This window comes from Schistocerca gregaria, chromosome 5, assembly GCF_023897955.1.
Source record: "Schistocerca gregaria isolate iqSchGreg1 chromosome 5, iqSchGreg1.2, whole genome shotgun sequence".
NCBI lineage: Eukaryota > Metazoa > Arthropoda > Insecta > Orthoptera > Acrididae > Schistocerca > Schistocerca gregaria.
The window spans coordinates 267,153,206-267,225,294 of NC_064924.1; the positions used below are offsets into that span (position 1 = coordinate 267,153,206).

Below are 72,089 nucleotides of genomic sequence, written 5' to 3' on the forward strand. Positions count from 1 at the left end.
GTTGAGTACACCATCGCAGGCGCTCCTGTCTGTGATGCAGCGTCAAGAGTAACCACAGCCATTGTCTCCGAGCTGATAGTCCATGCTGCTGCAAACGTCGTCGAACTGTTCGTGCAGATGTTTGTTGTCTAGCAAACGTACCCAGCTGTTGACTCAGGGATCGAGACGTTACAGCCACGCGGATAAGATACCTGTCATCTCAACTGCTAGTGATACGAGGCCGTTGAGGTCAGTACGGCGTTCCGTATTACCCTCCTGAAACTACCGATTCCGTATTCTGCTAACAGTCACTGGATCTCGACCAACGCGAGCAGCAATGTCGCGCTACGATAAACCGCAATGGCGATAGGCTACAATCCGACCTTTATCATAGTCGGAAACGTGATGGTACGCATTTATCCTCCTTACACGAGGCATCACAACAACGTTACACCAGGCTCTGCCGGTCAACTGCTGTTTGTGTATGAGAAATCGGTTGGAAACTTTCTTCATTTCAGCACGTTGTAGGTGTCGCCACCGGTGCCAACCTTGTGTGAATGCTCTGAAAAGCTAATCATTTGCATATCATAGCATCTTCTTCCTGTCGGTTAAATATCGCGCATATAGCACGTCCTCTTCGTGGTGTATCAATTTTAATGGCCAGTAGTGTAACTTGTACAGTGTACTCTCTGCCACGCTCCGTAAGGAGTGTTGCGGAGTTGAGTTTGTAGGTATAGACCAAACTAGTATAGCCGCCGAGCTGCCGCATCGCTTCGCCGGACGCCACCCACTGTTGTGCTGAGTTGATCTTGCTGTCACAGGCAGAGCTCAGCCGTCGTCTTGGAGGGCATCGGTCTGCTCACAGTTCCATTACCACAGTGTTTTCTTATGGAGTAAAAGACACTATTGCTACCACGCCCCCCGGTGCGCTGAACAACAGGCTATCCTCACCAATAGCAGCCCTCTGCCTCTGCGCAATTCAGACATTGTTCACACAACATGCGGAACATTTAAGCTACTACCGAGTGTTTGCCTGATCTGACATGGGCTTATTATTGTCTTGTTTATTGGGGCTATGTGCAAAAGTAAATTTGTTCGCCACTTTGTGACACGCGCTCTTCACGTGTGGATACTAGTTGATTCAATGCTTTTGTACAGTGTTGACAACGATCTCATGTATGAGGTTCGTTGAATAAGTAACTCAACGTATTCTTCTCTTCCAATTTTGGTTGAAAAAATGCGGATATCTTTGTGGATATTGTCGCTTCGGCTCTTGTAGTTTCAAGAAGTACCGATTGTTGGTCTCACTATCCTTAGCTTTCAAAATGGTGTCCCTTATGGAGGTGCATTCCATGGAGAAAGCTGTCGTTGACGTTCTTTTTGTGGAAAGCCAAAGCATCGTAGTTGATGATAGGCAGAATGTCTACGGACATCTGACACCGAAAAAAATCCCGGTGAGTCATTGGGCAAGACATCTATCATCATCGCAAAAAGGTCGTGCAAATCTGGTAGATCTCGTGCGTACCAGGCGGCGCACACATACATGAGTTGAGCAGAGTTGGAATGTGCGGACACTTTGTTTCGACGGGACCGACGGATCATAACCAAATACCTCACTGCTCGTTTGTGTTGGTAGTACTGACATACTTGTCCGCCAGTAAAGTATCACAATGCAGGCATATAGCCTCTCTGAGTAAGGTGGCATACGGACATCGCATTGAAGGGAGAATATGTTGAAAAATAGTGTTTTGTAGCTAAAACAGCGGGGAATAATATGGTGCACTGTTTTCGGAAGAGGTGTGTTCCATTACTTAAGGAACGCTCCTCGTATTTTACTTATGAATGTGTCTCCTACCGGCCTAGAGATAGATATTGCAGTATCTGTCTTACTTGATCTGAAGATGGCTTGCTGTCCACCTGCGATCCTGACTAATAAATGATGGTTCAAATGGTTCAAATGGCTGTAAGCACTAAGGGACTTAACATCTGAGGTCATCAGTCCCCTAGACTTAGAACTACTTTAACCTAACTAACCTAAGGACATCACACACATCCAAGCTTGAGGCAGGATTCGAACCTGCGACCTTAGCAGCAGTGCGGTTCCAGAATAAAGCGCCTAGAACCGCTATGCCACAGCGGCCGGCTAATAATGAACTATTTATAGGAATGTAATAACTTTTAACAAGCAAGTACTGTTGAAGAATGAAGGAAAACTACATTCTCACTCACAGAAGCGATGTGCATATAGTAGGCAGGGTTAACTAACTGTGATACTAATGCGCAAACTAGGTGACAAAGAGAAAGACGGGTACGTTCCATAGTGGTATCGTCAAAGCGGCGGCATTGTGCCGTCCGGTCTCTTTGTTCACAGACTCTGTAGTAAGTGATGCGTTGCAGTGCTTTATGAAGCTGCTGCCGGACAGATTCATTCCGCTGCAGGGGCTTCCCGTAATAGGAATCTCGTCCTCACAAGACGGTGGGCGTATCGCGGCGGCCACTCGCCTTTGAAGTAGGGACTGCGGGGGTGTGTGTCTGCGATATTGCGGGCGTGGCTGCCCACGGATGCCCGCACCACGAAACGTTCCCCCTGACTCCTAGCTGTGGTGGAGACAGCTCCTCATGCACTTCCGAGAACTGGATGCTCAGTTTTTTTCTCTGTATTTAAGAAAGAATATTGCTGGAAGTGTTTGATAATACAGATGACATGAAAAAACTTCATTCATGGGCAGACAAATTCGTAAATGGACACAACACAGTGTACGTTGAACTCATTGCCAAACACTGAGTGCTGGTCATTAAACTTGAGACACGAGGATGGGAAACATATACCGAACTTTTACTTGTTCTGTGTATTCAGTACAGCAAAAAGAACATACGTGTAAATTTGAAAGTGACTTTGGTGGTACGAGGTACCGTAGTTAATAGCAAGAACGGAGAACGATGAATGTACACGATAAGAGAAATAAAAACATGCTAGTAAACATGGGTGTCTTAAGGTAGAGTTTGAGAAATAAATGCGAATTCAGAATGAAATATTATCCTAGTTAAATACAATTGAAATGTAAACTTTTTAATTAAGTTCCACCGAAATTCTACCTGTTACCTACACAAGAAGAAAACCAATGCTACATAGGTGTAAATTTAGATACAGGGAGTTGGTATCATTATGAAAACGTAGCAGAAAACTTGAAAATTATCAATACTTGACTGGAAGACTGACTTCTGATACTAAATATAAACTAATTTAAATAAACAAGAGGAGGTATGGGATTTTGTTTTTCTCCGTAATACATAGAGCAAGCGTAGCCGTTATAAGTGAGATAAATTGAAGGAATGCTGAATAAGGATAATAATTCGCTGATGAAGTAATTACCATGGAAATCAAGCGGTCGATTCCTAAGTACTGTTTGCCCTTGAGGATGTGAGAGCGCCAGATTTTTCATGCTTTTCTAAGTAATAATGATGGATGTAGTGGACTGGTGGGATAACCACGCAGTGTAGTAGCGTACAAATGAAAAAGTGTGACAAGTTTAGCGGTAGTGGGAAGAGTAACTGTAAAATTAAAGTAATCCCTATTGGGAATCATAGTTTCTTAAGATTACATTTTGTTGTTGTTGTCGTGGTTGTGGTTTGTCTAAGTTATTGCTTTTAGGCTTTGTGCAGCGCCGACTTTGGTCGAGCTGCGCTTGACGTCATCCACAAGTGAAACAAAGACACATCTGCGCCGTCCACTTCTCCAAGCATTACTGACTACCTGAACGTTCTACGGACAAGAATGTCAACGGCATTAAGGCTTCTTTGTATGTTCATCCTAAGATTTTATCTGTAAAACGCAACGAGAGTCAGTTATTGTATAAAGAGTGAAGATTAAATAGAGCTTTATCCACGAGGCTACTTCAGTAGAGCTACGATAATGACTGTAACGAGAAATTAAGGAGAATCTATCGGGAGTCAGTCAAGTGTTACTGTGTCAAAAGAGTTTGACAGTCGTGTACTCTCACAAGGAACACTGTCCAAGGGGTTTAAAAGAAAGAAGTGCGACGATTTAGAGAATGGTTGTGTGACTCCTCTTGATCTTATTTTATGAAAGCGACATTGTCACAGAAATGTCCACCAAACTATAGTGACACATTCTACACAAAATATGTTTTTCATAGTGTAAAGGGATGCTGTTAAAATGCTCAGAGACATGGAATATGATACTTTCTCAGACATACAATTGATTAAATGATTGTGCAGGTGAAGTTTCAAAAGTTAGTGTTAAATTGTTTTTCATGACACCTGGCTCTATTCCAGATGCATGGTTATAAAATACTATTGTTACGACATCCACCCCTTATTATACACTATACTGTGGTAGCAGGAATAATACAGTAGATATATCTTACGCGAGTTTCTACCTATGTACATCCGTACCAAACCAGACTATCCACACGTACCGATGCAAGACCCAACAGATAGAATGTCGCTCCTAGATATAAGCGCAGTTGTCAAACACTTACTGCTATTGTGTTACGTATGATGGGTACTATTCCCAAGGTGAGCCATAAATAAAGTGAAGTGTTTCGAAGAAAGCCTGCTTTGCGACACGAGTCCAAAAGATGAAAAAGGCCAACCATTTAATTAGACACAGAAGAATTTAATGTTCTTAATAATTATTTCTCCGGAGATACGTCATGACACTCTAAGGACGTGATTCGTGTGGTATAGATATGTAGTTCATCATAGAGTACGAGCGATCGAATAAAAACCCTTGAACCATAGATTACCAACAGAGTGAATAAATTTGTAAAGTGGGAGCTGTTGAACAGAACGACCGTCTTGTTGCTCAACGATGGGTGCTGTTTACAGTGTTGGTAAGCTCTTTCGTCTTGGCTTAAGAGATCAGGAACACTCAAAAGCTCGCTTCACATTTATCAGTTTTGCTATATTAATATTCATTTCCTTTTATTGACATAATAATAAAAGAAATATTTTCCATTTGTACCTCAGTGTGTGACACTACGCGTGCAATAATTTTTATTATTTACAACTCACGCAACCGTTCATATGAATATCCACGAAATTTATCTAAGAAAGGAAAGAAAAAAATGAAAGAAAAAGAAAGAGGAGAAAGCAGATTCTCTCATGCCTCCGATTTCGCATTGCTACTGGTTTTCCTGTAGATGAAGAAGGAGTCACAGTTGCGGAAGACAGTGTAGCTCTCTCCCTGTTCTAAAATTAGTTGAGAGCTACCATTTTATATGACACGGAGACAGACTACTTCAATATTTTCACAATTTTTTCAACTGGCATTGTTGTGGATTAAGAGGATAAGGAATCTTCATTTAGTCCCTGAGAAATGTTCATGGCTCGGTTTCTGTCGAACACAAGTTTCTTCAGCCACCACGTTTCGGACTAAAATGTAAGTACCCGCATCATGCATACATATTAATAGCGAACTGGCTGTGATAACGTGTACGTATTTGATTTCCTTGGGAATTAAAGTCATTACTTCATACTGAAGTGTAATATATGTTTTTGTTTGAAATTGTCTTTCACCTTTAAGGTACGAATGCGTGTAATCCTATCATTTATGTTAGTATAATAAATCTCTGTTCTCCGAGTCAGAAGTGCTATTTCATCGACGACAGTCGCATCACGGGAATTTTGCATTTCTCTCAATTTTATTGTATTTCTCTGTGTTGTGCCTTTTGTGTTGAAAATTTTGGTTACTGCATATTCAAGACTTCTTAAATTAACAGCTTTTCCACGGATAAAAGCCGCCGACCAGTGTGGCCGAGCGGTTCTAGGCGCTTCAGTCTGGAACCGCGTTACCGCTATGGTCGCAGGTTCGAATCCTTGCTCGGGCATGGATGTGTGGTGTGATGTCCTTAGGTTAGTTAGGTTTAAGTAGTTCTAAGTTCTAGGGGACCGATGTTAAGTCCCATAGTGCTCAGAACCATTTGAACAGATAAAAGCCGACTGCGATAATAAATCCAACAACTGGTTATTACATTATTACTCTGCAAGCATCCGCTGGAGACCGTGGATCTCTCGTACCAAAACATTGAGAAGGTATCCCTAAACAACCTCTGAAAGTTTATCGCTGGAGTTCTAGTTTACCCTGAATTTGCTGCTGTGCAAAACTTAAGGATGAAATTTACTTAAGCATGATTGTCACTGCTAAGTCATATGGCTCGATGAGAGTTGGACGAGATACAGACGGAACTACGACAGTATACAGGTTGGTTCATTGACCGTGACTGGGCCAAAATCTCATAAAATAAGCGTCAAACGAAAAAAGTACAAAGAACGAAACTTGTCTATGTTGAAGTGGGAAACCAGATGGCGCGATAGTTGGCTCTGTAGATGGCGCTGCCATAGGTGAAACGGATATCAACTGCGCTTCTTTAAATAGGAAACCCCATTTTTATTACGTATTGGTGTAGTACGTAAGGGAATATGAATGTTATGGTTGGGCCACTTTCATCGCTTTGTGATAGATGGCGCTGTAATAGTCACAAAGATATGGCTCACAATTTTAGACGAACATTTGGTAACAGGTAGCCTTTTTAAATTAAAATACAGAACGTAGGTACGTTTGAACATTTTATTTCGGTTGTTCCAATGTGATACGTGTACCTTTGTGAACTTGTCATTTCTGAGAACGCATGCTCTTACAGCGTGATTACTTGTAAATACCATATTAATGCAATAAATTTTCGCCGGCCGCCGTGGTCTAACGGTTCTAGGCGCACAGTCTGGAACCGCGCGACTGCTACGGTCGCAGATTCGAATCCTGCCTCGGGCATGGATGTGTGTGATGTCCTTAGGTTAGTTAGCTTTAAGTAGTTCTAAGTTCTAGGCGACTGATGACCACAGATGTTAAGTGCCATAGTGCTCAGGGCCATTTGAACCAATAAATGCTCAAAGGATGTCCGTCAACCTCAATGCACCTCAATACGTGTAGCGACATTGCTCTCAACAGCGAGTAGTTCACCTTCCGTTATGTGCGCACGTGCATTGACAATGCGCTGACGCATGTTATCAGGCGTTCTCGGTGGATCACGATAGAGAACATCCTTCAGCTTCACTCACAGAAAGAAATCCGGGGACGTCAGACCCGGTGAAAGTGCGGGCCTTGGGATGGTGCTTAGACGACCAACGCACCTGTTATGTAATATGCTATTCAATATCACTTCAACCACACGCGAGCCATGTGCCGATCATCCAAAATGTTAGACGTACTTCGCCATTCTGTCACGGAGTGAAACATCTTGTTGTAAAATCAGCATACATTACACAATTTAGATTGATATTGATAAAATGGGGGCAATTTGCCTTCCACATAAATGCCGCACCGTAAATGCCAAGGTCGCTGATGTTCCATTTGTGACAGCCATCGTGCATATTCCATTGCTAAATAGTGCAATATTATGCCGGTTTACGTTACCGCTGTTGGTGAATGACGCTTCGTCTCTAAATAGGACGCTTGCAAAGAATCTGTCACCGTCCCGTAATTTCTCTTGTGCCCAGTGGCAGAGCTGTACACGACGTTCAAAGTCTTCGCCCTGGAATTCCTGGTGCATAGAAATATGGTACGGGTGCAATCAATGTTGATGTAGCATTCTCAACACAGACGATTTTGAAATTCCAGATTCTCGCGCAATTTGTCTGCTACTGATGTGCAGATTAGCCGCGACAATAGCTAAAACACCTACTTGGACATCATCATTTGCTGCAGGTCGTGGTTGACGTTTCACATGTGGCTGAACACTTCCTGTTTCCTTATATAACGTAACTATCCGGCGAACGGTCAGAACACTTGGATGAAGTCGTCCAGGATACCGAGCAGCATACATAGCACACACCGTTTTGGAATTTTGATCACAATAGCCATACATCAAAACGATATCGACCATTTCCGCAATTGGTAAACGGTCTATTTTAACACAGGTAATGTGTCGCGAGGCAAATACCGTCCGCACTGACGGAATGTTACGTGATACCATGTACTTATAAGTTTGTGACTATTACAGCGCCATCTACTACAAAGCGAAAAAAGTGGCCCAACTAAAACATTCATATTTATTTACGTACTACACAAATATGTAACAAAAAAGGGGGTTCCTATTTAAAAAAACACAGTTGATATCCGTTTGACCTAGGGCAGCGCCATCTAGCGGGCAAACCATAGCGCCATCTCGTTTCTCTCTTCAAGTTAGACGAGTTTCGTTCTTTTTAGTTTTTTCGTTTTATTCTTATGTCGTGAGATATTTGGCCCTGTCACAATGGATCACACTGTAGTATAGTGCAAAGGATAAAGGGAACAACTACGCCGTGAGACCTACATCAAAGGAATTCTCATTCAAAGAGAGTAACCACACTGACACACTGATGCCACAGTGATTTAGAATGGTTCCCTAGACAATACAAACCCTCCCTCTTCCTGTTTTTGCTCCTTTGGACACCCTCCCACCCTTCTCTCCCTCTTCCCTCCATCCCCCATTTCTCCCCACTCCTCCCCTAGGCTTAACCTTCCCTGTGCCTCTCCTCCTCCCCCCATCACCTCAGCCATTGGCATCTTTGTTCTCCCCTCTCCCCAACCTCACCCTTCTTCCCCTCTTGGCAGGTCCCTGGATTCGCACATGCTAAGTGGACATTCGCGCGCCGGAGATCATCAATGTCTCATGTGTGCCGTCGTGTTTAGTGTTCAGTGTCACCGCCACACTTCATCCTTCACCTGTGCCATCGCCATCTTCTGTGTTAGTGCGTCGTGACAACAGTTTGTAGTGTGGATTATCGTCGAGTGTGAACGGCTCCGTGTTTGTCTTTATGTGTCTACTGTTTTATTAACCACCATTACGTCACATATGTGTATTTTTTCTGTTGTTTATTTATCTACTCTATAGCTGAAGAGCGGTGTAACACGCTGCTGACAGCCTGCCTGTTTGTACGGGTTTGAAAATAACAACAAAGAAAAAAAATAACAATACAAATCGAGCAGGGTAGTGTAGTGGTCGGGACAACCAGACCCGCCATCGGGAAGACGACGGTTCAAACCCTCGGCTGTCCGTCCTGATATAGGTTTCCTGTCGTTTTCCTAAATCGCTTAAGACAAATACGTGGCTGGTTTCTTTGAAACGGCACAGTCTCTTTCCTGTTCCACCCTTCCCCAATCTGCGCTTGTGCCCCGTCTCTAATGATCTCGTTGTTGACAGGATGTTAAATACTAATTTGTTTCTTTCGTTGATACAAAAGGCGGGTCAAAGTTCTTAATAGGATATGTGAATGACCTCTACCTCCCCTCTTTCTCTACCCATTCCCCTGTCTCTGCCCATCTCCCCTCCCCCATCATCCATCTACTCTTCCTTTTCTGTCTGTTCGTCTCCTCGTCCACTGCCCATCCCGCTTCCCGCCTCTCTCTGTTCATCTGCTGCTACCCGCTTAACCATCCTCTTCTCCCCCCACCCCCTGTGAATCTCCACCCACCTCCTTCTTGGTCCGTCTTCTCCCTCCTCCCCACCTGTCCTTCTGCTCGTCGTCCCCCTGTCTCTGTTACCTCCTCCTACTTAGGCCCATCACCCCGTTATTACCAAGACCCTACCTGCACCCGAATGGGAGGCAGATGGCTTTCATCGAGCCAGTATTTTATTCCAGGTGGCAAGTGGTATTCAGCTCATTGGCTTGACGGTAGGTACCGAAACACATGTACGAAGTTATAGTTTCGCTGTAGTGCTCATTCCTCGATCTTGTTGACAAACTGAACAACGAAAATAACAACAGAAAAATTGCATGACACCCATTCGGATCCAAATCCCTATCCTTAGCGGTGGGGAGAATCTCATTTCCATTGCTCCAGTTGTTCCTGAGCTGTGCTTCAGACTCATCCCCATTTCATTAGTTCCCCTAAGGATACAGGTCGTTCTTAAACTTACACTTCTTCTTTTCATATGATAAGTAGGAAGTAGATCCATGATTCTTTGAACAACTGAACTCCTCTGTATAAAACAACTTCAAACTATTCATTACTTTACAAATGATATGTGTTATGCCTGTAAGCTAGAAAAATTTGGAAAAGATTCGTCATTAAGTTTAAAGTTTTGTCGGAATTTGCTAAGTGCGTTCATCAAACATCGGATGAATGTACCATGGGTAATCTGCGAGCCTTTTTTTAAAAATCCTAGTTTTTCACGCATCTCAGTGTGTTTGATTTCTTATCTCCTGAACTGTCTGTCGCAAAATGATACAATTTTGCATAAGCTGTATATTGTTACATATGTAGATATTGTTTAGGAAATACTATGCGCACTCAGTTAATAGTAAATAAGTTATGAATTAAAACGTCAGTCATGATGCACCAGTTTCGCGGTGTACTAAGAGATAAGCTATTTTTTCCCTTTCATTATATTGGGAGAGGAGGGGGGGGGGAGGCAAAGTTCTATAAAGTTTTGTAATCATGTCTGACGTTTGTTACAAGTCACTAAGTGCTCTCATTCACAAACAAGGATGAACTCATTCTGGTTATTTGCGCACGGTGGGTTACGTATCTTTTTCACCACCACCCCAACCCACTTCAAAAGTAAGTGTTGTTACAAACTAATACAGGATGAGTCACGAGGTTTCTCGCCGGTAGCTGGAGGTTATTCCTTAGGTTATTTGGAACAACAAATGTAAATACAGTAATGTGATCAGATCCATATTTAAAGAGCTACAACAGAGTTCCGAAACATGCCACGGTGTATGCAGTCACTGCTTAATGTTATTGCCTCCCGTGTACTGTACATTTTGCGATGCCGTACAAGGTTTCATCGTAGGAGTGTGGAGAGGTGGTGTACATTTTGGGCTTCTGTGATGGTAATGCAAAAGCTGCTGTTGCCGAATATCCCCGTCTGTATCCTAATGGTAGCATTCCTAGTGCCAAAGCGTTTAGAGGAACATATCGAACATAGCGAGAAACTGATACTCTTCTCAGTATTTGTATTCACTCCGAAAAACAATGCATTGTTCAAGAAGAGGAAAACATTCTTCATTAAGTAGAGTGCAGTCCTCTTTCAAGTGCAAGACTCCTAGCTACACGATTGAACGTTTGTCAATCTAAGGTATGTAGGACACTTCATGAGCATGGGCTATATCCTTCTCATGTGCATATAAATCATGTTTGTGCCAACCGTTCGCATTTTTGTAACTGGTTAAATGAAAATCAGCAGCTCTATAATGGTGAGTGATGAGTCAACCTTTACAAGAGATGGCATCAACAACATGCATTAAATGTGTGTCAGGGCAGACGAAACTCCCCATGCCAGGTAGTATCTAAATTTCAGCGAAGATTCAGTGTCAGTTTCTGGTGTGGTGTTGTGTGTGACCAGTTACTGGGGCCGTTAATTCTCCTGGGAAATTTAAATGGTCAGATATAAGGTAACGTTTTACGAGAAGGCTTACCGCATATTCTTGAAGATCTTCCTCTGGAAACAAACGCCACATGTATGTCCAGCATGACGGGACCCCTCTAAACTTCCACCATGTGGTAACAGCTTATCTAAATCAGAAATTCCCGCATCGATGGGTACTTCGCTGGGGCCCTATCAACTGGTCTGCCGTATCCCCAGATTTAACACCCGTAGATTACTGCATCAAGGGGGGGAGTGTGTGTGGAGAGGGGGGGGGGGAAGGAAGACGTAGTGTACGAAGTTAAGGTGGAAGCACCAGAAGAATTTATACGAAGCGTCTTCGATGTCGCAACGTCAGTAAGGAACGAGCATTTGAAATTACAAAATGCTAATCGTCCGGTTCACTCCCGGGTGAACCTTTGCCTTCAAATGCAGGGAGTAAATTTTGAACACTTGCTTTAAATCCACTCTGAATGAAAGAGACTGCTACAAAATGGTTTAAATTAATTATTATGTGCATTTCGACAGTGAAATCCTACAATAAGAGTTTTTCTGCCATTTTCCTCAGGTTTTCTATTACTGCAGCTCCTTAACTATGGATCTGATCCCTTAATTTATATCTTTTGTTCCAAATAACCTAAGCAGTACCCTCCAGAAATCGGAGGAAAACCTCGTGACTCACCCTGTATACGGATAGCAAGTAATATATGGGTGAAGACTGTATTAAACCTATCCAGTTGTTTAGATGTTGGAGGTACATAAACAGGGTTTTATAGGATATAGGGATACAAATTAGAAGGCGTAGTGTGTCTGCCCCAGGCTGTTCAGAAGTTTTGCGTGCATCCCGTGATTTTTAGTGGGATTATCGTCTCCCGAAGAACCATACGTTGGTGTATTCGCCTCCTAAGTATTGAATGTAAGTTCTAGATGCAGAAATTATCAGCCTTGGATTCTGTCTTCCTATTGACCTTAGAAATAAACATGGTTGTGTGACGTTTTGCGTTTGGTTAATAAGGAATGCCTAAAATCTAAGTTTCCGGATTTTTTGCGAAAAAGAAAGACCATAGAAAGAAAGGTTACCAAGTAAAGAACTGAATGCCCATGGCAGTAAACGGAGAAGTTAGTGGGGAATCGGGAATAGTATGCAGTCGATCGAGAAACTAAATTTTATAGTGGTATATACTGACTACCATAAGAAAAGAATTATCAAAAGTTTTAAGTATAAGAATTTCGTAGGAAGGAACACATTAGCACAAAATAAAAACAATTTATGGAGGTGTTAAAAACTGGTACATAAAATATTTGTACGTGTATTTACAATATACAATAAACAAGTCAAATTCTGGACGTAATCCCTCACTTGTTACATTTATATAGTCGTGTACGAGGCGAAAAAATCTGCATCGTACATGCAGTGGTAACGTCTGTACTGCTTTTGATGTACTTTCCGTATTCGCCTGAATATCACGAGTAGGAAACCCGTCGAAATATTGCGACTTACCTGACAAACTCAGAGGAACCCGTCAACGAAATTCACCAAGAAAGTGTGCATCTTTTACTTTCGTTACGCAAAATTTTTGTGACATATGTGTATCATATGACGACACAAAAGTTCAGAAGGATAAATGAAATGAGGGCACTTAGATTAGAAACGAAAGTGAAAATTATAAGCAAAAATGAGATTTTAAATTTGCTATTCCTTTGGTGAATATGGTAAATACCAACCGAAGACCCGTCTTGTAATAATAAGGAAGTGCTATAGTCTCAATATTTGTTTACAATGACGTCGTCAGGTCGAGGGGCAGAGAATACATCACCGTACATAATTCCACCATATCCTCTCTGCTAACAGTGTCACACATTGTTGGAGCTATTTATAGAAACTCAGAAAAAATGTCATGTCCTTGTACATGAGAAGTTACACGTAACGCCGCGACGGTAGATCAATATACACTGGTGTCCAAAATTAAAGCAACAAACTGCTATTTCCCCATCCTGTGTCTAAGTCATGATGTAATCATACAATCTGTCAACAGATGGCTCTCTGTTCGTGTTCTTCACTGAAAACGACATTCCGGTCCACAATAACCACGTCAGTGACGACATCAGGGCATCCATAAAACGGGACATTATTTGTCGGGTAGTCCCACACCCACAATCGCTGTGGATACAGTCACAGACTGTGCTGTACATCACAGAGAAGATGCGTACCAGAGTCCATGTAGTGGAGAAGCGTAGGAATAATGGGGACAGAATAATCTTTCTATTGTTTCTCTGATTTGGCGGCAGTTTGTAGAGACCGAAACTGCATCCCAAAAACTAGGCCACGCGAGTGACATCAGATAGAGAGGACCGTTATTTGGCTGTAAGGGCACGACGGTACTGCCTTAGTACTGCATGGCAACTGGCATCGGACCTCGCAGCTTCCGCTGGACGTGTTGTGTCGAGACAAACGGCGTAGAGAAGACTCCAGCAGACTGGCCTTTATTGTCGCAGACTGGCTGTAAGTGAACCTCTGACTCGCCTTCTCAGAAGGAAACGTCTAGAGTGGAGTCGTCAAAATGGCACCTGGACGGTCGAACAGTGGGCCAATGTTCTTTTTGCATGTAGGTCCTGATTTGGTCTGGAGAGTGATTCTCGACGGACTCGCCTCTTGGAGGTAACATGGAACACGATTTCCGGGCCCAAAAATTGTAGGAAGAGACCGAATGGAGGAGGATCGCTAATCGTGTGGGCAAGTATTGTGTTGACCACTCGAACAGCTCTTCATGAAACTGTACAGGTGAATTGACAAGATTTAACTGCGGTCATGTATTGTGACGAGATCTTGGAACCTCTGGTGCGGTTGTTGCGGAGTGCTGTGGGATCAAACTTGGTGCTGGTGGTAGATAATGCTAGACTTCATCACAGGTAGCTGACGACTTCTTGGAAACAGAAGTTATTTGCACGCATTAAGTGGCCTGCTCGCTCTTCTGATTTGAATCCCACAGAGCATGGCTGGGATGCACTACAGAGTCGCATCACGTCAGCATCGACCAACCACTCCCTAATACTTGCCAGCAGCTCCATACTGAGCTGTCGGAATGTATATGCAAATCTGTTATGTTGATGAAATCGAAGGATATTTTTGTCTACCGTTATGCATGTTGCAGTTGTTTACGTTCTGTATTCTTTACATTGTTTCTACTTTACTATCACCTGTTTATAGCGTTTCTTTTTAAAATAATAGTGAAATTTCCGTTATTTGCGTTAATTTTGGACACCAGTGTAAATGTTTGTGATTAATATGCCTGCGAAACATCTGATTTTGCTATTTGTCTTTCAGTTCACATTCTGTTCTTAATGAACAATGTACGCAGAGCGTGGAGAGGCTGCATCATGCATCACGCCATCTAAAGTGCGTTAGTGGACTTCTTCACCATGTTTCGCACGATATCTGCACACTGTTTGATCGGATATGTCCGACCTCTCTTTGAAATCAAATTTCGATTTCGTTTCACCATTATAACATCTTAAAAGATATTAATTAAGAATAGGTGTAGCTTTCAGGGCAAACATTCTGAGTTACCTGCCCAAAATAATGAGACAGAGATATGCACATTTACAAATGGCACCAGTATCACGTACACGACAATACGACCACGTTTTTGTGTCCGTTTTCGTACAGTCAGTAGCAGTTGCCTGTTCTCTTATAGCCACTTTTTCCCTTGACCATGGAGTTCGCGCATTACTGTACCCCTCCTCTGTTCTTCCACCGTCGGAGGGTGGCACGGAACTTAAAGTTCCACCGGCACACCTTCAAAGTGCTATGCTCGACTGTTATTCAGCCGTTACCTTGAGTCTCCTTTCACTTGTCCACCGAGACAGTTGGACTGGATCTGAAACGGTGACGCTGTGTATTAATAAACTGTCACAAAAATAAGAAAACCGTGCACAAGCTATGAAAGGGCAGTGTATTGGCCGAGCTGTTATTTGTATTCATGTGATTCATGTGTAAAGGTTTTCGACGTCATTATGGCAGCAAGATGGGAATTAACAGACTTAGAATACAGAATGGTAGTTGGATCCAGACGCATGGGACATTCCATTTCATAAATCTTTAGGAAATTCCGTATTCCGAGATCCACAGTGTCAAGGATTTGCCGAGGACCCGAAATTTCAACCGCTACCTGTCACCACGGACATTGCAGTATCCGACGGTTTTCACTTAACGACCGAGAGCAGTGGCGTCTGCATGCGTTATTAGCGCTAACAGACAAAGAAATCAACGTGGGACGTACGATGAACGTATCCGTTAGGACAGTATGGCGTTAACGGGCAATGGCTGAAAACGATGAAAGCGATTGCCGTTGCGAACAGCACGGTATCGCCTGCAGCGCCTGTCCTGGGCTCGTCACAACATCGGTTGCATCATAGGCGATAGGAAAACAGTGGCCTTGTCAGACGAGTTCCGGTTTCTGTAGGTAAAAGTTGGTAAGAGCTGATGGCTCGAGTGTGGCACAGGTCACCCCTCGAGGCCATGTACGCAAGTTAACAAGACACCGTGGGAGGTGGCGGTAGGTCCGTCATGGTGTGCGTTGTGTTTACATCGAATGGATTGGATCCTCTGTTTCTGCAGAAACGATCACTGACTGAAGATGGTTACGGTCGGCTATTGGCAGCCATTGGCTATTGGCTATATGCAACGATTCACGGACCTTATGTTCCGAAACTAAGATGGAATTTTTGTAAATGACAATGCGCCGTGTCATAACATTCTGGACAGCTCCAGCGAATAATCTGGCTCCCCAGATCACCCATTAAAAATTGATGGAAGGTAATCGAGAGGTCAGTTCACGAAAAAATTCTGCACCAGCAACCCTTTCACAATTATGGAGTGCTATAGAGGCAGCGTCACCCAATATTGCTGCAGGCATCTTCCAATGACTTTCTCAGTTCATCTCTCGTCGATCTGCTGCACTACATCGAGCAACTTGAAGTCCGACACGATAATTGGAGGTGTCCCATAACTTTTATCACCCTGGTGTACGTTGCTACCCCACCTTTCTTGCAACTCTGTAAGCGATCCATAGTCGTATTATTGCTGTCTATCGTAGCCAGTAAGAACTAATGCCATTTGATGCTGAGCATTTATTTTCTAATTAGTGTGAGCGACTGCTCTTTCATTGAAACGGTTGACTAACATTAATTTAGCGGCTGTAATTTATTCAGTTATTCCAACCGGTCATACCGGCATGCCGGTACCATGTGTAATTAACCGATCTGTGGCGGAGACCTTGAGAGGGGTGCTACCACAAATTGTAGTATACACTGTGCGCTGTTGGTAGGCTACCCGGACATCGGCAGCCAGCCGGTGACCGCAAGAGCTGTCTGACAAGGTGAGCAGGTAATCGCCGCACAGCAGCAGCAATGAAGTGATGCGACATGACGATGCGTATGCTAGAGAAAATGCGAAACACATCTCCGTAACGCCCCACCGGTTTTCACTGTGTTTTTAGTTTTGCACCAATCGGACCTTGAGAAACAACAAACCCTGATACATTGACAACTGTCGAAGTCATTTACTGTTGTATATCAGCAACATGTGCTATGATAAGTGAGTATGAAGTAGCTTGAAGTAATTGGAATTCCCACCTAACTACTGTAGGGTGCGTCAATAATGGCCAAGTCGTTCGGACGGCAAAGGTTGCGAAATATAGGCATGAGTATGCGTCAGTATGAAAGATACACGTACAACCAACTGTCCTTCACAAAATCGTAATAGACTTACCGATAGCGAATTTCACTCCGAAATTCAAAGAATTTACAATAGTAGATAAGTTCAATAGATGTAAATTTATGTAAATATGTTCAAGTTATGAAAATTAGCAACTGCCTGACTAAACTAATACAAGACTGTGTGGAGTGTTTTAGGTAAGTCATTGCAGTAATTATCAGAAAACACCACGATCGTTATTATACACACATTTGTGTAGCCAACAGGCATGAATATAATCAGTTAATCAAAGTAAACGAAAGGAGATGTGTACCGACATAAGATTGCATCACAGGATAAACGAGAATTAATTAATAGTTTGGACGTAGACGTTAGATTAGAATTAGGAGATTTTCTGAGAGTCTGTGTAACTCTAAAAGTGCAATGCAGTCGTAACCTGTGTCTCACGTAATATTGGTAATAGGGATAAGATCCAAGCACGATGCTAAAGAGTGCAGAATTACACTCATGTTGAGATACCAGTAAGCTTCAGTTCGTAGATATTTTACACTAAATTCAGTTGTTTACGAGAAGTGTTCTGGAAATGTGAAAAGTAAGGTGGCATGCTAGCATAAGACTGAGCGTGACAGCGGGAAGGCATCCACTTTGTAGATTAGAAACGGCAGGTAATGAGCACACTGTACGGATTGAGGGTGAACAGAAGGAGGACGATGCTAGTGAATAGTGTCAGAAATGAGGTTAGAGACACGAACGAAGCTAGGAGACTTCAAACAACTGGTCATAAGTCTGACGAGTCCTAAGAAACCTAGGTTTACATACATGTTACATGTTTACATTTCGAGTCAATGTGAATTCTGAACTCATTCTCCTTCGTTGAATACCGTAGCGGGGACGTGAAAACGTTCCGCGACTAAATTGACTTAGCATTATAATTGATTATTTTTGTCTCTCATTCATCACTTTCTGCATGAACATTAAGGGGGTTCTGAACTTGCTCAAACTAATAAACACTGCTCTAATGTGACGTGTGTCGTTAACCGTGACACAGAGACAAACCCAAAGCGTTGTGTCAGTATTACAGGCAGCAGAAGCAGGGGCGTGTCGCAGCGGTGTTTGATTGTCCCTCAGACTGACGGAGAGCCAAATTCATCTCACATTGTCTCAAAATATGGATAAGAGAGAGAACTGTAAATAAGCATGATTGCGTCGCAAAATGCAGAGCGACTCTGAAGTCCGTTAACATTATAAAATTCAATACTTCAGGAAATAATGAAAGGAGAGAGGTAAAAATTACCACACATGCTTGAAATGACATAGGGTTTTACTGAAACCGAAAAAAGACGAACAATGTGAAAAGCAGATGCCTCTTACGTGATAGGAAAGCAATACGTTCCACAAAATGGATTGTAGAAGACATGTTGAACATGTAGGCCGTCATTTGACAACAATATTTGCGCTCGAGGGTCGATACTGTGAAGAGCATTGTACAGCTTATCCATATGTATGGTGAGAATTTTGGGTCAGATGTTGCCTTTCAGCATCCCAAAGGAAGTCGGACGGTTGCTGTATAACTGCAACTTCTCTAACCAGATGGATTGTTGTCTGGGGATATGAGAGGCGAAGCATGACGGACGTGGCTGCTCAGCATGCGATTCTCACCAAACGATGTGCGAAAGAGATCTTACACACCTGTATCAATATGAGGTGGAGCGCTATGCTGCATTGCACATTTGCCAGGCTAGGGATGATCTAACTCCATCTCTCACTACAGCTCACTTTACACACAATTCTTGTGCGGCGTCAGCCGGCCGCAGTGGCTGACAGGTTCTAAGTGCTTCTGTCCGCAACCGCGCTGCTGCTACGGTCGCAGGTTCGAATCCTGCTTCAGCCGTGGATGTGTGTGATGTCCTTAGGTTAGTTAGGTTTAAGTGGTAATAAGTCTAGGGGGCTGATGACCTCAGATGTTAAGTATCATTGTGCTTAGAGCTATTTGAACCATTTTTTTTGTGGCGTCTTTGATCTGCTGTAGCGCCATCCGTTGGCATTATTTTTTAAAACTCGTCTTCGGTTTCAACGAAATGCCATGTGATTTCAGGTATGTGTATCAATTTTTGCCTCTCTGGTTGCAATATTCCGTGAGTTAGTACATTTTCAAATATTAACGACTTTTTGGTCACTCTGTAGATAGCTTCCGCTAGAATTCTGCCGTAGGCCCCTGAAAATGTCCTCAAGCTGAACACACATCGTAGAGGTATCCACGGGTTTACTGCAAGGAATTTTTACTAGACGACACGACGGAGTTCTCGTTGCAACTGTGCATGCTTCGGGAAAGTAGGTCCATTTCTGCATTTACTACCAGGTGATTTTACGGCAAGCTGTTGCGCTATATGAGTACGTATTCACGCTCTTGAGGTCACCGCTGCGCCGCTGTAAAATATTTCGCCGTTTGCAGTTTCACAGCCCGCCATGAGGACGGGAACGTGGGCCCTTTACGACGCCCGCTGGCGCTCAGCGCCACTTGGCCCCTGGTGGCAGCTGCGCCCTCGCTCGGCACCTTACTTTTCATCGACTCTGTTCGAGAAAGCGCAAGTGCGACAGAGTTACCCCAGAAACCAAATAGCCCCAATGACGTCTTTCAAGTAATATAGGTTTAGTTAAGCTGTAGCGGACAATCTGGGAAATATCCTAAAGTACACAAGCAATTTTTTACATTCATAGATGCAGCGATCAAATTTTTTTTTTTACTAGCTTAGCATCTACTGCTTCGATCGAATAGACGGTATTGCCAGCAGTGACTTTTTCGCTTTTATTTAATCGAATTCTTTTGTTGTTCACAAACTGCCACACCTTGTAGGCGTTTCGAGCTAATTAAGGACTTATAAGCATGATCTTCTTCGAATATTCTTCTGACCAAAGGCGTTCCTGGTAGCTGGGGTCCAAAGTTTTAGTTAATCATGTCTTTTCTTTCTTGTGGACATATATCCATATCAACTAACAAATATTTCCTTACATTTACCGAGAAGTGATATACTAATTATCATAAATTTAGCCTTAAGATGATGATGATGTAATGAAATATTTTCTTAAAAAGTTTCATCCCCTACTGCACTTCCTTAGGAGCTGAATTTCCAAAAACAGTGAAACACTTTTTTTTCTCATCTCTATCTGAGAAGCAAAACTCTTATTTTCAAATATCTGAATTTAAGACTAGTTTTCATAGATTTACTTTTAAAGATGCTTTCATAATAAAATATTTTAGTAAGCAGTCTTACCCCTATTAGACACCCTTGGGTTTTCAACTTCTAAAGGTCAAATAGAAATGTTAATGGATGTAGCTTTCAAAATACTTAATTAGTTCTTCAATAATGATATATTTCAAAGAATGCTTTCACCCACTGCTTCATTCCCATATACTTGAATTCCAAAAATGCTGACCCATGTATTTATTTGTTTCTGAGCGAGAAACCAAATACCAAATTTCATAAGTCTAGCTTCAAAACTGCCTTAATACCGACATTAAAAAAGGGAAAAAACCCTCGTCCCCTATGTCACTCCTTTTGGGCAGGAATTTCGAAAACTCCCTTCTGAAACAACGCCTACAGTATAAGAGCCACATCTTCTCCAAATTTCAAGTCTCTGTTCATAGTGGCTTAGGCTGGGCGATGATAAGTCAGTCAGAACACTGCTTTTTATGTATATAGATAACGTTGTTCACTCTCCTCTGCAGTACTGAAAGAATGTCGGAAGAGGGCGTCAGCGAGTTAGCTTCGCTGGAACGTGACCAAATGCTAACAAGACAAACGTGCCACAAACAGATGTCCAACCGAAAGGAGAAGACATCCCCCAAACGTTTGCCCTAATGTAAAATGTTTGCCATCACGTAACTGATATACAGTTTTGTGTGTTTATTATATAGACGGTTTCAAAAAAACTCACTTTTTTATCTTTTGCATTTATGGATGCCTTCAACTGATACTAGAGAGACATATGCCCGACATTGCAATTCATACTCCCTTATGGTAGCATAGGTTGTTGTTATACAACATTTAATGTCATCGACAGGCGTCGATGTTTCTATGTATCAGATTTAGTTGTTTATCAAGATCCGACTTGTCGCAAAACTAAAACCACAGTGAAAATCAGATGGAGCTTTGCGAAGATGTGTTGCGCATTGTCTCTAGCATACCCATCGGTCGTCTAACACCGCACTTCTCTGTTGTGTGAAATACCATCTCCGGAAAAACTTTACATACTTCGTTGACCAGAACTGGACATTAAGGCTAGCAAGGAAGTTATAAGAAAAATTTATCTGTCTTTGCAATTTTTGTTTAAAAGGCGATGAAATTAATAGATCATCATCTCCGAATGAGATGACATAGTTTCAAAAATCCATACAACATTAGATTCCTACGAACGATAAAATGAAACCTCATAGTTAAACCATTCATTTGTTTATTAAACGTTGGCATAATGTTGCCACTGTGATGGAGAGGGAGCTACTCTGTTCAACAGAAGTGCTGGAGGTGTGATTAACTGTTGTGCTGTGCACATAGACGTGTAGCGAGTGATGGTCCTCCATTTACATGGAACTTGAAGTGTACGTATCCCTGTATTTCGGAAGTAACCGTCATGGTTAATGTGCTTTGCCGCATGACATTTGAGTTATGCGTATCAGAATATTTGGTAGAGACGTTTGTTAGTCCCCTTCTATTATGGGACAGTGGTTTCTGGTGCTTATCTTGTTACTATTTCAACAAAACACATACCTGTTATGTTTCTGAAACACACTTGCACGCCTTTTCCTATACCTCTGAAAATATTAACTATCTCCACTTCAAAAGCGATGAATATTTTAAGATTATGCTAAAGTGCCTGAGAAGAAAGTGAAACACCCACAAGAAATGGATTGATGTTAGTGTAACTTCGATCGCATTCACGTCATCGGTAAGACAGTAAATGTTTTGAGCTACAGTTCGCTGTGGCAGGCAAAACGGTCACCACAGTCTACTACAGTTCTTCATGTTTAGCGTTTCTACCAAGCCTGGTAGGGTATAGTAGGGGACGTGAACAGTGTCACTGTGAAGGACACCACGGAGATGCTGCGTATTTTTACGTCTTTGACTTCCTGGCATTCTGGCTTTGTCCATACAACCATCTTAATAATGGAATATCAACACCCAATCACCGAGCGGTGAAATCTCCAACTCGGCCGGGACTCGGATCTGGACCTCTTTGGTTAGTAGTCTGCCACCCTAATCATGCAGCTACTGAGACAGACGATGCTGCCTACACGTGTGGAAAAGTGTCATCTAACTGACGGAGTGTAAAGGGACCTTATTGTCGCTCTCAGTTTGACCGGCTGGTCAAATTGTGCAATTTTCAGATTACAGGTGTATTGCGATGTGCACTGGCCCATTGTTACACGGCATGGAAACGTGAGGGCAGGGATGTATGTACACTACTGTCCATTAAAATTGCTTCACCAAGAAGAAATGCAGATGATAAACGGGTATTCATTGGACAAATATATTATTCTAGAACTGATATGTAATTACATTTTCACGCAATTAGGGTGTATAGATCCTGAGAAATCAGTACCCAGAAGAGCCACCACTGGCCGTAATAACGGCCTTGATACGCCCGGGCGTTTGAGTCAGAGCTTGGATGCCGTGTACAGGTACAGCAGCCCATGCAGCTTCAACACAATAACACAGTTCATCAAGAGTAGTGACTGGCGTATTATGACGAGCCAGTTCCTCGGCCACCTTTGACCAGACGTTTTCAATTGGTGTGACATCTGGAGAATGTGCTGATCAGGGCAGCAGTAGAACATTTTCTGTATCAAGAACGGCCCGTGCAGGACCTGCAACATGCGGTAGTGCATTATCCTGCTTAAATGTAGGGTTTCGCAGGGATCGAATGAAGGGTAGAGCCTCTGGTCGTAACACATCTGAAATGTAACGTCCTTTGTTCAAAGTGCCGTCAATGCGAACAAGAGGTGACCGAGACGTGTAACCAATGCCACCCCATACCATTACGCCGGGTGATACGCCAGTATGGCGATGACGAATACACGCTTCCAATGTGCGTTAACTGCAATGCCGCCAAACACGGATGCGGCCGTCATGATGCTGTAAACAGAACATGGATTAATCAGAAAAAATGACGTTTAGCCATTCGTGCACCCAGATTTGTCGTTGGGTACACCATCGCTCCTGTCTGTGATGCAGCGTCAATGGTAACAGCAGCCATGGACTCCGAGCTGATAGTCCATGCTGCTGCAAACGTCGTCGAAGTGTTCGTGCAGATGGTTGTTCTCCTGTTAACCTCCACATCCGTTGACTCAGGGATAGAGAAGTGGATGCACGATCCGTTACAGCCATGCTGATAAGATACCTGTCATATCGACTGCTAGTGATACAAGGCCCTTGGGATCCAGTACGGCGTTCCGTATTACCCCCCCCCCCCCCCCCCCCCTGATTTCATGTTCCGCTAAAAGTCACTGGATCTCGACCAACGCGAGCTGTAATGTCGCGATACGATAAACCGCAATGGCGATAGACTACAATCCGACCTTTACCAAAGTCGGAAACGTGATGGTACGCATTTCTCCTCCTTACATGAGGCATCACAACAACGTTTCACCAGACAACGTCGGTCAACTGATGTTTGCGTATGAGAAATCGGTTGGAAACTTTCCTGAAGTGAGCACGTTGTAGGTGTCGCCAGCGGCGCCAACCTTGCGTGAATGCTCTGAAAAGCTCATCATTTGCATATGACAGCATCTTCTTCCTGTCGGTTAAATTTCGCGTCTGTAGCACGTCATTTTCGTGGTGTAGCAATTGTAATGGCCAGTAGTGTAATAAAGATTACGCCCGAGAACATGTGGCTACCACACGGGAGGATCGCCGTATCGTAACGCCAGCAAACATGCACCTGCTATTCGAAAACAAATAATGGACTAGTTGCAACATTTTGTGTTATCTCGCACTGATCGTAGGAGAGGAGCAGCAGCTGACTAGAAAATTACCGTCCTACGTCCAGGTTGCTGTTAACACCACAAAACAAACGGTGCAGTTTAAAGCGGTAGCATGACCGCTGATGAAAAGTGTGGGATTGCTTTCAGCGATGAATCAGGTTACCGCACAACCCGGATGAACATCGTCGGCGAGTATGGTGATAACCTGTGGAGAGTTCCCACTCTTCTAATTTCTTGGAGAGTTACAGCCACCGGGCATGACTTCTGCTTGCGATTAGTAGTTATTGAGAGATCCCTGACGGCACAGTGCTATGTCAGATACATTATGCTTCCTCATGTGCTACCTCTGGTGCGACAATATTGTGGTGTCAATTTTGAACAGGCAGTGCTCGTCTACACATGACACGTGTTCCTACGGCCTGTGTTCTCGGTGTTGAGATACTCCTGTGGGCAGAAAAATCCTCAAATCTGTCTCCGATAGAAAACATGTGGGACGTGATCGGATATTAAATCTGTTCCAACAACAATATCCATGATTTGAAAGAGCAGTTATTGCACTTGTGGGCCAGATTGCCTCAGGAAAGGATAGAATGGCCTTAATGAAACCATCCATGGTCGAATCAGCGACTGCGTGCGTGTGAGACGTCGTAGTGATGCGTGAGCCTATACTATCAAATCTTTATCGGTTTGACTGGATTTTGTTATCAGTGCTGTAACACCACGTACTCACTCAAACTTTTAAGTTCCATTTCGTTTCCTTTTCTCCTTCCGTGTACTTTACATTATTTTGTTAGGTGGCGTATAATCATTAGAACATACACGGTGGGCTATGGTTTCACCTCGACGTATTTACTCACACTCGATATATTTTTGGAGTCTAGTGTGTGTGTGTGTGTGTGTGTGTGTGTGTGTGTGTGTGTGTGTGTGTGTGCGTGTGTGTGTGCATGTGCGTGCGCGTGTGCGTGTATGATTGTGTGTGTGTGTGTGTGTGTGTGTGTGTGTGTGTGTGTGTGTGTGGGTGTGCGTTTGCGTGTGCGTGTGGGTGTATTTGTAGACATCAACTTCAGTAGGAAAACCCGCCACGCAAACCACTCATTCGCTGGCACTGTATGCATGCAATTACTAATTAAGCTTTCGGGAGATTAAGAATAATTATAGGAACGAAACACGTTATGAGGTGTAATTTAAGATTAATGTTGCGTGACCACAACCGACATGTTTTCATAGAATTCTTGCCACGAAGCCAAAATGCTAACGACATAACAACGGAAACTGACAAACCCGTTTTGAGGAAACGTACATTTCAACCCAAACCTCCTCCCGTCGCCCCACCCCCCTCCTCCCCTCTCGCGTCCATTCCAAATCTAGGCACCTTAGACCGGTGCCTATTTCTTCGGATCCCAGTACTCGATCTCAAAAGTAAATGATGAATTTTAAATTTTTATTGACGACCGAAAGTATGAGTAAAATATGCTCAACGACAAAGCTGAGAGAGTGTCAGAGAAGTTTTTAGAAACTTCTCAAGCATACTGGACGACGCCCAGTAGCTTTTACTATCATATATTTTTGAGTGGTCTCTAGCATGAACACAACTAACAAAACAGGCAACCGATACATTAACAATCCAGACTTGCAAGATGTGAGAGTTACCTTTCATATTTCTTTGAGCTACTAACTGTCTTAAGCAAAAATCCTGTAAAAATGTGAACACTTTTGTGCATTTATCCATATGTTTGATTCCAAGGTATGTTGCTAATGAATATTCTTTGACTTAGAAGGTACTGTGTTTCTATATATTTCTTCAAAATTTGTAATTTCAGCACCATATTAGCTACGAATTTTAATTATACCTTATACCATGGCAGAGAACTGGCTACATGCAGCAGACAAACCATTTGTGGTGTCTACGTACAGCTGTGTGGTGAAATTAAGCTGTACAAATGTTTCACTAGCTGCCCTACAGATAAACCGTTTACGTTTCCTGTCCCATTAATAATGTTCAAGAACATATTGGATACTCACGCTCGAAATTCCCGGCATTCGCAAAGGGCAATGCACGGTTGAATTGTAGAACGATTTTAGCAAAAAATCCTTTCGTCCGATTGAAAAATATACGATTCTTAAAAAAAAAATCACAGCATATATACTTTCAGTACAACGGAACTAACTCCATACACGCCATTTCTGCACAAATTAGAATTTCCGTAATGAATTGTTCACCCTTAAGAGCAGTGGTGATTGTTTATGCACTACCTGGTAGATTGAAACTGTACGTCACAGCGGGTCTAGATCTTGACAGAAATGAAGTTTTGGTAGCGGGTAGTAATTTGTGATTGGGTGGCTCAGTTGTTAAGAGCACGACTCACGAAAAGTGTCGCTTCTTGATCGACTCTCCGACCAGCATATTGCTCTAATTAGCGAGAAAACTTCAGATTAGAAACCTTCCGGATATCAGAAAATTTTTATTTAAACGCAGTTCCCACAGGGGTTTAGAGTAATCCATGAAGCTTCTTGTCCTTACCGGTATTTTGCCATCGAAAGGTGGATGTGGACAACAGTTGGTTTTCCACAGAAGTGTCAGAAAAATCTGCCTCCGAAGTTGCAAGTGCAGCGGTAATCTTTTTGACTAATCTTTCGGACAGCTCCACGAGGTACTGTGATCAGTTTATACAAGGTTTTCAAATAATTGTTGGTATTTTTGCAATCATTAATGCGGCCATATGACTTTAAAAGGTAAGTTAAAACAATTATCTATTTAGTTTCATACACTTCTGTTTTCTCCCGCAAATCTTTTCGGGGGCATACGCCATCATCCGTGGATTACATTACAAGAAAGGTGTACATCGCTGACGGGCTTTTATACGTAGTTCCAAAAGCACGTGTTCGAAATTTAGTCAAGGAACCCAGTTCTTTATGGGAGATACACCGCCTGGCATAAAATGTGAAGCACCAGGATGATATCGTCTGAAGTCAGTGTAACGTCCTACACATACACAACATCCGTAAATACTCAAATGATTAGAGCTGCAGTTCTCTTGTGACAGGCAGAACGGCCACCAGACCGCATTATTGTTGTTCACGTTTATTGTTGTTACCAGAGATGTTAGGGTTAATGGGTGAGAACAGCGGCGTGCGTTATCGATGGGGAGGAGAAGAAGATAGACTACCATGTAATCGTATGAGACAGCGCATACAGCAACAGACAGAATCTGAAACATGCCTCACTGCGGAGCTATTTTTGGTCCGGTTGGTCCACTCGTGCAATACCCATATTTGTGAATGATTAGAGTGTGTCAATGGACCGATGGTGGACTGCATGGGAATGTGACGGCAGGGGCGTACTCGTCCTCAAAGATGCGACCGACCACGAGTGAACACTACAAGCGAGAATGCAGCCTCGAGACGGGAACAGAGAATAAAAGGTTCTCGGGTTTCCAGCCTCATCAAGTGGTAAAATTCCACGAGATTTCGACCAAGCACTCCTTGTCCATGGTCACGTGGTGTGTTGCCGGTGGCGTTTTGGTACGCTCTTACATACAATAGCAGCCTGGTGTGATGTCACTTGCGTTCGCGATATTCGTCCATCATGAGTTCCATGTGCCCGCTTCAGTCTCGCGATCGCGGGATCCTACGCCATACTGAGCTCCAGGCATTAAGAGTGTTATTGGTGATTCTTATTTCGATGACTTCTTTAATTACAGTGTACCAAAAGTCGTTAGCGCGAGCGTAAGGTCTAGTCAAAGTTGACTTGGTGACCGTTTTCTAAGCACGCTCAGCTGAAGCGTAGGCTATAAAAGCTCTCATGGTCCGTCTTGCGTCCTTCTATAGCGTGTGCTGTTTCCCGATGAAAGAATGACCACACTTTGAGATATCTTGTAGCACCCAGGTGTTTTGAGACCTGCTGCATCTTTAGCTGGTCTCAGAATTTGCCGGATTTTTGTCGGAGGCGAAAGATCTATGTGACCTCATGTCTTTTCAGCAAACCTCTTGTCAGACACTGAGCCAATATTCGGCAAGAAAGCAAATTTCTTTTCCTGCTTCTCTCAGGTGGTCTTATTTTGTTTCTTGCTTGAGGTCACTTTGTTTTACTAGGTGACCTCTGTAGTTGTTGTTCCTGATGACCTTGCGAGGGTGGCTCAGCTCATGAGGTAGGCTATCGGCGTCTAAAGTCATTCTTGCACGACGTACCATTGTTTGGAACACAGTGTGCTTCTGTGCCGGGAGATGATAACGTGCAATTAAAAATCGATGTATGTTTTCTATAGACTCTGTGGCCAGAGCATCCATTTCATTTGCGGCGGTCGAGGACGAAAAGGAAGCGCAAAACGTTTCCTTTTACGTATTCATGGTATACTGGTTGTTGCTGTTGAGAAGTTCCAAGAATTCGTCAAGATCCTCACATCCTTTGAGCCAAATAACATTAGTTATCGGAAGAATCAACCAGCCTTTAGTAGCGCCATAGCTAAGGCAATATCCTCGACATGAAGAGGTTTTGCAAAAGCTGGAGCTAAAAGGTGTTCCAATTATCACGCTATCCATCCGATTGTAATTCTGGCCAGTGCGCAGAAAATAAGAACAAGTAAGAATATGTATAAATGGTTCGATCACGTGTATTGGTAAGTCCCGAGAATGTTTGAGAGACAGATTCCTAAACAATGCCATCACATCAAAACTGACCAAATGTCATCCCCAGCAACTCGAAAGAGGTTAAGTCGGCTGATAAAATCGACTGAGTTTTTACAGTGCCCACGTGTCGAGCTAGGAGATTGGCCAAATACTTCATCAGCCTGTAAGTCGGCGAACCATTGGTGCATACTATCTGGGGGAAGGATGGCCGATCCTTTGGATCTTCGGTAAAACATAAACAAGAGATGGTCTAGGTCCCGAGGGAAATATTGTTGACCACACTGTCTTCCATCGACACCGCTTCAGAAGCTCTGGTGTCTTTCTTATTATTGTCGATGTTGGTCGCGTGAGAGTCTCCGGTAAGTATGTTCGTCCAGTAGTGGGCAGGTCTTCGTATCGTAGTTCGCATATCACATAATTACGACTGCATTGCACTTGTCAGCACGAAGGACCACAGTGTTTTGATCACTGCGTAGCACGCTAACCCTTGCGCTCAGCCCTAACAATGTTGGGTGCTGATAGCTTTGCTTTCGTGAGAATACAGCTAGCTTCACGCTGTATTTCGTCCGCTCTTTCAGTGAGGAGCTTGTGAACTGTACGTTCGATTCCACTTGCAATAAATGTCGTCTCTGTAAGTTTCGTGAAAAGATGTCGCTGCAATGTAAAACATATTTGTCTTAATGATTTCCACAACAAATCGCGTATCATAATCGTGCCTTTCGTGTCCCTATTCCGTAGTAATACAAAACGGTACATTTCGATGTAAATATTGTAAATCTTATGTGGCAGGGATACCATGTCATGCAGCACTACTCCAGAAGAAGAATGAGAAGCGTGGTGTAGGCAGTCTCTTAAGTAGATCAGTTACATGTTCTCGGTGTCCTGTGAATAGAAGGTTGGCTTTGGTTCTCCTTCCCCACAACTTTTTCTACGTAAACGTTCCAGCTTAAGTTGATGGTAATTGTAATCCCTAGATATTTAGGTGAACTGATTTGTGTGATTTATCACGTAACCGAAATTTAACTGATTCCTTTTAGAATTCATGCGTATGGCTTTAAATTTTTCACTATTCACGGTAAATTATCTGTTTCCACGCCCTAAAGATACCTTGTCTAATTGATTCTGATCTTCTGATGACTTTACTAGACAGTAAACGACACCACCATTTATAGTAAATCAAAGAGGGCTGCTCAGATTGGTTCCTAAATCGTTTATGTAGATTAATAACGGCAGACGTCCTGTGACACATCCTTGGGGGAGAATAGATATCTGCTTTACTCGATGACTATCCTTCAATTAGTACGAAGTGTGTCATCTTTGACATTAAATCACGAAGTCAGTCACACAGTTGAGGTGATGCGTCACAGGCCATTAATTTCATCTTAAGAATAACGCGTCCAGGAATGTGGGGTGGAGCGCCATCGTGCATAAGCATCGTACGTTCCAGCAGGTGTTTATCAGTCGGGCTGGGTATTATGCGATTCTGTAACATGTCGGCGTACCTCTCACCCGTCACGGTAGCAGTTACAAAACCAGAATAACGCATTTCCTGGAAGAAAAAAGACCCGATAACGGTAGATGTGGTAAATCCGACCCATACCGCCACTTTCTCGTCGTGCAATGGAGTTTCCTCGACAGTTCTAAGACTTTCGGAAGCTCAAATTCTGCAGTTGGGGGTGGTGACAGACCCTCGGAGCGTGAAATGAGCTTCGTCGGTCCACAACACGTTACTCAACCAATCGTCATCTTCCGACATCTTTTTAAACGCCCACATTGCAAATGCCTTCCGCTTCACTAAACTGCTAGGTAACAGTTCATGATGCCGAGGGATTTTGTACGTATAGCATCGGAGGGTACGCCTAAGTGCCAACCAAACAGTAGTGTATGGAACGGTGGTGCGACGTGCGACTGCACGAGCGCTGACTTCCCCGTGCATTGACGAACGCGCTACAGAAGTCATTTCCTCCTGAACTGTTTCAGCAGCATTACGCCTTGTGCTCGGTCGGCCACTACGGGTTCTATCGTCTAAGCAACCAATGGCTTCGAACTTAGAAATCATTTTCGCCACAGCTGCATTTTCAATGGACCTTCACCCGTTCGAATCCCCTTCCTATGGTGATAGGATAATAACGCTGAACTAGCACATTCCCAATTTTGATAATAGATCTTCACTAAAAGCCCCTTTTGACGTAACGTCAACGTGCTGCGAATGCTGCCGCATCTGATTCTCTCTCTCTCTTTTTGTTTTTATTTATTGTGATTTTAAACACCTTGTACTAAGGTGGGCTGTCAGCAGCATAGTACGCTGCTCTTCAGCATCGAGTGATACAATAGAAGACTTAAGGGACGCACAGATGATACAATACAAATGGTGGGAAGAAACTGTAGACACAGAAAGCAATATACATGAAACCGTTCATTGGACAAGAAAAGACACTAAAACCTGTTGACACAGCGCACACACACTGACGATTGCAACGGCACATGTGAACGGTGGAGCTGACGGCAAAAGAACACTAAACACAAACACGAAGGTAACCACACGAGACACTGATGGCGATGATCTCGGGCTCGCGAATGTCCACTGAACGTGTACGAGTCCAGGGACATGCAAAGAGAGGGGGTGGGGGGTGGGAAAGGGAGAAGGGAGAGCAGAGATGCCAAGGGCAGGGGAGATAGGGGGGAGGAAGGAAGGGGGAAGGGGTGCAGGTTGGGGAATGGAGGGAAAAGGAGAGAAAAAGGAGGGAGGGTGCCCAAAGGAAAAAACACAGGAAGTGGGAGGAGAGGATCAAAGTTGATAGGAGGGGTACATGGAGGGGAGGAGGGCATCATCAGGGAGGGGGAGCTGGCAGAAACCACCTTGGGAGAGGGTAAGGAGGGTGGAGAGATGGAGACCGGGTGGGTTGTGGGAATACAGGCGCAGCAGCAGGCGGAGGTGGGAGAGGATGGGTGAGACAAGTGGGTGAGGAGGATCGAGTTTACGGGAGGTGTAGAGGATCTGTATCCATTCGAGGAAAAGGATTAGGTGGGGGAACAGGTTTAGGTCATACAGGATCCATGTGGGGGAGGGGAGACGGATGTGATAGGCGAGGCGGAGAGCATGGCGTTCAAGAATCAGAAAGGATTTGTAAAAGGTAGGAGGGCAGAGATGCAGGCCAGATGGTCGTAACAGAGCATAGTGGGGATGAGGGATTTATAGATGTGGGGTATGGTGGAGGGGTCCAGACCCCACGTACTGCCGGAAAGGAGCTTGGGAAGACGAAGAGCATGCCTTGGCTTGGATTGTCCGGAGATGGGAGGTCCAGGAGAGATGTTGGTCGAGGGTGACGCCTAGGTACTTAAGGGTGTGGTAGAGGGCGACAGGAAGGCCATAGATGTTAGATAGAAATCGAGGAGGCGGAAGGAAGCGGTGGTTTTGCCTGCAATGGTCGCCTGGGTTTTGGAGGCATTGACCTTAAGCAACCACTGGTTGCACCAAGCGGTGAAACTGTCAAGATGGGATTGGAGAAGGCGTTGGGAACGCTGCAGGTTGTGGGCAACGGCAAGAAAGGCGGTGTCATCGGCAAACTGGAGAAGGTGGACAGGGGGGTGACAGCAGCGACGTGTGCACCGTATACAAAAGGCACACAAGGGGGGAGAGGACGGAGCCTTGGGCCACACTGGCAGAGGAGAAAAGGCTGTAGGAATTGGTGTTATGGATGGTGACGTAGCAAGGACATTGGGAGAGAAAGGAGCTGATTAGAGGGATGTAGTTAATGGGAAGGGCAAATGCTTGGAGCTTGAAGAGGAGACCAGAATGCCATATGCGGTCATAGGCACGTTCGAGATCCAGGGAGATGAAAGATAGTGGAGTGACGGGAATTAAGCTGTTCGGAAAGGAGATGAGTGAGGTGAAGGAGAAGGTCATCGGAAGAGAAGGACAGCAGAAAGCCACATTGGGTAACGGGAAGAAGGCGGTGCTGGCAGAGATGCTGGTGGATGCGTTGGGTCAGTATGGATTCCAGGACATTGCTTAAGACCGAGGTAAGGCTGATGGGACGGTAGGAGGAGACGGCGGACGGCGGTTTACTGGGTTTAAGAAACATCAGGATATGGGAGGTTTTCCTCAGGTTGGGATAGTAGCCAGTGGACAGGACTACATTGTAGAGCTTGGCCAGGGTGGATAGGAAAGAGACAGAAGCTTCATGAAGGTGGCAGTAGGTGACACGATCGTGACCAGGAGCGCTGTTGCCTTTTGTGCGGAGTGTAGCAATGAGATCCTGTGTAGCGATAGGGGCATTGAGTTCCATGTGTGCAATGTTGTCCAAGTACTGGAAACCAGGTGCGAGGGGAATGACAGAGGTGTCACTTTGATCACGAACATCCAGGAAGAGGGAGTAATCGAACTGGGGATCGTCGGGGATGGAAAAGACATTGGAGACGTAGGAGGCAAAGTGATTGGCCTTACTATGGGTGTCAGGGCAGGGGCGATCATCATGGAGAAGAGGATAGTAGGGGGAGGGTTTAGTTCTGGTAAGGTGACGGAAGGCTGACAAGAACTTGGACGAGTGTACAGGAAGGGTAGGATTTCAATGGGTGCAAGTCTGTCACCAGTCCTGGCGTTTCTTAGCCGTGAGCAACTTTCGGATGCGTCGCTGGAGTTGCCGGTGGCATAGTAGTGTGTCTGGGTCACACGTGTGGAGGAAGGCACGATAGAGATGGTGGGATTCATGGAGGAGGAGGGTGGCCTGTGGGGGTAATGTAGGATGGCGGGGGTGGATGGAGACAGTAGGGACGTGGGCCTCCATGGCCTCAGACAAGGTATGCTGGAGAAAGGATGCGGCATGAATAATATTATCAGGGTGGTGGTTGGTGAAGGGGTAGCTATCGACCTGGGTGGAGAGGGTATCCTGGTAGGCATTCCAGTTGGCATGGGAATAATCATTGAATACTTCGGGGGAGGGTCATTACGAGGGTCAGGGTGGGGACGACGACCGTCTGAAATGGTGAGGAGGACACAAAGATGGTCGCTACCAATGGGGTCCAGGACATCCACAGCTATGAGGCCCAGGAGGTTAGGGGGGGAGAGAATGACATCGAGAGTGGAGTTTGATTTGGGGCGTGTGTGCTGGGGAATGGGGATGAGATGGCCTTGGAGGGAGGAGAAAAACTGATGCCACCACCATAACTGGGTGGCAGAACGACTAAGGATGTTGAGGTCGGCAGTGATCATGTAGGAGGAGAAGGTACAGTCAATTTGGGAGAGGAAGTCGAAAGGAATAGGGACTTTAGGGTGGACATAGATGGTGGTGCAGGTCACGGTAAGGCCGGGGATGAAGAGACTGAGGATTAGGTGTTTGGTGGGGTTGGGAAGGAGAGGTTGGAGCCGAACACGGATCTGGCAGTGGTGTCCGATGGCCACTCCGCCACACGTAAACGGGAGGGGATTATCGGAGCAGTGAAGGAGGTAGGGCGAAGTGTGGATGGTATGGTGGGGTTGGATGACAGTTTCATTTAGGAGGAAGGCATCCATGAGGTTGGTGGCAAGGGTGTAGAGGAAGAGGGTCTTGTTGGCGGGGAGAGAGGAGATGTTGTTGAACACGATACGGTGCTGTTGCGCCATGACAAGGGTTTAAACAAGGGTGTTGAGACGGGAAAAGTTGAAATGGGCCTGGTTGTGGGAGTAGGTGGCATACATTTTAAGGTGCAACATAGAACGGGCGACGAGGGATATCTGTTGGAGGGTGTGGGGGCACTGGAGAGGGTGAACATTTTGGGGTATGATGGTAAGAAATTTGATGATGGCCTCAGCGGTAGGGGGTGGTTAAGGGAATTGCCAGGAGGGGTGAGGGCGTCCAGAGGGTGGACAGGGATGGTGAGTTCAGGAGTGGTAGGAGGGGTCAGGCCTTACATTTTTGGGAGTACGTAGGATGAGGGAGGTTACAGGTGTTACAGGAGGGTGGGGACTGGAGGTTGGGGCACTGCCATAGGAGGTGTGCTTGCATACAGTGCAGGCAGGTGGGGGCCTCGCAGCACTCAGATGTTGGGTGTGTGTTGTACCACAAACACCTCTGGCAGCGGAGGGATTGAGGAGCGGATCGGGAGGGGTCAACTTTGTAATGTTCCTTAAAGAGGAGGGCACCCTCCTTCAGGAGATGGTCTATAGAGAGGGCATGGTTCAAATGGCTCTGAGCACTATGGGACTTAACTACTGTGGTCATCAGTCCCCTAGAACTTAGAACTACTTAAACCTAACTAACCTAAGGATATCACACACATCCATGCGCGAGGCAGGATTCGAACCTGCGACCATAGCAGTTGCACTGTTCCGGAGTGCGCGCCTAGAACCGCGAGACCACCGCGACCGGCGAGGGTGCACGTTCGGAAAACACCTGCATAAGGCGGGTTGGGCTGGCGGACTTGTGAATGCAGCGAACTGCACGCACCTCCAGATAGGGATGTTCCTTGAGCTCCACCAACACCTCCTCCTCCGTGATCATCGCACTAAGCCGAGTGATCACGGCGGGCGACGTGGGGGTTGGGATTGGCAGGAAGGAGGTGGGGAAGGGGAGAGGCAGGCATTAGGTCTAAAGTGGGTGAAGGGGATGCAGGAAGATACTGGTGTGAAGGGTAGGGCTGGAAGAGGAGATATGGACTGAGTCATGGCGAGCAGGGAGGAAGGAGATGGGGCCATCAGAAAAATTTTGGCGAATGAAGAGGGTGAGCTTCCGGGCCTCAAGAAGGGAGGGATCAGTATGGGAGAGGAGGTAGCGGTAGAAGGAGGGGGAGGAGGAGGAGGAGGGGGCAGGGACAGGCAGAGAGATATCTGTGGCATGCTGGGCATGCGAAGGGGGACGAGACAGAGCCTTTTTAGGTGCAGAGGAGGCAGGGGTGCCACTGGGGTGTTTGATGGCGGCGGAGGAGGCGCGGGGGATGGGAGCAACCGGAAGGTGGAGTGGAGTGGCAGATCCCGGTGCTGGAGTCGGCGCTGGAGACGGTGAGCGCAAAGGCTATGGCGATGGCGATGATGTACACGATGAAGAGGGCGAAGGTGAAAGTGGGGCGGGGACCGCGGAAACGGAAGGAGCAAAGGGAGGGTGTGGAGAGAAGGGATCAGAGGAAGTGCAGGATGGAGGAGCCAGGCATGGGGCGACCAAAAGTGAATGAAATGGGAGAGTGATGAGGGGGGGGGGGGGAATTGACTGAGTGGGGAGCGATTGGGCACACCACAATATAGTGGTGGCGGCAGCGAAGGGAGATGTGTAGATGATGGCAGTGGTGGTGGCTGTAGTAACAGTGGTGGGGGTCGACATTTTGACAAGGCGAAAGACACAGGACGGTACAAAAGGACAGAGGCAAACGAGGGGCGGGCAAGTGGACGAAAAACAGATGAAAAAGGACGTAGAGCGAAGAAGATGACTGGGGCCGACGCCCCACTCTGCTGCTGCTGGCTGGGGAGACCTGGCTGGCTGGCCAGCGGGGTCGTCGTTGCTGCTGCTGATGCTGGTGTTGCTGCTACAGGCTGGGACCGTCGCTGGCTGGGACCGCTACTAGCTGCTAGGCTGGACCGCTGCTGACCTCTGGCTGCTGGCTGGACTGCTGCTGGCAGGACCGCTGCCGGGAGGACCGCTGCCGGCAGGACCGCTGCTGCCTGGGACCGCTGCTCGTTGGGACCGCTGCTGCCTGCTGGCTGCTAGGCTAGACCACTGCTGGCTGTACCGCTGCTGACTGCTGGATCCTGGCTGGACCACTGCCGGCAGGACCGCTGCTGGCTGGGACCGCTGCCGGCAGGACCGCTGCTTGCTGGGACCGCTGCTCGCTGGGACTGCTAATGCCTGCTGGCTGCTAGGCTAGACCACTGCTGGCTGTACCGCTGCTGACTGCTGGCTCCTGGCTGGACCGCTGCCGGCAGGACCGCTGCTGGCTGGGACCGCTGCTCGCTGGGACCGCTGCTGCCTGCTGGCTGCTAGGCTAGACCACTGCTGGCTGTACCGCTGCTGACTGCTGGATCCTGGCTGGACCGCTGCCGGCAGGACCGCTGCTGGCTGGGACCGCTGCCGGCAGGACCGCTGCTTGCAGGGACCGCTGCTCGCTGGGACCGCTGCGGCCTGCTGGCTGCTAGGCTAGACCACTGCTGGCTGTACCGCTGCTGACTGCTGGCTCCTGGCTGGACCGCTGCCGGCAGGACCGCTGCTGGCTGGGACCGCTGCTCGCTGGGACCGCTGCTGCCTGCTGGCTGCTAGGCTAGACCACTGCTGGCTGTACCGCTGCTGACTGCTGGATCCTGGCTGGACCGCTGCCGGCAGGACCGCTGCTGGCTGGGACCGCTGCCGGCAGGACCGCTGCTTGCTGGGACCGCTGCTCGCTGGGACTGCTGCTGCCCGCTGGCTGCTAGGCTAGACCACTGCTGGCTGTACCGCTGCTGACTGCTGGATCCTGGCTGGACCACTGCCGGCAGGACCGCTGCTGGCTGGGACTGCTGCTGGCAGGACCGCTTCTTGCTGGGACCGCTGCTCGCTGGGACCGCTGCTGCCTGCTGGCTGCTAGGCTAGACCACTGCTGGCTGTACCGCTGCTGACTGCTGGATCCTGGCTGGACCGCTGCCGGCAGCACCACTGCTGGCTCTGACCGCTGCCGGCAGGACCGCTGCTTGCTGTGACCGCTGCTCGCTGGGACCGCTGCTGCCTGCTGGCTGCTAGGCTGGACCACTGCTGGCTGTACCGCTGCTGACTGCTGGCTCCTGTCTGGACCGCTGCCGGCAGGACCGCTGCTGGCTGGGACCGCTGCCGGCAGGACCGCTGCTCGTTGGGACCGCTGCTCGCTGGGACCACTGCTGCCTGCTGGCTGCTAGGCTAGACCACTGCTGGCTGTACCGCTGCTGACTGCTGGATCCTGGCTGGACCGCTGCCGGCAGACCGCTGCTGGCTGGGACTGCTGCCGGCAGGACCGCTGCTCGTTGGGACCGCTGCTCGCTGGGACCGCTGCTGCCTGCTGGCTGCTAGGCTGGACCACTGCTGGCTGTACCGCTGCTGACTGCTGGCTCCTGGCTGGACAGTTGCCGGCAGGACCGATGCTGGCTGGGACCGCTTCGGGCAGGACCGCTGCTGGCTGGGACCGCTGCCGGCAGGACCGCTGCTCGCTGGGACCGCTGCTCGCTGGGACCGCTGCTGGCTGCTAGCTGCTAGGCTGGACCACTGTTGGCTGGACCGCTGCTGGCTGCTGGCTGCTAGGCTGGACCACTGCTGGCTGGACCGCTGCTGGCTGCTGGCTGCTAGGCTGGACCACTGCTGGCTGGACCGCTGCTGGCTGCTGGCTCCTGGCTGGAGTGCTGCTGGCTGCTGGCGGGACCGCTCCAGGCTGCTGGCTGGCTGGCTGGCTGGCACCTGCAGAAATCTATCGCTTCGATTAGTGACCAAATGTCACAATCGAAGGGCGGTGTTCTTGCGAATGACCGCCAGAGATGTATATTCTCTCTCTCATTACAGCTCATATTTTACACGATTGTCATTTGCAGTCACTGACGTTCTGCTGTCCAGTGCCATCTGTCTGACATTTTGTGCACTTTGTTCTTTTTTCTTTTGTTCTAGTAAAACCTCATTTCATTCTAAGCATTTGTGTCAGTTTTTACCTCTCTGTCTACATTATTCGGTCATTTATTCAGTTTTTAAATTTATACTGACTTTTGGATCACCCGGTTTTTGCTAGAAAATAACATAGGCAAAAATCAGTCTATTGTACGTCACCAGGGACTGAAAAGAACTGGCAGCTGAAAATGTAATAAAATAATCTGTGTAATAAGCAAATTAGGGTCACACAGTGTAAGTAGGCTGTTTAGGTTTTTTTATTGGTAACGCCCCTGCTACGTAGCGCTCAGTATGAAAATCACTGGCTGTGCCGTGTGCAGTCTGTGGCTGGTTTGCATTGTTGTCTGCCATTGTAGTGTTGGGCAGTGGCAGCTGGATGCTAACAGCGCGTAGCGTTGCGCAGTTGGAGGTGAGCCGCCAGCGGTGGTGGCCGTGGGGAGAGAGATGGCGGAGTTTTTAAATTTGTAAGACTGGATGTCATTAACTGCTATATATATATTATGACTATTAAGGTGAATACATTGTTTGTTCTCTATTAAAATCTTTCATTTGCTAACTATGCCTATCAGTAGTTAGTGCCTTTCGCAGTTTGAATCTTTTATTTAGCTGGCAGTAGTGGCGCTCGCTGTATTGCAGTAGTTTGAGTAAGGAAGATTTTTGATGAGGTAAGTGATTTGTGAAAGGTATAGGTTAATGTTAGTCAGGGCCATTCTTTTGTAGGGATTTTTGAAAGTCAGATTGCGTTGCGCTAAAAATTGTTGTGTGTCAGTTTAAGCACAGTCATGTATAATTGTTCTAAGGGGACGTTCCAACAGGACTTTAAAAAAAGGAACCGATATTGTTCACGTGATCTTTTCTGGCATTCACGATTTTGTTCATGCCGGTTAGTTCTGTAGCTTTAATGCAAGTGAGCTGAGCCTGTACGACAAACGTACAAAGAAAGTGGACCTGGATGCGATGTGTGATATTATTTGCAAAGTTGACGTCGGATATATGACAGCGCAATATAAAAACTGATTCAATTGTCCCCACCACTGGGTTTCGTGCAACCCAAAACGCCTTCAAATACGAAGTGCAAGATTTTCATATTCTATCACTCGCTATGTTGCAAATTAGTGGTCCTACAGAAAAAGTGGACAGGACTTTCATGTAGGAAATGTTACGTGCTTAAATTTTATGCTGCGATACGTTTTCGATAGAGGTCGTAGTTTTCGAATTGCCCAAGCGAAACATGCAATAGCACTCCGTGGTCAGGCCACGAGTGACCTACCGTTACCATCCGACTGCCGTGTCATCCTTAGTGGAGGATGCGGATAGGAGGGGCGTGGGGTCATCACACTGCTCTCCCGGTGGTTACGATGGTATTCTTGACCGAAGCTTCTACTATTTGGTCGAGTAGCTCCTCAATTGGCATCACGAGGCTGAGTGCACCCCGAAAAATGGCAACAACGCATGGTGGCCTGGATGGTCACCCATCTAAATGCCGACCACGCAGGACAGCGCTTAACTTCGGTGATCTCACGCGCACCGGTTTAGCCACTGCGTCAAGGCCTTTTCCAAGAGAAACATGCAATAGAGACTAAAATGTGTTTTCCTCGAATATTTCGAAAATCGTGGCCTCTAGTGAAAACGTATCCCGATACAACATTTAACTGCATTAATGTGCTACAAAAAGGTCCTGTTAACTTTTGCTGTGGGACAGTCAGTTTGTGAGCAGCAAGCGAAAGAAAATTAATGTCTTGCGCATGGTATTTCAAGGCTTTGCGTGTTGCAGAAAACCCAGATGCAGGGGCAGCTGTATCACTCAGTGTACGTCAACATCATGAGATGCGCGGATCGTTGTAACCTCCTCTGCATTACAATGTACCTTTCCATTATGACGGAGGCGGAAGCTTCCCATACCCACACCCAACGAACAAGATAACAGCATGTACGTTACCTCCTTTCATAAGGTTGAAGAAAGCAGCAGCAGCAGTAAAGGCAGTTTGCAATAAAACACGTGATTATCTGGTATTCCATCAGCGAACTTGACGCGTAGACATATAATTAGCTACAAAGTATGATTACAGCAACATTGAGGGCCCTTCCGAAGCGTCTGTACAGCCAGAAGACCTAAACGTGGAGCTAATTCTGGAAATAGGAGAGCACTTTCACCTGAACTCCAGTACCTGCACAAAGTGAACACAGCAAACAACAAACAACAAAGTTTGACGTGATAGGGCCACACCGTGGGCACCACGTGACCTAGGCGGTGCCGCTCTCCGTGTCCGCAATGACCTCGGCCGAAACCAGCTATCGAGACGTCGTGTCTAATTGTCGTAGTGTTCTAAGTAGCTGACAAAGTTGTGACCATCATATCTCTTCAGATTTGTATTATCGTCTGCTCACTGTACCGTGGCTGACTGTAGTATAGTATTTGTTTTCGAGTATCTGTTTTTCGCACTGATGTTGTAAATGACTGTATCTTGCGCAGCTTTCCATTTATCTCTTTTTCTTACAACAGTCCAGCCTTTGCCGGTCTGCCGCACACAGAAATATATCTTTGTCGTCCTTTTGCCTGCTGACTTCGATTGTCGCAGCGTGGATAGATGTCTTTGCAAAGCTCGTAGTTTACGCGAAGTTAAGAAAGTGGTTTACCTGACGAGCGTGACTTTACGTGACTTCTATCCGCCAAGCTAGGGTTCGCTTCATGCAGTTACTCGCCAGATGTTATGAGAGCCGGATACAGCGTGTCGCGTGCGGGCAGTCAACACACTACTAGGAGACTAAATTATCCATGAATTGATGTTGATTTATTTTTGGGTCTAGTCTTAAGAATTTCGATTCCTCTTCCGTCAATTTGTTTGGAGTGAATGTGAGCTTTGACGATTCAGATACTCAGTAGTTTCCCCAGTGTGTAGTATTTAGTTATTAGTCTTCAGAAGGCATCGTTTGCAACTTCAACGCTCATGGTCATCCACTTAATCTGACTACAGTAACCCTAGGGTGAGTGTAACTTTGATTCTGCCTGTACGACAAAGTAAAGTAGAACCATAAAACAATCAATATTTTCCTTTCAAGTGACCCTCACCAATCTGGTTTTGGGGACACTGCCAGCACTTAACATATAAAATTATTAAAATGAATCCTTCATCAAAAAACAAAAAAGTTTCATAGAATGTTTCAAGTTAGAATACCGTTGAGACAGTGCTTTCATTTGTATTCAGATTCATTGATGGCAGCCTGTACCTGCATCGGAGTGCTCTATTAAATCTGCTGGCCAAGACTAGAAAATAAGCGACGAAATAAACGAACTTCCTACCCCGCTGCGTCAGAAACATGAACGTTACCACAACTGCAACAACAGAAGAAGCAACACACTGGAGAAAATCCGGCAATTCCACCCTCTTTTCTTGGTCCGATACCTCTCTTTAATATCTCTTTTCTGTTTAAAATAACATCATCTCTTTAAAATAACGAACGAACGAGGATTGAGACGTACCTCAACATCTCCTGAGACAATACTTCATACTATTTTGACATCGAAATCTATCAAATTATTCCGGTTATTGAAATATTGGGTAATGAAATCTTCTGCGCCATTCGGCTGCGTCATATATCTCTTCATACATCTTCTCTGCACGAAGTTTCAATCAGTATGGAGAGATATTCTTCAAGATTCTACTGGTGTCTCTGGATGGCTCAGCACTGGCGAAAGATAGTTTCGTTTTCCCTTACCAAAAGGCTATTTTCCCGCGCTTATCCAGAGAACTGGAGTCACTGGGTAAAAATCTTCCCGCCGCTCTTGGTGGAACGTCGTCATTGGTTAAACAACGAAAGGAGATATTGACAGAGAGGGAGAATCCAAATTACTGCCTCGCTTGTTTACTGGTGCTCGCTAGTAAGGATTGGGTGTGCACTTCGGAGATAGTGGGTAGCTACGAATACAGAAGCCTGCAGCCGTAACCTCAATTGATATTCTCCTCTTTCTTCGATATTTCGACTCTTTAACGACTTTCTTGCTATAAACATTATCTTTATCTACCACGAGCATGTTCTTTAAATTCATTATTTGGTCACGTTCTTCTTGGTGCTCAGCTAGCATTTACCGACTCCACACTGCGGGAGTGACGTGTTGTGGCAAAGCATATATCGGCGATGCTGAAAGAACCGTGAGAGAAAAGATCTAAAGAGCGCATATGCCTCACACGTTTAAGACAAAATGTTAGCTTTTCAATCTGTTATCAGGCAGTTTTTGGTCTTTACCCAGTCCCATGCCCTGAGGAGCTCTTCGTCAGGGTCTCCAGCGGCGAGTATTTCCCACAGTTAACGTCTCATAAAAGCACACCGCACATTTTCTTGGATGAAGGGTCAAGAAAAACACTGAAGTTAATGACGCTTTCTGTTTGTGTTAGCGTAAACTATCTGACGAAGGAAGTATAACGAGGGTTAAAATTAAAATGTACGGAACGGCATAATAATTAAATCGGTTGAAATCTGCATATGCCGCTTTGGGATAGTACAATGAGACGTCTAAAGCGTATAAGCAATGCCTCATCATCCACCCACTCCTAAAAATTTCTACGCCATGCCTTCAGGAGGCAAGGCGATGCTCAGCGTCTTTTGCGATGTCCGAGGTCTGATAGTCACCGAATATTCTAGCACAGATAACCATTAACAGTGTACGTTCTGCGAGACACTCTGTAAGCTACACAGGCCCATCAAGAGCAAACTGCCTGGTCTCTTCACGGAGGGAGCGATTCCACTCCATGGCAAAGAGTATCCACACGTCTCCAAGGTCAGACAACATGTAACGGGTAAGTTCCAGTGAGCACCCGCCCTACAGCCTGGACATGTCACTCTGCTACTTCCTTGTGTTTGGTTCGCTAGAAAAAACATTTCAGAGGTAAGCGCTTCAACTCTGACCAGGAACAGAAGGACACAGTGGAGGAGTGAGAGCTGTCACAGCCACATAAATTCTAAGTTTAGGAGATCCTTAGCTTTGCAAAGCAGTGGGACGTTCGTAACCAGGCTTCTAGTTATTACTTTTAAATAAAGACTTCAACCACACCCACAGTGTTGACTGGTATGTTTCCCATTGAATACCCTTCGTGTCATAATGCATCTATCATTTCTGCTAAACCATTGTTAATAAATCTAATCCGCATGAACACGCAACATATCTACTCAACCTGACCTATAAAATACACAAATAATTGTTAATAAATCTAATCCGCATGAACACGCAACATATCTACTCAACCTGACCTATAAAATACACAAATCTAGATTATGGCACAACTTGCTGAAAATAAATTTTTTTTACGAAAACGTGGAATATTTAACATACATTCTTAACAAAGAGAAAGTTCCCATTTACAGACTATTGAGAAACTTTTATCATCCAAACTTAAAGAAAAAAGTGTATAAACTTTCATTATGCTCGATCAAAGCGTGTCACGTATAATGTGCGAAAGCCTGGCTAATCTACAACACTACTCTTTCGTTGAAGAGGTTCACGACTCTCGATATCAATGAATACGGAAACTCAACACGATTATTTGCCAGTCAGTCGCGCTTAAAAACTCCTCATTGGAGAGGTAACTTATTAATCATTCAGACAAAATAGTCAGTAAAGAGACTTGTTCGAAGAGAAATCGTTTCCAGTATATCCACATTATTTCCAATAAAACTATTACAAGTTGGGTTATTGATTTAGGAACACCGACTACCGTAAGACACTAGGTGTAGGATTCCAGTAACGAGTTTCCAATGAATGAAATGTCTTTACAGTTGTAGCATATTTCCCAGAAGTAATATTGCTTATCCTGTAAATCAGACAGTGCGACGTAATTCCCTAGAACACGAACTCAAGTGGCGACGACGCACTGATGCTAGAAGGCCTGAAGGTATGTTGTATTCTTCATGGAGGGAATAGTCGCATATCAAGCCCTAATTTACTGTCAGGAAAGTAGACGCAGGCAGCAATATTTTAGATGACGCTACGCGATTTCTTCTGTTTCTGAAATATATTATAACACCTTTTCATTTTCAGTGAAAAACTTTCCTTGTTCGTACGCTATAACTGTTGATGTTGTGCAAAGTGTCAGATATGTTGGCACTTCACTAGTATTCCAGTTTGACATTGAGGGTGTAGACTCATATTACAATTATTGTATCTATAGATACGGAAGGATTTCGAGGCATGTTATGTATGACCGAGTCTATAGTGCGGTGTGGTATCGGGTTTTATTCGTGTTAGCACGTTACGACGCTGCAGCACACTGCTAGTCCCTACACAGATACGTCGGCACTCTCGCAATGAACTGCTGCATGTCGGTGGGGCCGCAGTGGGACAGCGTGCAGGCCCTGCTGGTAATGCGATCCGCTGCATATAAGGATCCCACTCCGGGACCGTTTTATTGCAGCCGCCACTTCCGTGTAGATACTTCCTCGTTTCTGAAACGCTGCTGGAGGAACATAAAGTTCTTCACCATCGGTGCTAAATTTTGGAACAGCATTCATGCTGTTTTATAAACGAAGTATGATGTGAAGCTGCTTTTATAAACTGAGAAATATTTTTCTAGGGTGCAGAGCGTTTTGGTTAACTGTCTTAGTGTAAAAGCGAATGAAATATCAGACATAGATAGTTAAAACAAGGAGCTTAAACTGGACTATCTACAACATGCTAAGCCAGGTTTTTTTTTCTCACTCTCATGATACGAGTGTACCAAGAGAATGCTGGTCAGTGCTAAACCGGCACAGCTACTGAACAGATATCTTTGCATGGCACGTTATTCACTTATAGGAGTTCTCATTTTCTATTCGCGGAAGCCATCACCATCTCTTATCTCGAGAATGTATCTTTCGGAGAAGATACGAGAGATGTGGGCGAGTATGGAGCCATACAGACAGTAATTTTTACGTTGTTCATTGCAGGACAGTAAAATCGGAAACTCCTTAATGATACCATGTATCCTCCGCCAAGTGCTCTGACCAGTACCACTGAGTTTATCTGAAACTGTGTAAAGTCAGGCAGACGTAATATTCATCTAACTGTTCACTTTACCGGAACAGTGGTTTCACAAAGTTGTGGAACGCTGGGTTTTGTTCGGCGAAGAGGTGCAATTTAAGTGGGAGGACTGTGTTTGCTTATTTAGAGCTTGTAAAATACCCATCTAACGAAATACAGATACAAAAAGATTTTTCAACATGATGTGTAGCTGCAAAATTTCAGCAGCGTTCCATTACCCTTCAAAATACGGGCCATCACTGGTGTAAAGGCGGTCTTGGAGGCCCATGGCAAGTGCACAAAGGGCTTTCCCACCCTCCACACGCATACTTGCTTCCACCTCATCCCATTTCCAACTGAACAAAACGTCCCCATTCTCTCTTACAGTCAGCACCCTCACCCCCTCTTGACACACCCGGCCGGAGTGGCCGTGCGGTTCTAGGCGCTACAGTCTGGATCCGAGAGACCGCTACGGTTGCAGGTTCGAATCCTGCCTCGGGCGTCGATGTGTGTGATGTCCTTAGGTTAGTTAGGTTTAAGTAGTTCTAAGTTCTAGGCGACTGACGACCTTAGAAGTTAAGTCGCATTTGAACCTCTCGACACATAAATAAAACTCCACCCGAACAGGCCACAAATGCCCAACGGAATCGACTGGTCGCCGTGTCATTCTCAGGCCACAGACACCACTGTATGCGGATGTGGAGGCTCATGTGGTCAGTACACCGCTCTCCCGGCCGTATCTCAGTTGACGGGACCGGAGTTGCTACTTCTCAATCAAGTAGCTCCTCAGTTCCTCTAGCCACATACGCACACGCTATACATATAACCTATTCTCTCTGCTCTCACTTGACTCAAAACGTGACAGAAGTAAGGCAAACTAAAAATAAAACAATATATTTTGTCTGAAATACTTTAGTGAATATATCACCAATGTACAGCGTTGGGTGAAGAAGTTTGGTAATGGAGAAACGTATATTGCAAATATACCTGGTGACAGCCGGCAGATATGTGTAACTGACGCCAACTGACGTGATGATGATGTGGTCCGACGAGACAGCCTCGATAGGATTAACTTTCAACAAAGTTAAAATCGTTCTCTTACGGTAATTAATATATCGCGACGTGCCGCAGTTCTCAACAACGAAAGAGTCTCTGCACTATCCCTCGCCCAGGCTATTAAATCAGTCTGAGACGAGACTGTCTAGCAACAAGAATGTTTCTGTCTCCACTGAAATTTTTTTTTTCAAGAAACCCTTAAAATGTACTTAATGAGCAGATATATGATAGTACTCAGTGGGTAGACCGTCAACAAGGATCTGAGTTCTGCCAATCCATAGCACTGAAAACACATGTGTCAAATATATTGCAACTTTCTACAGAGGGTTAACACCAAATTCTACAGCAGTGTATTTATTGCATTTGGAGAACTTCTACATTACAACTACGTTCACAGTTATGTGGTTTTGCAAACCAGGTATCTAGGTTTTTAACCACTATTTGATTGTCGCAGTCTGTGCAGGTAAGGCACGAATTTTATAAATTTTGTAGTTACTCCTTGGTCGGTATGCTACACATTGTACACCCCTTTACGAGGTTTCTATGTTGAGTTCTCCAAGTATTTACTCATACAGATAATGTTCGACCAGTCGAAATGTACTGAAAGTTGGACTTTCATATGTTTTGGAAAGTTGTCCACTGATCCTACTGTGGTGTGCATAAGCAAACTCTGAGTCTCGAGTCATTAATATCGCAAGCGATAGCGAGCGAACAGTTGTTGAGTAGCAGTCCAGTGCAGCCTGGCCTGGAGAGCGGACGCGCCTCACGAGAAGTCGCAGCGTGTCCTGCCCTTGCTCGCAGCGCCGAAGGAGATTTTGGTATTAATCGAGGATTTTTGACAATTTGTCTTTTTGCTGCACGTAGTCGTCACTTGCTTATGCACTGGAAGGATTTTGTGAGATTTGTGTATGCATACATTCAGACTAATATTCGTATCTTTATTGTGAACAGAAACATAATTATTGACTACAGTCATTGTCAAATAATTATAGTTTTAAAAGTGTTGAAGGAAAATAAATGTGCGAGTAAAGTTTGTCAATGTATTAATCTTCGTTTTCAGATTATAGTAAAGTAAAAGTTTTTATTGGTTCCTTCCATTTCTTACACCGCTTAAGGCTTGTTGACCAAACCTCTCCTGATCATTCAGTTTCTAAATAAGAAAAGACATAAGAGTAGAGACAGAAAATAAATATATAAGCATAACTGTGCAAGGAAGCAGTCACATCTGCATGACATTGGCACTAGTTCTTTTGACATGACAACAAAATGTTACTTAAAGTCCTTCATGACAGTAAAAATAGAAAACCAGGTAATGAAACACATGTTTTAGGTGTAGCAGACTAAGGGACAACTCACATTATCTTCGCTGACAACCACACCGAAAAGTTAACTCATTCAGGTGAGGACACACAAGTTTGAAGTGTAAGCAGACTCAGGGACCAGTTACATACATTATGTCTACTGACAACAAAATCAAAATTTTAAAATATTCAATTCAGGACACACACGATTGAGGCCTAAGCAGATGTAGGGAACAGCTACATAAATTATTTCCGCTGACAACCACACCAGACTGTTTTAGTGAGTCACTCCTTATATTATTCAAATAAAGATGCCATTCACAATCAGTACTGATAGTATAACGCCTAACTACACCTTGTTTAGTACTAAAAAATTCATGATAAGATGATAAAAGCATTGAAGTTATACCTCCTCGAGAAAGCAGAATCTCGTAATTGACAAAGAAGGTGAAAAGTCCCATCTGCAGCACAATAACAGATGTGAAATACAGAGAATAAAAGAATATAGTATGTTATATACACTTGAACATAAAATCTGCCTCATGTGAGTTCAGTGCTCAGTAAACGACTCTAAATATGTGTAGCCGCTGATAATTACATAAGTGTGGATAGTTTCTTGAAGTACAGTTCTAAGTATTAAGCCCAGGCCAACCACACAGTAACAAACTTATCCCATACAAATTCATTTTGTGATGGTGTGATGGTACAATACGCAGTGTGCCATGAAGTTCATGTTTTGTTCTAGAATGTGCAATATGTGAGACATACAACATCATTGAAGAACATACTGATTTTTTCAGAGACATTAAGTGATTTAAATTATGAACGTACCACAGTCAGAATTACAGTGAATAAACAAACTAAAAAAGTTCATGTAATGTAACTATCCCATAGGTACTTAAGAAAAGTATATATGCGAGTATACATGCAATACCAACATATACAGAGTGTTTGAAAAAGAACTCCCTAGATATATATTTGATGGGGAAAGTAATGAACAAATACCTCAACGAGTACATATCATGAAGGAGTATTCCTTAAAGTTTTGTTTAATGTTAGCAGATGCCAACGTGGGATCGATTTGTTGCCCTGCACACGTCAAGACGATATTCCACTTTTCGCCATGTATTCACCAACATTTCAGGTATAACTGTCCCAACCACAGAGACGATTCTTTCCAAAAAATGATTCATTTCACATTTTTTATGTGGACCCCAAGGAAAAATTCCAGTTGAGTTAAGGATTGGCTTCGTGGTGGCCAAGGTACTAGGCCAGTCCTGCCTGTCCACCTTTCTGGAAAGCAATTCCGAGAGCGGCAGGCACATGGTTACTGTAATGAGGTGGGGCGCCATCTTGTTGGAAAAATACAAGTCCCTTTTCCGCCTCCAACACACGAACTACTTATCTGTTCAACAACATATTCAGACCTTCTCGGTCTATCTGACGATTTTCCTTTTAACAGACTACCGGTTTTTGCTGTAGGTGGTTTTTACATCTAAAATTACGATGCACTGTTATAACTGACTCAGTTTTCAAAAGCCAAATAACACACAGCGCTTTCTGTTGCAAAGTACACATTGTTGCTAACTTGCTCTGCACTGCACTACACTCACGCCTGGACTGAACTGAGGGAATAGAGGAGAAAAACAGCACTGGTGCTGTCTCAAGATCAAGCAGTTTTGCCAACTGCAGGGGAGCCAAACGTGGAGAGTTGATGAACCAGACACCTTAACTAGAACAGCGAATGTCATTTTGTACAAATTTTCGAACACATTAAAACTAGGGAGTTCTTTTTCAAACACACTGTACTTTATAAGGGACTTGAGCTCCAATTAACAAAAGTTCGAGTTAGTAAATAGCGCCATATCTTATCACTGTATAGTCAGTTCAGTTTTCATATCTTACTACACATTCAATCATTGAGTACTGAGTCAGCCGTTATTACAAGTACTTCATTTTATTACAGTACAAATATTTAATTACTCAAAAAATCATGCTAATGTTCACATGACTACCATCGAGATTACCATCGAACAGAAAATAGCACCAGACATCACAAGGTGCGTGAAATCAGAATAGTATGGGCATATGTAGTAAATCACAACAGTAAAATAAATACAACATTCAAAAGGCGTACCTTATAAAGCAACTAATAACAGATTTATGCTTGAATTGATCTCTAGTAGCTTACGGAAATGGTTTATTAACCGAAACTGAAGCAAATAACGTCTCTAGAGCTTCAGTATTGCTTAATGACACGAGAAAAACTCATCGTCTATCAATCATTAACTTAATGTACTAGACTCAGCACTGCATCACTGCTGTAGCAGAATCGACATCCTGATTCACCACCATAAGAGACATTCTGAAATAAATTGTTTAAACGCAAAAACACATAATTATTGAAGCAACCTGTTTTACACAATTATTTACAAGATGCATAAAAATGTAGCAGATCAACTTGCACCAAGGCTTAATAAAATACTGCACGCTAAAACGAAGAATGACAGTCAAAATGAGTAACATATTTATGTACAAGCCATGCATTAATTTTTTAACACAACGAAGTGCTGGACTGTCTAGTTCCCTGTAACTGCCCTCTGCCACATTCGCATTGTGAGAATGTAACTCATTCGCTACGTACGTTTTACTCTGATCTAAAAGTATTGTTTCGTTTATGCAAACTCCCAGCAGTTTACTGTTACTTTTATTACTTCTGCAATAAAGAAAAAATTCAATTATGATCATATCAAACTCAAAAATTTATGTATAGTAAGTGCAAACAGCAATACATAAAGAAACAACACTTTTCACTTGGACAGTTTCATTCCACAACTTTCAAAGCTAGAAAATTCATTTCACACATACACCACATAACTCATCAGTATATAAAATATCTTTGTGACATTATTCATGCTCATTATGCGACAGATACATCCACATATTTACTCTCATCTCCTAATAGGTAGAAAACAAGCGCTGGTGTTTCATACAGGTAAATGTTTCGTCTTTTCTGGAGTTCACAACGTATACAGTAGGTGTGTTCTTTCCACAGTCGGTGGTTCTTACATGTCATAGTAAATATCGTCAGCCGTAACAAAAGTTCTTAAAGTTTGCACAAACAGAACCTCGATGTATCTAGCACAGCTGTGGGTTACTTGGTCTAATGAGTGTACATTCCTTACCTTGTTTCGTTCCGTAATTAGCTGCTAAAAAGAAAAATGTTTACTCACAATATCATTTATAATGCTTCGCGTGTCTTCCTCAGAACAACATACTTCATTAACCTTTTGCGTAGTGTCCAACGAATCATAATCCACTTCACGTAATATACAATAACAGCACCATAATATACCACAATTGCACCATAATAACATCATAACTTAAGCAAAAAACCACATTATATTCCATGTCTATATCGCACAGGATTCCCTAGATTCCTGATGTGCATGCACCCAACTCTGAGAGTGTCACTCTTTCAGATACTTCCTAAACAGCAGAGCGACCATCAGTTAGAAATACCCGTCAAAAATACTTCATTTCGGAACCACTCATACACAATATTTTACCGAAAATAAAGTCAGCAGTTAACTATAACTCTAAAATTCGTGACCAACCTAAGATCTCATGCAGTTTTCTCTTAAACGACACATGTTTCTGTCTGGTAAAAATATAGCAAAATGTACATCACAGTTTACTACAAGTCACGACAAACATCATTAAGAAACTTCATTATCTGTGCAAACTATCTTCCTGAGGAAGAAATGATTATCCGAGAACCTCAAAACCCAGTCTCCTCTGCTATAACAAGAGTCAAAAGAAAAGTTCAGAAACTCATGAAATAAGATAACAGTATTACATTTCAATCAGACACCTCACCAGAAACTCAGAATAATACCAGCTGAATACAAATTGTTCAAATATGACTTACCGTTCCTTATTGTCATAGTACAAATGTATATGCAAAGAAAATTATCTACTTAAACTGTAATAGCATCTTATCAAACTATGGTTAACAAATTCAAAGTACTTTTCTTCTTCGTTACTATTCATTAAAATTCCCTATGAAGTAGACAGATAGTAATAGATACATAAACAGATGTATAGATTAATTGAAGATTATGAAACTGTACTGAAAGCTAAAGTAAGAAAATGCCCTGCAAGAGCTGGTGCCCCTATGGTCGCCACTGCATATGTTTACCAACGTACAGTAAACCCCTAGGGTAGTATTGTTTGTATACTATACATGATTGAGATCTTGTGATTTATGTGTGCGTGTAGCTTCAAGTTCCACAGCATTTGTATGTGCCATTCGCCGTATGCGAAAATGACCTTCATACACTAAGAAAAACTTTCTACTGAAAGATTTTCCTTGATGAGATAAAGGACGTGATTTAACCAACATCTTCTGGCTTATCGGTAAGTTCTTGATGTTCACTCGTGGATTTTGTAAGTTCTCCCTTTTCTCTATTGCTTTCTTGATGTTTCCCAACGATAAATTCATTAATTAACGGTGTGTTAACCGTCGTTGTGTAGGGCACGCTATTATTGTTTTGTACGATCTGGTGGTGGTTTACTCTTTCACGCTAGGAGTACAGACAAAGTTGTAGAATCACTGGTAGATGATTAATTATATTTTGAAAACCCGACGAGTGTAAATCCTGATTCATGTGTTGCGATAGCAGTACAATCTTCAGAGTTTACCTATCTGTTTCATAAGGCGTTCCGAAGAGTTACGAGATGGCATAAAACGTCATGTAAATATTGGTTTAATTTTTCTACGTCTCAAAGTTTTTAGCCTTGTATTAGGACGAAATTGTGGGCCATTGTCAGAAATTACTTTCTCGACAAGCCCTACTTCTTTCAGAGAATTTTTTACGAATGATATAGAAACAGATTTTGCAGTTGCTTTCCACAAAGATGCAAATGACACAGATTTAGAGGTAAGCTCAACAGCTACAAAAACAAATGAATGACAAACTTTAGATGGACCGAAAATGTCAACATAAGCTAATTCTCTTAAAGGAAATAGTCGTGTTCTATGCGTAACGGTAGGTCGTCTTCCTTTTTGGCACAGTTTGGCACAGACTGGTATTTCATAAAGAAACACTTTCTATTTCCCGCAGTGCCTTTTGTAATTTAAGCTCTCTAAAGGCATCGGTGAATGTGATCTAGCTTACTGGATTGTTGCTGTTCTCTGTACTATGTTTCATTTACACTACACTTTAGCTTAACCAGCATTCTTCCATCTTTTGATTTACCATTTTTTCCCACTATTTTACGCAACGTTTCATTGGAAATGTTACGAAGCATTTTCTCTGCGTATGCAGCCATTTTAAAAGAGTACCTATAGATACGGATAACTTTAAAAACATGTTCTGTTGGGTAACTAGTGTTTATCTCTGGTAGTCACCGTAAGCAGTCGCTTATCGAAGGAAGTCTGCGTCTACGTTTTCAGGTCCATGTGATATCGTGTATTGCGTACAACCCATTAGCTGCGGTGGTCGACGCTCGTGGATCACTTATTTTAACTCACCTAGTAACAACATCTATCTGTCTTGGACAAAGTAGGATGTTTACTTCTTACACAAGATATCATGTGCAGCAACGAATCTAAAATGACCACTTTCGTGGTTTGTGTTGAGCACATTTTCTAACTCACCTCGTGTTGTCACACATGTGTGAGTTTTGAAGGCAGATCACACGTTGCACATCAAAGATTATTTTGGTCGTGGTGATTTTTGTTGATATTTGGTGAGCTTTGGTTACGATAATAACGCTTTTTTCATGTCAGTGTAAATTATGTGTGTACAATGAACACAAATTCCCATATGAGCGTTCGGCAAAAATTTGAAATTTCTCAAAACGAGTTGCTGCAGCTCTTGAATATAGCTATTTTTCTTACTATTTCAATGTAAATGAATAGTAATAAATGTAAAATTAAAAAAAAAAGAATCCACAGTTGCGCATGTCCCGCTCTATTGCCACTGTTGGTTACGTTTCAAGGTTTCCGGTAGGTAAACCTTAACAGTTCATCGAAAATTTCTTCCATCATCTCTAAAGATTAGACAAGATTGCGGCATTCTGCGAAGTATCACGTTCCGAAGGAATTCCATGTACAGAATTGGAGAATACAGCAGCCAAGGAGCCTTTGACATTTCCTTTTCCGCAGCAGTGTTCTGGTACCATTGGGAGGGACAGGAAAATTTCTCAGTTGGTTATAGCAATCTGTATGAGCCGCGGGGGAGTCACTGGAGCCAGTGATTCTCTTATCTAGTTGGGACAGTAATACCGCTCCTTCTAGCATGGGCGTTTTCTCTTTGGTTTTACTCTTGTGGCCGCTATTTAAGCGCCGCGCTTCCGGTTATGGCTCTCATGGTTTTCCGCCCCGGGGCCCAAGTGGTCGTGCTTACCCGTTGCTTCTTGGCGTCTCTTGGAGTAACCGCTACGGAGGAGCGTTGGTTTGTCGCGGAGCTGTGTGATGATGTGAGGAGTGTGTCGGCAGCGGGCTGGTGGTGATGTCCTCCAATGCACTAGCGAGTGTGTATATTGTACTGCTCGATGCTGGATGCTTATGTATGCTATGTGGATTCTTGTCGTTTGCTGCTACTAACGGGGCATCTGCTACTTCTTTAAAGTTGTATTTTGTGGACAAACTGATTGTCATTTGTGCTGACAGCCGGAGACAATGATGTGTATATGATTATCCGCGCCGTGGCGGGAATAAGGAATTCACTCTTGGTTCCGGTATATGTTGAGCAGTGTTAACATCTACATCTACATCCATACTCCGCAAGCCACCTGACGGTGTGTGGCGGAGGGTACCCTGAGTACCTCTTCTCCCTTCTATTCCAGTCTCGTGTTGTTCGTGGAAAGAAGGATTGACGGTATGGTTCTATGTGGGCTCTAATCTCTCTGATTTTATCCTCATGGTCTCTCGCGAGATATACGTAGGAGGGAGCAATATACTGCTTGACTCTTCGGTGAAGATTTGTTCTCGAAACTTTAACAAAAGCCCGTACCGAGCTACTGAGCGTCTCTCCTGCAGAGTCTTCCACTGGAGTTTATCTATCATCTGCGTAACGCTTTCACGATTACTAAATGATCCTGTAACGAGGCGCGCTGCTCTCCGTTGGATCTTCTCCATCTCTTCTATCAACCCTGTTTGGCACGGATCCCACACTGTTGAGCAGTATTCAAACAGTGGGCGAACAAGCGTACTGTAACCTATTTCCTTTGTTTTCGGATTGCATTTCCTTAGGATTCTTCCAATGAATCTCAGCCTGGCATCTGCTTTACCGACGATCAACTTTATATGATCATTCCATTTTAAATCACTCCTACTCCCAGATAATGCGTACTCCCAGATAATTTATGGAATTAAATGCTTCCAATTGCTGACCTGCTATTTTGTAGCTAAATGATAAGGGATCTATCTTTCTATGTATTCGCAGCACATTACACTTGTCTACATTGAGATTCAATTGCCATACCCTGCACGATGCGTCAATTCGCTGCAGATCCTCCTGCATTTCAGAACAATTTTCTATTGTTGCAACCTCTCGATACACCACAGCATCATCTGCAAAAAGCCTCAATGAACTTCCGATGTCATCCACCAGGTCATTTGTGTATATTGTGAATAGTAGCGGTCCTATGACACTCCCCTGCGGCACACCTGAAATCACTCTTACTTCGGAAGACTTCTCTCCATTGAGAATGACATGCTGCGTTCTGTTATCTAAGAACTCCTCAATCCAACCACACAATTGGTCTGATAGTCCGTATGCTCTTACCGTGGGGAACTGTGTCAAACACCTTGCGGAAGTCAAGAAACACGGCTTCTACCTGCGAACCCGTGTCTATGGCCCTCTGAGTCTCGTGGACGAATAGCGCGAGCTGGGTTTCACACGATCGTCTTTTCGAAACCCATGCTGATTCCTACAGAGTAGATTTCTAGTCTCCAGAAAAGTCGTTATACTCGAACATAATACGTGTTCCAAAATTCTACAACTGATCGACGCTAGAGATATAGGTCTATAGTTCTGCACATCTGTTCGACGTCCCTTCTTGAAAACGGGGATTACCTGTGCCAGTGTGAAACACTGCTCATTGACGGGAGCACTAAGCGCGAGTAGTGTGAAGGCTGCATGAGTCATTCGAGGATAGTGCACAGGTCATGTTTAATGTTAAGACAGTGTGCTTGTAATGTTAATTGAGCATCTTATGATTTATTCTGTGGTCTCCGCTTGAAGGGACCGTGACTTCGGTGTGCTGTATTACGGGTTTTTATGCTCTTGGTTCGGCACGCTGTAAACTTCTCCAGACTTTATCCTTGTTATTGAGGTCTGCCTGTAAGTGTAAAGAATTATGAACTGTAAGAAGTCAATAACTTTCCATGCTTTTTTTCTGAGGTCCTGCATGTTTTAAGAGTATTAAATTTAAAGAGGGCATAAGTCTGAAATAAGGGGGTTTGTGTTGTGTCCTTCGGTTTGGTTGTCTGTCTTTTGTTTCTTTTTAAGTGTTGCACTGTACTACCAGCGGCGGGCTCAATCAGTTCCGGATTGACCAATACAGGACCTTGATGTAAATATGTTTGGACGCCTTAGCTCGGTCAACTACGCTCTGGTGTCGCTCGGCTCTACTTGGCTGTATCCTGTCAGAGAAGCTGTTCGCCCCAGTAGTTGACAAAAGTTGAGTATTCTCCCTTGTAATTATTTGGAGACTCATCTGGTTAATGTTTTGAGGTTGCACCAAGGTGAGCCCATTGTTCCTTGTAGTTTGGTCACTATTGTATTAGGCTGGGTCATCCGTTGGGCTGTGCTCGCTGTTGCGTGGAACTTAAACTGCCTATTAAGAAAACTGTCTTTTCCGCCCAAATATTGTTGTTGCTTTTGAAAGGTATGTAACGAGTGAGCTCAGTGGAATCAGTCACTATCTAATTGTTTGAATTTCATTGTCTTATGACCTGTTTATTGGTCTAAAATTCCCGTTGGGAAATTGCTCTTTTACTTAGAATTGTTATGTAATATTCTATACTGTTGCTTGTTTTACCAATGGGGAATTAGTCCCGGTAAATTCCTGTTCAATATGTGGGCTATTATGCTTCTCATCTATATTTATCTGGGGATATTTGTGATTTAGTTAAAAAGAAGGATTTTTACTTAACTTGCTTCATTTCATATACTTTTCTTAAAACTGTATAAACTTTTTAATTATATTTGTTCTTGATGGGTATTGGAGGGCCGGTTTTGTAAAAGATTTTGTAGAACTGTATTTGGGGATGCGTGTTATAAATCTTTGAGAACTACAAGCCTGTGTTTTATTGTGATTGCCTTTTGTGACTGGTTTGACGATTGTAATCACATCCCACTGTAGTCACTGAACTGTCATGCTCTGGTATTATCTTTCGAGCCACTGAGGCGAACAAACGTCCTTCTGAGCCGTCTCCTGAAACACACAAATTCCTACTCTACCGAGGAGACCCACCTGTGTGCAGTGTTTGCAATGTACTAATTACACCATGTAGCAATTACTCCAAATTTTGGTAGAATGATCCTAGTTTGCTAATAAGAGAACAATCTGTTAGTTTCCTCACGATGTGCCTTTCATTTTGAGCCTTTACATTGCACTTAATGCCTCATACATTTTTCCTTATCTGCCTAGGGCTCACCAACAATACCATATTATTTGTGATCTTGGTCGCCCCTAACAGCCAACCATGAATTAATTAACATTTTCGATCTTGAAATATCCTGGCAGATTAAAATTGTGTGATCGACCGGGAGTCGAACCTGAAGCCTTTGCATTTCACTGGCAACATATCTACCAAAAAGCTGTCCAAGCTGTCCACACAGCTACGTAGAGCACCTCCCCGCGAAAATCAAAGATCCCACGTTCGTGTACCATTCCGGCACACGGTTTTAATCCAGTCAGCGCACATTTTGCTGTACTGCGAAATTTCCTTTGTATCTTGTTAGATTATGATTGTTTTACAATATACGGCGGAGTGTACTCAGTTCTGAAACATTTTGGCACACTGAAAGTTTGTGGCAGATCGGGACTCTGCACAGTAGCGGTAACGACCGGTATTTATAGGTATTACTGACGATCTATAGCCACAGCCTTATTGTATTGTATTGACTTATAATATCGGTTCCCACCCGCCATGGCATTGTCATATTGACAAGTCAGAATGAATCTAAAATTCAACGCATCGTACACAAGAACGAAGGCCCAAGAAGTAGAACGATTTCTTCGAGACGTGATGCACATTGACCCACAAGAACTGATAGGAATCCATTTGTCTATTGCATACAGCACAGTGTATCTCAAATTGATTGACGAAGCGGCCTGGGACAGACTCCTACAATGGTCTACCAACAGCTTTCGCTTCTCTCACCCCGGTGGTAGTGTGACCATATGCGTCTTTGAACTGCCGTTCAAAGTTCCCGGCAAATACGTCGTTGACGCGCTGTGTCCACATGGCACATTTTTGATCAACACAGAAGAGAAATTAAATACCTTTCAAAAGTACCCTATACTTACCGGAGTAAATCTAGTATGCACTGAACTTAAGAAGCACATTCCATCATATGTTTTTGTTGGCGGCTTCACCGTGGACATGCTCAGACAGCGGCCAGTAGGGTCATGTCCAAACTGTGTGTCTGCAGCACCACCTCGAGTGGGTGCCCAGCAATGAACTTCCCCAGCGATCCTCGAAACCTCTCTGGAAGCTTCATCACATGATGTGATGGATGATTGCAATCTGATACCACCTTAAGCCACACTTTAAGCCACTACAAATTCCGTTGGATAACCGTCGCCGACGGCAGCGACGACGCCACCTCCGACGAACGGTGTAGAGGGTCCTGCAGCCTCTTCACAGTGCAGTGTCGGGAGCACCCAGCCACCGTCACTGTCGGGATGAGACACGGGGATTCCTGAGGGCCGTGTCAGGCCCCACCCTCCAATGGATGTCGAGTCGCGGACTCGCAAGTAAAAGTCATCCAAGCAGCACAAGAAGAGGCGATTGTCAGCTGATGAATGGTATGGGTATGAGAGACTGGTGAAAGACAACTACTCTGTGGCAGTGTCTTCAACGGAAACGGATTCCTGTTGCCTCATTCACCAGCACGTGCCAGGCGGTAAGGAACAAAATGGCTCCGAGCACTATGGGACTTAACATATATGGTCATCAGTCCCCTAGGACTTAGAACTACTTAAACCTAACTAACCTAAGGACATCACACAACACCCAGTCATCACGAGGCAGAGAAAATCGCTGACCCCGCCGGGAACCCGGTATGGAACACTCGCCTGTGAAAGAGGCCAGCTACCGCTGATCTCCGAGTACTCTCTTGATGACTGGGCACACAACGTGAAGGCAGATATCGTGCAGCACACATTAGTAACTGGTCCTGTGCCCATAGCTGCTAATGAGTCTTCCTGCCCGTCCGGGGACCGTATGTCATTAATACACGTGACGTGGTTGGTTGAACGTGTAGTGTCTGACCCCACCATGGGCTTCCACTTATGCATTACAGTCACCATTTGAGATGTCTCAGTCCTACCATGTGTGAACAGTCAATGTCAGTAGTATCCACTTCAGCTTCAAGGCTCGCATGTCACACAACAAGACAGGAACGCCAAACTAGGACATTGTCCTCCTGCAAGACCTCCGTCCAGAGCTTAGACCTTTATGGGTACACCATCTACAGCCTATCATCTGATGATGGCGCAGGAACAACGGAACGGCCATTCTTCACTGAGATGGCGCTGAAGAGACAGACGTGAAGTATTGGCCGATTGCTTGAGGTATAGCACTCACACTTGCCATGGTTCGCGTTCTTAACGTCTACATAGCCTCCGGTACTTCACATCGCAGTGATGAGCACGTATGCTTTTCGAAGGAGGTCACGACACTTCTGCAAGGAAACATGCACTATTACAAACTGGGCGGCGAATTTGACAGTGTCCTGCTGCCTGAGGACCAGATACTACATTACGTTTCATGCCCTGCTCTACATGCAATGGTATGTGATTTCGCGCTCCACGACAAGTGGCTCTTACGTCATCTGAAACAGCGAGGATATACGCTCTTCACCCACCACTCTGCCAGTTGCCTGGACTGGCAGAAATCTGGCGGACGGCCTTGGTGGACCGTCTCTTTTGTATCTGCACTGTCATCCTACCCCGATAACTCACCCGACGCAGCAGACGCCCATCGACGCTAACCATCACTCTCCCTTGCAAGGAAGCATGTCGGGAAGCAGTTGCTGACCCATGTCGCCGTTGTCTCAGGTGCCTGCCGACATACGCTTCCAAGTTGCTTTGGTGGCTGGGATGTGTCAAAGAAGCACTCCGAAAGACTCTTATGGCATACGGACATGACAGACAGACGTGCTAAGGGACGACATCTGAATTTTACTAGACAGTGTTACGTGAGCTAGCGATACAACAAACGTTGCCCGAATGTCAGAAGTCCATGTGCAAGATGGCAACCCCAACAAAATGGCGTCAGTCTATCACATTGTGCGCGAGAGGCTCCACCGCAAACGTCAGCTCACACGGCGATAAACACGGAGGCGAGCTGATGCCCCGTGGCACAAACTGAAGTAGCGCACACGTTTGCACGGTAATATGAGACCTTGTACATGCAAGATCCGCGGAACGTACTCGATTGCTGCATGTATTCCCTCCTCCAGGTGAGTGGCACCCGGTGATAGTCTGCTGTGTCCCATCATATCCGACGAGCTGACATCGGCCTTGACACGTGGAACACTGAACAAATTGTTAGGGCCGGACGGTGTACCCCAGGAATTCTACTGCTGTTTTCCTGACCTTATGAGTGACAAGTGGCTCTAGATATTTGATTTTGCAGTCCCCATGGAATTCAGAGCCGGAAGCGTAATTCTTGTACAGATACCGAATGCTGATTGTTGGTGGTAAGACTTTCGCCCACTCACAGTCCTCAACAACGACTACAAAATCTTCGCCCACATCCTCCACGCCACTCTCGGGAAAGCAATACTATCAGACATGTTTAGATGGTGTCAGCGTTAGGAATATACCGCGACGTTATAGTACTGACGACTGCCTGAAAAATATGAGGCACCCTTGGCGCGCTTGATTTCCTACGTCGACCACAGATACATGCTCGCAGTTTGGAATGCTTGCACACTCTGCAAATGTGGTGCTTCGGTTGGCAGGCACCTGCATTCGGGACGTGACATTTCGTTGCGGTGCATCCACCGATGATGTAGTGTTCCTGGTCAGATCAGGGGCTGAAATACATACGGCGCTTCAGCAGCTACGGCAGTACAGGGCGGTGGCCCCGGAGCGTCACCATCATGAAGAAGACGAAGTACATGGATGTAGGAGAGGGATCTTCCCCAAGCAACTGCGGTGCCTTTTCACAAGGTGCCCGAAATGAAATGTTTGGGTGTCTTGTTCTACAGCAATGTTCACCGCACGGCGACAGCTACATACCGCAGACTACTACTCCAGACACGGGCTCTGATTCAGGGCAACAAATGGCGTCGAATGGACAGGCTCTTACAAACACGTTACGTCAACACCTATTCAAACCGAACTATTCTTCGCACGTCCTTCCCTTGACGGTAACGATCGCTGACAGATTTAAAGCAGCATATAGACATCTGGTGAGAGTCCAGAAGGCGGGTGGTATCGGTGGATTCCTGTCCGTAACCGTGCGCATTCAAGCGTTTCCCACGTCAATCTGACGGGCACCAGGACAGCTGAAGTGGCTCCACGCTCAGACACATTTCACTGGCTCTCGCCAACATCAGAGTTATTGACTGACTTCAGCTTCTTACTATCGAACGTACCGTCGACGTGGATGACCAGCACGAAAGAGTATTATCGCTTTACCAACGGCGACAGCCAATCAATACGGTCGCACAGCAGCACCCCGAATTTGTCTGGAGCACCACTGGTCAGCAGTATACACCCCTTTTCTACCTACGACGGTGCGTTCGTTGTGGTACATGGTTCTGAACAGGAAGTTCGCTAAGAAGTTCGCTACTCGTCAGCGGCTATACTCCGTTCATGTGACGGCGGACCCCTGGAGTCCGAAATGCTCAGTCGTTGGTTCGGATGAGCACCATCTGACTTATGACGCAACAAGCAGCTGCTGGCTGCCCACGCAGCTCATGCTGGCATTACTCTTACGGCGACTGCCGGAGTCTATCTCCCCTGACGATATATTGCGCCCCGACGTCGTATATTTACCACGATCCAAGACGAATGCCGTCAACTGGAAAAAATGCATGCTCCTTTACTACAGATTTAATGATACACATACTGGTCAATACCGATAACGTCTCATCGCTGTTTATTTAGGCTCATTATTTGCGGACCCTCCTGCTCATTGACGAGTTCAAGGTTTGGGACGCTGTACCTGAAGAAGAGTCCTAAAGCATCTTGATCCCCTACAAGATGAAGACTCGGACGCTCGCTATGGCAGTTGTAGGATATTTTGTTAACAAAGAAATAAATAGTAAAAGGAATAATAATAAATAAATACAAATATATAAACCGGCTAAGTCCTCCCCATGATCCTAGAGCACGTTGTGTGATCGTGGCGGAGGCATTTCCAGGCCTCGGGTGCCCTACCCGTCGTCCTGCTCCCCAGCTGTTGCTTCGAGTAAAAAAAAAAAAAAAATCAGCAAGAGGTAAGAGTAGATCCATTGCGTGTCTCGGCTCGACACACATTTTAATCTGCGTAGATGTTTTTCAGTGAACTCGTATAAAGACATTTATGTTTACTTTTTACCTATTAACAGTGTTATTAGCTAATATATTTTGTGAACGTAATAAATAATGGGTGACTTTTACATGGTTGCGCACGCACATCTCCCGCTTGGTCTTCTTAGACTAATTCGATCTTTGAGTGGGTGAAAGGGGCAGACATGTTTAGCGATCAGCTGAATGCAACACAAAATGGAGCTCGCGGTTAAACAGCGCGTGGTCAATGTCAGGTGTTGTTAGAAGCACATGGCCGAACTGCTTGTGCAGCTGGGAAATGTCCTATGAAAACCTCCAACTAAGTTTTCAATGCTAAACGTTGATGAAAAATGGGGCGAAATGGGCTCTATAACTAATAAAAGCCACAGCAATTCGAAAATAGTTCGCATAAAAGAAAACGTTGCTCATACGAAGGAATGCCTGTAACGAAGTCTGACGAAATAACTATGCCGTTTTTGAGTTACAGTGGGAATTAAGAAGTTACCTTGTTGAAATGTTATAAGAAAGAATCTACATCTATTTCTTACAAATTTACTGTCGTTAAAGCGCCTGGGCCGCGTGTAACCCTCCGCCGGTGGTTTCTGAGTGATTTTGACTCCTCTGTTTTTTATTTGTTCAGGTGACGTCAGGTTCAGCATGTCAGCGTATTGTGGCTGTTGAGGAACTACCTATGATGGTTGTTAATTATTTACTATTTTTGGTTAATATTGTCCACCTAGTTCTTCATTTAAATACCCTATAGACAATTAGAGAGGCCGAAATTTCCTTCTGACGTGAGCAGGATGCTGGTCAGCGTGCCGCAACACTTGATGTACAGAAGTGTACACATCCGTCGTCCGTAGGCAGACTGCGGTTATGCATCGCTGGTGCTGTCCTCAGCAACACTCGGTGCTACTGTGCGTATAATGTGGGCTGCACATGCGCTGCTGCACTCGCCTGTTGTGCTAGCACTAATGAGCCATAAATTCGTTCCCCAAATGCAGCACGAGTGATTCAGCCAGTAAAGAACGTCAAACAGACGAGGCAGTGCGGCCGTTGTTAACTGGCTCTCCCGGCTGATAGATGACGCCGATCGGAAGCTACTCGGCCCATTGGCTGGATTAGTCGCGTGGAGAACCACATTGCCCGGTAGCTGGAACGCTTGCGTATATCCTGCCACGGTCGCCAAGAATGTATGTCAGTCCTTCAGTGCATAGCTGCAGTACTATGATGATTGGGAAACATTAATTATATTTGTTTCTGTCTGATTATTACTGCCTACCACGTTCAGGAAGACCTCTTCTTCAAGGGGACAGAATTTTTGCTTTGGTTTTTACTTTCAGCTAATGATGTGTTATGATGATTCAAAAATGGCTCTGAGCACCATGGGACTTAATAGCTGAAGTCATAAGTCCCCTAGTACTTAGACCTAATTAAACCTGTGTAAGCTAAGGACATCACACACATCCATGCCCGAGGCAGGATTCGAACCAGCGACCGTAGCGGTTGTGCGGTTCCAGACTGAAGCGCCTAGAACCGCTCAGCCACACCGGCCGGCGTTTTATGATGGCGATGACTATTATTTTTCGATTTGGGAGCATGACCAAACAGTTCTTCACGAGTGAAGTGTGCTTAAAAATGGTAGCATAGTAAATATTAAGCAAGAATTAAAATTTCAGACAGCTTCACACATCGTTCGCACACACAAACACACACACACACACACACACACACACACACACACACACACACACACACACACACACACACAAATACACACAAATACACAAACACGTGAAGATAGTAAAATCAGATGTTTAGTCAGTTCTATAAATTGTGATAAAATAGAGAAGTCAGCGAAAGTACAACTGATAGCTGTGGATGGCTGATCTCTTTAATAAAAGAGGATGGGCCAACCTCTCTGTGACATCCTAAAAATTCCAGGTTCATTGGCTGGAACACTCACAATACAGAAAATTCTAAAGATTTAACACACTTGTTTTCTGTTTCGCTAAAATAGAAAGCAGATGGACACTTAAATTGGCTTCTGCGCTCTCGTCACTATATGAAACACACTCTGTTAAAGAGTGGCTTTTACAGGCTTCACTGATTCTCTTGCCACAGAAATTAATCCACATGTCAGTCGATAGTGCCCTTTTCAGAGTGCTGTCAGAAGACGCTGTGCTGGTGTGGAGTGACTGTTGGCGTGAGCGAAGAACGCTGACACAGAAGGCAATTTGGTGCTACTGCAGCTCACCCCCCTCTATGGAGAGCGTGTCGTCGCGCATAGACTCGCTCCAACCGTTACTTCAAGAATGGTACGCAAATCCATACCACAGCAGTTATTAAGGCCTAGCTGCAATCCGCAACAACGTGTGGGAGGTACCCCTGAAGTGCACTCCTCCCCTCTCACAAGCAGCGACCTTATGCTGAGGTCAACATAGCGCTGAGAATGCGTGAGCTCTGCGCAGATTGTGACCTAAGCTTCAGCAGTCGACAACATCATGAAGGCACAGTGATCGTGAAGTTTCAGATAAAATTTACTTTCATACATGTTGCATCTTGTACTGCAAGGTAACAGCTCGTAAATCTGTGAAAAACTGTTGTAAAAGATCAAATAGCTCTGTGGCAAAGAAGTGTGCTAAAGTGAAGTAAATCTTTTATTCATTCATGCAGTAAAATGAAGTAATATTTCATCTGCCGTTAATGAATAAAAACCATCTCCCAGAGCAGTTAAAGAACCCACAGTTGCTGTCGGATGATTGTAATTTCGTCTGGTCACAACGTTCCTCATATCAAAGCTGCACTGGCAGATAGTCTCTGTATTCCTCTATATCTTCACCCTCTGGACCTTCGTCTTGTTCTATGAAGTAATTTCCCAACGTTTTAATACACGTTTCGTCATCTTGTCCCTTCTTCCTGCTAGTGGTCCTCTACTCTCCGATTTTATGGGAACCTCCTCATTTATTATCCCAATAATACGTACAATTCTGTACATCCTTCTGTAGCACTACATCTGAAACTCTTCGATTCTCTTCTTTTCCGGGTTCCCTAAGACTCGGCTAAGCTGTTCACCTGATATTTCCTGAATTGTTTTTAAAGGAATCGTACCTTTGTTTCCACCAAAATGAATTACGAATACGTGCTCACTAAAACATGAACAGAGCTTTAGTGATTGCAAAGGCACTGCTACCAACTTTTTCTTCAACATGCAATTATTCTACTTTATGGTGCTAATATCGCAGTTCTAAAAGAGACAAATTCGACAGAGTCCCAGTTTTCGAAATGCGAATCGCAGTTTATAATTACGATATACCATCCGTCCAGAAATTTTTGGATGGATTTTATTCCTGCAGTATAAGTGACGTCAGTGCAGTAATTACGGTGGTTGCATCAACTAAAAACTGTAAACAACACATGTGCATTCAACAAGTTAGTTGTAGGAGGTAGTGTTAATAATTGGACATGTGACCATACTGTGTCAACGTTGTGGTGTCACAAATCGCAATAGGGCAGCAAAAAGGTTCAAATGTGTGTGAATTCCTATGGGACCAAACTGCTGAGGTCATCGGTTCCTAGGCTTACACACTGATTAAACTAACTTATGCTAAGAACAACACACACTCCTATGCCTGAGGAAGGATTCGAACCTCCGGAGGGAGGTGACAGCTGAAAAGCACCAAGCGAGGACTCACCTCTCATATACCGCGCTACCCGTTCTCAAATTGACCCTCACATTCGATTTCACTTGAGATGGAAAAATCATTAAATCAGAAAAGTGGTTAAATGGCTTTTGGCAGTCCGAAAAAGAGTTCGATTATGCGAAAAGCTGAATGTTTCGTACCTCATATTGTACGAACTGTACGGATCTACATATCACTTTTGGTCAGAAATAGTGGCATTTAAAATTCTTTTGTAGAACTGAATTGATGAAAAATAGGCCTAGAACGTACATGTTAGAAGGTAGACTCAAGCCTCTAGTTTTCCATACTGTTGAGAACGGTATTTTAACACTGCCCAAGTTACGAAGGTGTGATAAGTAGATTCATTAATGTAAAATGTACGCGCCATGCAGCTATCCAATACTGTTATGAATACTTTCATTTTAAGCTGATTAGTTGTGAGTTAACTGTATTTGGAAAAATATGCTTGGTCGAGACACCAGTTTGCTATGTTGAAATTTATAAGGAACTTAGTTGTTTAAAGTTACAGTGCATTATATTTTTTTTATGAAATACTGAATTTAGAGTGGACATAAAATCACCTTGTTTCGTTCTTCCTTTTTTAAGAAAAAGTATAGTTGCTGCGTTTTTCCAACCACAAGTGAGGGCGGGACGAGCAACCCTGAGAACTAATTCTTTATTCCAATTCCGTCACAGCTGAATTTTGTTAAGCTTTCTACTTGGTTCGTACTAACAAGTTCGTTTTCAAGTCAGGTCTATTAAAGTTGCATTATTAGTATTAGATTATGCAAAAATCAACTCACACGTAGGTAATATGCACATGATATCTGGACATGATATATGGACGTGATATGTGGACCAATCTCACAATGTAGATGTATTCATGAAGTGCAGTGTGTGAATTCCTATGGGACCAAACTGCTGAGGTCATCGGTTCCTAGGCTTACACACTGATTAAACTAACTTATGCTAAGAACAACACACACTCCTATGCCTGAGGAAGGATTCGAACATCCGGAGGGAGGTGACAGCTGAAAAGCACCAAGCGAGGACTCACCTCTCATATACCGCGCTACCCGTTCTCAAATTGACCCTCACATTCGATTTCACTTGAGATGGAAAAATCATTAAATCAGAAAAGTGGTTAAATGGCTTTTGGCAGTCCGAAAAAGAGTTCGATTATACGAAAAGCTGAATGTTTCGTACCTCATATTGTACGAACTGTACGGATCTACATATCACTTTTGGTCAGAAATAGTGGCATTTAAAATTCTTTTGTAGAACTGAATTGATGAAAAATAGGCCTAGAACGTACATGTTAGAAGGTAGACTCAAGCCTCTAGTTTTCCATACTGTTGAGAACGGTATTTTAACACTGCCCAAGTTACGAAGGTGTGATATGTAGATTCATTAATGTAAAATGTACGCGCCATGCAGCTATCCAATACTGTTATGAATACTTTCATTTTAAGCTGATTAGTTGTGAGTTAACTGTATTTGGAAAAATATGCTTGGTCGAGACACCAGTTTGCTATGTTGAAATTTATAAGGAACTTAGTTGTTTAAAGTTACAGTGCATTATATTTTTTTTATGAAATACTGAATTTAGAGTGGACATAAAATCACCTTGTTTCGTTCTTCCTTTTTTAAGAAAAAGTATAGTTGCTGCGTTTTTCCAACCACAAGTGAGGGCGGGACGAGCAACCCTGAGAACTAATTCTTTATTCCAATTCCGTCACAGCTGAATTTTGTTAAGCTTTCTACTTGGTTCGTACTAACAAGTTCGTTTTCAAGTCAGGTCTATTAAAGTTGCATTATTAGTATTAGATTATGCAAAAATCAACTCACACGTAGGTAATATGCACATGATATCTGGACATGATATATGGACGTGATATGTGGACCAATCTCACAATGTAGATGTATTCATGAAGTGCAGTGTGTGAATTCCTATGGGACCAAACTGCTGAGGTCATCGGTTCCTAGGCTTACACACTGATTAAACTAACTTATGCTAAGAACAACACACACTCCTATGCCTGAGGAAGGATTCGAACATCCGGAGGGAGGTGACAGCTGAAAAGCACCAAGCGAGGACTCACCTCTCATATACCGCGCTACCCGTTCTCAAATTGACCCTCACATTCGATTTCACTTGAGATGGAAAAATCATTAAATCAGAAAAGTGGTTAAATGGCTTTCGGCAGTCCGAAAAAGAGTTCGATTATGCGAAAAGCTGAATGTTTCGTACCTCATATTGTACGAACTGTACGGATCTACATATCACTTTTGGTCAGAAATAGTGGCATTTAAAATTCTTTTGTAGAACTGAATTGATGAAAAATAGGCCTAGAACGTACATGTTACAAGGTAGACTCAAGCCTCTAGTTTTCCATACTGTTGAGAACGGTATTTTAACACTGCCCAAGTTACGAAGGTGTGATAAGTAGATTCATTAATGTAAAATGTACGCGCCATGCAGCTATCCAATACTGTTATGAATACTTTCATTTTAAGCTGATTAGTTGTGAGTTAACTGTATTTGGAAAAATATGCTTGGTCGAGACACCAGTTTGCTATGTTGAAATTTATAAGGAACTTAGTTGTTTAAAGTTACAGTGCATTATATTTTTTTTATGAAATACTGAATTTAGAGTGGACATAAAATCACCTTGTTTCGTTCTTCCTTTTTTAAGAAAAAGTATAGTTGCTGCGTTTTTCCAACCACAAGTGAGGGCGGGACGAGCAACCCTGAGAACTAATTCTTTATTCCAATTCCGTCACAGCTGAATTTTGTTAAGCTTTCTACTTGGTTCGTACTAACAAGTTCGTTTTCAAGTCAGGTCTATTAAAGTTGCATTATTAGTATTAGATTATGCAAAAATCAACTCACACGTAGGTAATATGCACATGATATCTGGACATGATATATGGACGTGATATGTGGACCAATCTCACAATGTAGATGTATTCATGAAGTGCAGTTGAACTAGACTGTTCTGCACTGCACGTCAAGAATACGTGTACATTGTGAAATTGGTGTGGTATTCCACGTCACTTTGTATCATTTTTATATTACCGATACGTGAAATAATTATCATGTAACGTAATACTCATTATGCAACTTTAATAGCCCTGGCTTGAAAGCGAAAGTAGTAGTTACAAACTAATCACCAATTTACTAAAACTAATCAGTGATGGAATTCCAATAAAGAAACATATAGTATTTCATAGCGATGTTAGTAAGTAGTTGTAATTAACATAATTATTTAAATTCCATTCATATTTTTAAAATCCCATCTATTTAAGAAATCACAAAAAGGGAAAGTAAAATTTTTGGGAGTGATTGGCATCTTAAACTCTACTTTATGGGCTTCAGATTAGAAAATTACTATAAAATACTATTGCTAAATGTTTGTTTTCACTAGGTTTCCTCTGATAGAGCCGCATCACATGTATAGAGCCCAAATACAGCTGTGTGGCGGACCACTTAAGTGGAAGATGATTATTGTTCAGACAATTTTTCAGACAAAATAATGACAGTATGCACGCGAAAATCGGCACATAGAGGGTCAAAGTTTATTAATGCTCTAAAATTCTGTCGGAAACATTTATATTATTCTGTAGGTTTTATTTATTACTGCTCTTCTTATTATTAGTGTTATCATCTGTAAACAATGTAAGTACACAAGTAATAGGGAACTAATTCACTCATAAACACGCCAGATTAAAGGCGTTTTGTATACAGGGTGTTCATTTTAACTTAAGACGTTGAAGTATCTCGAAAACTACATATAGGACCAACAAAAGTCAAAATTCAAATTTGTTTGTCTCAGAGAGGGATATCCAATGATACCACACTCGATCCCTCACCCTACCCCTCTCGTGGGTGGTGGGTAGCAACTTTGAAATTTTCAATGAGAGCCCCTTGCTTTTATTGCAGATTACGATTCTACGGCAAAGTCTACATACGTTTTGTCTGAAGATTTTTTTTCGTTTCGGCACAGATGGCGATGTAATCGGAGGAATAAAAATTGGTACACGATCGTAACATACGACGTGCTACTAAGTGGCCTTTCAATATCCAATAGCATGTAGAATCCAACTTCCATGCAGCAAGAGTAGGACAGACCAGTATTTCATAATCGTAAATGGAAACTCCATTTGCAATTCTGTATTCCTCAGACATATCGAATAGGGGATTACTCGACGCTCCACCGCGGCCATGGTTCGAGGCGAACGCTACTCTGCTTTCTCCAGTTAGAATAAGTGTTCAAACGTAGTATCGCTAACTTCAACACACTAAGTGATGAGCTTTTCAAATGACCGAACACAGGAAAGAGGCATATATGCAGTACCATCACCACGGCCGTTTCTGACGCGGTTGACCTTGCCTTCATGGCCTGTAGTCACTTCCTGGTACACCTTATCTCTTTAGTATCCCCATAGAAAGAAACCTGGCGACGTCAAATCCCGCGACCTAGTTCGCCAGTTAATAGGGCCACCTCTGCCGATACTCCCATAAGTGTAAACACGATTTAAGCCTCTCGTGCTTCAGTAGCACCTGAGTAGCCATTATTCTGAAACTACATACATTGCGTAACGTCCAGGAGAACATCCTGGAGTAGTATCGATAGTTTCCGTTACAAAAACTTTAGATATTTGCGTCTCTTCAACGTGCCGTCGATTTTGTTCATCATGATGCCACACCATACGTTAACCGACTAACTTGCCGTAATCAGTTGAAATTGTGTACACTCCAGTAAAGCATGCTATGCCAGTTAATGGTATCACGATTTGAGGATGTAGACTCGTCGGAAAATAGTACCTCAGCAAAGAACGGGGGTTGCTTGTATTTGTTGACGTGCCCAATCACAAAACACTACCCGGTTATGGTAATCGGCCCCATGACGTTCTTGGTGCAGTGACACGTGTTGTGGATGATACGAGATCCAGAATTGTGGCAATACTACCTATGGACGTGCCAGAATCGCCGTGTAATTGCCAGGTTTTCTATTTCGCTAGCTTCCGCTGTAACACATTTGCTTCATTTTCTTTTGCCGCTCTGTACCCTGCCATCAGACCTCAAAGCGTTCACAACCTTGTAAGAGAATGAACGAGAGAGAGCTTTGTCTAGTAAACGGACGGCATACAAAGCAACAGCAGCCTTAAGATTTCTCCTACATTCTCCGCAAATCAGAATCATTTCATTTTTTTCTCCTGTGGCTGCAAGGTTCATCGTCCTCTTGCACGTCTGTTCTCCAAATGATAGATAGGTGTGCAGAGAATAAACGCTGCCCTAGTGGTGTGATGTCTAGAGCTGCTGCCTGTTCTGCGTCTGCACGACACATGATCTCCGGTCGCAGTTTACTGCCTGTTATGATGCGTCGTAGTCCGCAGCGCGATCACGGTGGCGCATCGAGCAGTCCACCAGTTCGATGTATCGGACGAAAAAACGTTGCGAATGGGGTCAATTAGAAGTTATGAAATACTCACCGGTCCTACCCTTGTAGCATGGTGGTGGGGTACCACTTGCTGTTGGACGTTCAACGGCCATTAAGTAGTCGGTCGTAAATTGCGATTGTGTACCATTTCTACACCGATTTGAGCGCCATTTGTAGCGAAAAGAAAAAAAAATGCTGAGGATGAACGGTATTGGCGTAGAATCGTAATCTGCAATAGAAAACGAAGGTTTCCATTGAATATTTCACAGCTTTCCGCCCCATCTACCCGCGTGGTGGATTGGTGGATCGGGAATGGTATCATTGGATGTGCCTCTCCGAGACAAACAATTGGAATTAAAACTTTTTTGGTTCGATGTGTAATTTTCGAGATATTTCAATGTGTTCAGTTAAAATGAACACCCTGTATATCTTATCGGAAAGACTGATAATAAAGGAGGGCAACATGAATTTACTGCCCTCAAGACTTTCACTGCAGTTAAACCAAGTACAGGCAAAAGGACCATAAGTGGAAGATACTTCCTTTGGTTCACGAAACTTTTTCTGTCAAGGAAGAAATCAAACTATTTCGCTTTTCTTAGAGCAAGTGGCAGTCGACAGGGAGAACGTCAAA

General features: G+C 44.1%; 1 protein-coding gene across 1 annotated transcript; it reads right to left on the minus strand.

Annotated features, from left to right (window-relative positions):
• Positions 1-36,617: 36,617 nt before the first annotated feature.
• LOC126273315 (spidroin-2-like) lies at positions 36,618-45,554 on the minus strand. Its single transcript, XM_049976859.1, has 5 exons — positions 45,466-45,554; positions 37,525-37,768; positions 37,221-37,434; positions 36,917-37,099; positions 36,618-36,826 (listed from the first exon to the last, which is right to left on the minus strand). Exons 1-5 carry the CDS (start codon positions 45,552-45,554, stop codon positions 36,618-36,620), a joined length of 939 nt encoding a protein of 312 aa, XP_049832816.1.
• Between the last annotated feature and the right edge of the window lie 26,535 nt (positions 45,555-72,089).

Excerpts from the sequence above, each read along its gene's own strand:
- LOC126273315 (XM_049976859.1), bottom strand. The coding sequence starts at position 45,554 with ATGCGTGTGGAGGGTGGGAAAGCCCTTTGTGCACTTGCCATGGGCCTC. Across the intron at positions 37,769-45,465 it reads GATGGCCCGTATTTTGAAGG|CGGTCCCAGCCAGCAGCGGT; the intron begins GTAATGGAACGC and ends TCCTGCCGGCAG. Across the intron at positions 37,435-37,524 it reads GGATCCAGCAGTCAGCAGCG|CGGTCCCAGCCAGCAGCGGT; the intron begins GTACAGCCAGCA and ends TCCTGCCGGCAG.